Source organism: Vidua macroura, chromosome 6 (genome assembly GCF_024509145.1).
Source record: "Vidua macroura isolate BioBank_ID:100142 chromosome 6, ASM2450914v1, whole genome shotgun sequence".
NCBI classification, from domain to species: Eukaryota; Metazoa; Chordata; class Aves; order Passeriformes; family Viduidae; genus Vidua; species Vidua macroura.
Genome location: NC_071576.1, coordinates 18,371,496 through 18,443,584, shown reverse-complemented (window position 1 = coordinate 18,443,584; position 72,089 = coordinate 18,371,496). Strand labels below are relative to the sequence as shown.

Here is a 72,089-nt window from a genome sequence, read left to right as displayed (position 1 = left end):
TTTAAACAGAACTGATTTTTAATATTTTAAATATTTTTGGGACTAAGAAATTGTCCCTTCCAAACAAAATTAACTTGTTTGATATCAGACAAACAACCCCAAACCCTTGTAAGTCTTACTTAATTGATAAAATCTCTTAAGTAATTAATATACTGTAATAGATTGAAAAATACTATAAAGAAGTATTTACTCTAAAATTAAAAAATATTTTTAAGGAAAAAAAATCATATCTGAAGAGATTTTTTAAAATTCATGTCAGCTTTCATGAATATGAAAGATTATCTGATTTCAGCCAATCAATCATTCTTTGTGAATTATCCATCCCCCTTTCATTGTGAGGGACAGATCTACTGGCAGATGAGGAATGATTCCAACCCAGTTTCTCTGTCTGGACTAGAAGGAAGTTTAAACAAAGAGCTATAGTGAATCTTCATGATTCTTACATGTGATGTAGGAATCATAAATCACTTAGCAGGGAAAAGAAACTATATCTATCCTATAAACTCTAGCAAGCATTATAAAGCTGGAGTCCCTACAAAAAATCAAGGACAGTTACTTAGCAGCCCCCCTAAGGATCCACGATCCTTAGATTTGGTCATGATTTTATCAATATGTATTTCTGACATCTAATTATTACTAATTTAAATTCCTAAGGCTGTATAACTGCCCCCACCTTGAAATGTGAGTAGTTTCAATCCCACTGGCTCACTCCCTTGTTAGTGTTTGCATAAATGCCCTATTCATATTCTTTGGGAGTATTTTGTCAAATGCACCATGCTGAAGCAAAAGGGGTTTTTTGCTAGTTTGGCAGGGAATTAATCAGAATCATCCAAGCAAAGCTTGGTTCTGCATTTCTTACTTGTGTTTTCTGTTTATTTTCACTCAGTGGAAGACCTTAAGAGTGAATATATCTCTAATCTCACCACTCTTAGCAGTGCTATACTAAATCCCACCAAAAAAATATAGGAAAGCTTAAAGAATTCTTTTATCATCATACAGGAATTTAGCCATCACAGCTGGAACAACATTTTCTTCATCATCATTTGCCCTTCCAAATGACAAAAATACAAAAATACACCAATGAATCTCTCATATTTCATGTAGTGTTTTATCCTGCTTAGCAACATTCAGTAAAGATATCTGTCATGACTGTCATATAACACATAATTAAACCTTAAAGTCTGATTTGATGGGTTATTCTGGTTACTCCTGCTGCTTCATGTATTATGCTTGCATCCACAAAGGAATCTAATGTATTCAGTTAGAACTGAGATGACTCTGGGGTAACAAAATGTAAATGAAATAAAAGCTTGAAGTAAGGAAATTGAGACATGGCAAAACCAGGAAATGAAAAAATGCACAAAATGCTGACAGTAATAAAATTCTGTTCAGCTTCAGAACTACACTGTACTTATGCTGTAACTAAAAGATACAAGATTAAGTATTTGGACTATTCCAGAGGAGACAGTCTATGCTTGATTTGATTTACAGATGTTTAAAGCAATTCAAAACTTTGATAAGAATCATCACGTTGCACCACCATTGACTTACAATGAATAGGCATAATTTCAGTTCATGAAATCATAGATTCATACCATATCCTGAGATGGAAGGGATTGAGATAAAAGGTCTACAAGTAAGCACAGTATCTAAAATACTACTAATTTCATCCTATTACTTCATAATTACTTACGGATTGCTACAACTGAAAATCCCAGTGGAGCAGGTAAAATTAATTCTATTTTGTCCCCTCATAATTTGGGATAAAGCAACCTGTATACATAGGCTGTTTTCTCAAGTGTAACTTTATTTCAAAATGTAATGCCCAGGAAAGTAACCTGTCAAAATGAAGAAGTGAATAAAAATTACTTTCAGTATTTTGACAGTTTCATCCTAAGTGGCATAAAGACAAATAAATATGCACTTAAAAGAAGATTTCCGGTTTCAATGAAGTAGCAGAGAAGATTCCATAGTAGACACTTGCAGATTCTAGACACTATATTAAGTTTTTGCCTCAGCAGACTACAATCTAAATAAAAAAGTTAATGTAATTGGAAGTTTCAATTTAAATTTTAAAAATAGTTTTGTTTAGGTTCATTTTGTATCAAAGAATGCATTTCTCTTTTTGTTTACAATTGTTCAACAAGTACAATACAAATTTATATGTCTTAGTTATTCATACTCAGGCAAAATGAATTAATCTCAGTTCTTTGTTGGTTTAAAGATTTCTTTTCAGAGGAATAGCAGAATTATTGCAGACCTTTCTCTTGTAGTAGCAGTCACATTAAACTACCAGTGCCCCAGTGAATGCCAGGATTTTTCTGTCATATTATATTCAGAAGCTCTACTGAATATAAACAATTCAAACTGCTTGACAAAAAAATACTGAAGAGAAATGTTAAGCAAAAAGACTGCTATCTTAATTGCTTACTCTTAAATATTAAGCTTCCTTAGTTTGAGTTATACTGAGGGTATTTAGAATAAGTCAGGCCTAATTATGTTCCATTTTCTTAACAGCCATTTTATCCTGACAGCATTTACATGCAAGGGGATCAGAAGGACAAATGGTTTCACTTATTTATACAACTTGATGGAACATTCCACATCTCACATCATGTTTCATAGCATTTCTTAGGCAATGGGAAGATAAAGCCTTGAAATATGTTTTTCATAATTTCACCAAAGTTTTCACAAACTTGAGGCTTTGCACATTAAAATGCAAGTACATCTGCACACCAAATGGAGCAGCTGTGATCAGATAAAGATGTTTAAGTACTTTATAAATATATCCATATATACAATACTTTAAAACTTTGTTATAATGTACTAAAAGCTCTTGATTTAATCACAGATATTCCATGAAAGATAGCATGTTCCTCTTTGGAAATGTATAGATATAGTACTCCAACATTTATATGCACAAACACATATATAATTTATTACTTAGAGGAGGTAGAACAATGATCTACACCACCAATATCATATAGGTGAAGCTGAACTGATGCCAGGGCAAAATGGTGAAGACATATATTCTATTCACAATGCTTTGGAAACTTTTTTTATTTTATGTTCAGTGTTTGTATCCATGGCAGTAATATTATCTCTGCTATTTCAGCATAGATAGTGATCCTACCATGCTCTGCCTGGCTAAACTTTATAAGGTAGAAACTCATATGAATGTTTCAACAGCAGTCTGGGAGGAAAAAAAAATCTAAATGTCATTGTTCTGCAGGATTTATCATTTTCAAGCTCCTGTCTTAGGAATACAGATAGAATAAGCTCCATCAGGAAAATTTTTGATATAGGTTTTGAGAAACTCAGCAAAAGTGGGATTCATCTCATCTCGATTTAGCTATGAAAAGACAGGTTTAATTAAGTCATATCTGTAATGGAGTCAGTGAAGAACAAATGACTCCTAGTCAGTGTGCCTTTATTAAGGATAATGAATTACTCTCTCATGAAAAAGTACTATGGCAAAGTCTGTACAGGCTTAAGATCAAGATCAAATGAAAGTTCATGGTCCCTGAAAATGGCAAACCAAAATCGTTTCATAGCTTGAAGATTCTCATGTACCAGGAGATCTCCTTTGGATTTATTATTGTGAGATGCTGGAAACAACTTTATTTTCAAGATTTTCAAAAATCGCAGTATATTTTAAGAATGTGAGTATTTTTTTTTTTACTTTCTTCTCTAATGATCTGGTTTACCATGAACATTATAAAGGCTCATCTACATAATCCTTTGCAAGCAGATGTAAGTTCATTTCATGTTTGATTGAAGCCAGATAGACATAGATCAGTACTGTCTCATGCTTAAAGTAACGCTACAGCTTAAAAACATTCAGAGTTCCTGAACACCAGGGTGAATATAAAAGAGAAATCCCTTTACAGGAAATGCTAGTCAATGCAATATTGGTCATGTGGGAAATCACAGGGGGTACTAACACCATCAGGAGGAAAGAGAGAATGAAAGACAGTTAAGAAAAAAATATGACTAAAGGATTATCTTTTTAAAACTGTGGCTTTTGCCTCATCCTCTTAGCAGTCAAAATATTTCATAAGAATAGCTGGTTTCACTTCTTCAGTTTCATAGAATCATACAGTGTTTTGTGTTATAAGGGACCTTTAAAGACCATCAATCCAACTACCCTACAATGAGCATGGACACTTTCCACTAGACCAGGCTGCTCAGAGCCTCATCCAGCTTGGTCTGGAACACTTCCAGGGATGGCTCAGCCACTGGGAACTTGTGCTAGTGGTTCATCATCCTCATCATAAATAGTTTCTTCCTTCTGTCTAGTCTGAATCTACCCTATTTTAGTTTAAAACTGTTACCCCCTCTCCTACTGTAATAGGCCTTGCTAGAATTTTTCTTGTAAGACTTCTTTAAGTACCCAGAGGCCACAATTGAGTCTCCCTGGGGCCTTCTCTTCTTCAAGCTGAACAACTCCAGCTTGCTTAGCTTTCCTCACAGGAGATGTTCTCCATTCCTCTAATTATCTTCATGATCCTTTTCTGGACTCACCGCAACATGTCAACATTCTTCCTGTGCTGAGGACCACAGAGCTGAACGTGGCTTGTGGGTCTCACCACAGCAGAGCAGAGGGGCAGAATCCCCTGCCTTGCCTTGCTGGCCACGCTGCTTTGGATGCAGCCCAGGATACAAATGGGTTTTCTGGTCTGTGAGCTCACATTGCCAGCTCCTGTCCAGGTTTTCATTTACCAGTACCCCAAAGTTCTTTTCACAGGGCTGTTCTCAAATTCATCACAGGAGATCAAACTTCATTCCAGTACAATATCTAGTACTACCTTTCAAATTCAGATCACAATTAGAGTAATCCTATGGGATGTCACAGGCCCTCAACACTAACTGGAACAGAATTAGTAATATATTCCAGGAAGTTTTGAGCTTTTGGGAGAAACTGAAATCATTAATGACTTAAACATTACTAAAACCATTGAAAGACTTTTGTCCACTATAGCAAACTGCAAAGAAAGCAGCTGTTCATCTGTGACCCTCCCCAAATATGCCTACTAACTGGAATTTGGACTATGATGGGAACTTCAGATAAGATAAAGGGGGGAACTACTGTCCAAGCACCCCAGGTCTGGGAAGAAGAATCCACAAGCAATAGTGGAACAGAGGAATAGTGGAATAGTGCAGTGTTGGAATGTTGGTGGAATAATAGTGGAATAGTGGAATGTTGGTGGCCCAAACATTGAGGCAGTGAGCTGCAAAGTAACCTCCAGGTTACAGAGGGAGAGCACAGCCAACAGGCTACGAGCTGGGTACTGAACAAGGTAAGGATAGAGGCAAATCCTTTGAGGCAGCTAATGTCTCTTTGTCCTCACTCAACTGAATCCAGCTGTGATAACTGCCCTCCTGGGGAGTTACCAGAACACTCACTACCAGAACACTCACACCCAGCCTGAGGATGCTAATCTCTGCCCATGGGCCACCATGGGCCATAATAGACTCAACTGCACTAGGTTTAAGAGGCATCAAAGACCATCAAAGGCTCCAGAAGTATCCTGTTATTCACAGCATTACATCATCCAGAGTAGAACTCACTGCCCCGAGGGTGGTACTGGGAGTTCCTGCCTGAACCTGAGGGAATATAAAGCAAAGGGTTTATAGGACTGCCCTGTGCTACCACCACTGCAACCACTGCTCCTTCAACCATGATTCCAGACACCACTTCTGACTAACAAACATCAAAATTGCAATAACCAAGTGTGAGATCTTTCTACTCTTATCCTTACTTTCTCTGTCTTTTCCTTACAAGTATTTTCAGTGTTATTTTTATATTGCTTTTTTGCTATAGATAATAATAACTAAAATGGCAACCTTAATTACCCATGTCTTCTAAGGTGGGTCATAAGGATTTGCCATAAGATTTTTCTGATTATTCTCTTCAGTTCTTATACTTCTCCTTGTTGATGTTTTATTACTTCATATACAGACTTGCAGAAAATAGTGATGTTATATTATCTATATAGTAATAAAGATTTTGAGAGTATCTTCTCGTTTTTTTTATTTGCTGTAGCTGCAATTGACAGTATTTGGTATAGAGCAATTCTCGTTGATTCTGGTAGATTATCTTAAAATTATATGCAAGGCACCCTAACATAAAATCAATCATGGCATATTTTGGCCATCTATAGGTGTTGTGACAAATTATGATGGAAAATATGTTTTTTTATAAAAAAAGTACTAGATGCTAGTTCACTCAAAAGGCCTGTTGAACATGTTAATAGGGGGATGCAGTAAAGATATCTGCTAATGACATAAACGAAGAAAGGGAGACATAAATGGATCTAGCATATGGTGCGAGACAGAATAAACATCACAATACAGAGTAGAGATGTATCAAAAGGATTTATGGTGTTTTAGGGGTTTATGTTTAGGGTGTACTAAAACTAAAGGACACTGCAGTCTAGGACCTTTTCCCTGAAGGTGGTTCCTTAATATTGGACCTTTCCTTCACCCAAAACCTATGATTATTTTCTAATGCTGAGGGTAGATCCTCAGCTACACTAGGCTTTGCATCAACTATACTTCATATGGTAAATTCCATTTGGACATCAGTTTAGCAATTGTTGTAAATCTGAGTTAGCAACTGGTATGATGCAAAGACAGAAAGAATAGTGTCATGTGTTGTGGACCAGCATCATTTATGTTTGCATACTACCAATGAAGCTGGCAGCAGTTGCTGGTCCTACAGAGGCAATGTGTGTCTATGCTTAATAGAAGATGTGAAATAAATTTTTGTACCTTAGACTGTCTCGCTATTAAGAACAGAAACTTGTGCATGCAGAGACCAAATTGATAGAAGACCTGAAAGAAAATTTGCTTTCCTCCAAAGGATGGTACATCTGCCCACAGTACATGTTCTCTGGAGCATTGCAGCAGAACACCGCATTGGTTCCTGGCTTCTTCAGGAACACATTCAACCTAAATTGGTATTTTTTAGTTGATTCTAATGGAGTTAGTTGGCAAAGCAGGGGTACCCAATATTACAGCAATACTGGGCTTTAAATCAGTTTTTCCAAACTAGAATATTGCTAAATCCTAATAGTAGGAAGAAGATATAACTTAAGATAAATATATTCATCGACAGTCAGTTAAGCTTTGTTACTTTATATCTCAAGCAAAGGAGAACAGAGCTTGTTGCTTTTCTTTATTTTAAGCATCATAAAATATTTTTGCTGTGGTGTAAGAAAATTTTATATTTTTAGCCTGTTCTTTTCAAATTCTGTTCTTTCAATTTCTAGCTATAGATGTATAATCTGTCTAATTAAAATGGCACAAAACACATCAAATAAACACAGAAACTATAATGAAATACTTGCCTGAAGTCATGCCTTCCTGCCTGTTTGTCAAACAACCTGCTATTAAACAGTACTGATAAACATTCCAATAATCTGTTCAGGTACTGTATTAATAAAATATAGAGAATAGCTCTGCATTGTTCATGGGGTTTCCAGGTGGTGTGAGTAGACTTGCTTAATTAGAATTTCATATTAATCTCTACAAATCAAAACTGCTACTTTTCAAAATAATTCATATACACTTAGCACACCGTCCCAAAACATCACACAACTCTGGTAACAACTCTTCATTGGCCCAACATTAGATTCCAGTAGTTTTCAGTTTCATGGCACAATTTATCCCCACTTGGCATCTCTGAATTTTATCATCATTTCCACAGATGATAAATCACTTAAAACCCAGTAAAATAATTATTATTATGAAAAGTCTCATGGAATTTAGCAAATGGTTCCTATCTCAGTTTTCCAGCCAGTCACCATGGTTGTCATTCCACTTATTTATTTCACTGTATAATAAGGCAGTACAAACTTTATTTAAATTATCTTTGATGTTGTGCAGCATATGAAAAGGTGATGCATATGCTAGGTGTAAAAGGCACAGTTACAGAATTTTATTCAATTTTAGCTTTTAAGTGGTTAACAAGGTCTTGTTTGATATTAATAAAGTATCACCTTCCTTATGTAGACTTTTCAGGAAAGCACATAATTCCACAGAAATGCTCCAAAAATCATTTGCACTTGCTATGTAAAACTGAAGGCCATGAGTGAGTGACTCTTCTAATAAAAATGAAGATTTGTTCCAGCTTTTAAGTAGATGCACATGGTAGATAAAGGCTTTTCTCTTTGGCCCTTATCCAGGTAATATCAGGGCTGATAAAATACACAGTGGATTTATTATTAGCTGCCAGAGTAAAATGCTTGAAGACTGCCTACAAGCATCACTGTAGATGCACTGTTGCCAACATTTAAAGGGGCCTCTAGACTAAGTGATTCACTATGAGGTCCAAAGCACCTTTATTGCCACCCTGATCGTATTACTATCCTCTTAGATTCTCACTGGATTTGACAATTGGTTTAAAAATACAATTTTTCTCCATGTAATTTCATCCAGAATCAAAGCTAGACTCCTTCTTGAATTTGGTTTTAAAATGAACATATCATACTTGGGCATGAATGTGTCAATGGCACTTGTCTGTTTAGGAGGAATATCTTTATGTGTGTGTATATATGTATGATTAACTGAATAGGGAATGTGCCTCTCTCTTTTTTCTGTCAAATGGCACACTGATATAGCAAAGTCATACAAGTAACTGGCTATAAGCAGTGTACATTTCAGAGGTGGAAGTCTGAGTGTTGTCCTCATTTTCAGAAATATGTATTCAATCATGTTTGTTAATTATTATAGCAGTCTATAGCAACTTACTTATTCAACATGCCAATTAAAATGTGTAATTCTTTCAGACCCATTTTAGAAATTAATCTATAAACACTTCTGAATAAATGTTTACAGGAACCAAGAAAAGTCTGGCATGTGAAATGCAAGCACTGAAAAGCTTTGGAAAGCCTATCCCACAAAATGTTACCCATTCTCTGATTAATGGAGATAAAAGAATAGCAGAAATGTGTGCCTGAGGTTGCCCTACAGTTAAATCATAGGGTGATACATTGTTCCCAGTGAAATCCACATCTCACTTTTTAAAAATAGTGTTTAAAAAAAGCCACATAAAAATACATATTATGGAGGAAATTCTATTATCTTGCTTCAGAAGATGGGTCAGGCCTTATAGAAAAGTTCAGAATAGGTGATTATAATAATCCCCTTCTGACTTTAAAATAAATTCATTTACAGGTGCAAAGGGGACTTTTTAACATATAAAAAATGTGCGTGGAAAAATAATCCAGAAATAAACCTTAGGTCCTGGTATTTTAGTAGCACATAAGAACTCCACTCAGGGTTACTTTAATGAATATATCTCACTTGTACTCAAGTTTTATCAGTTGTCCCTGTATCTTTCTAATTGCCCTTTTTTTCCTTTTCCTGTTTTATCTCTAATTTATGCTGAGAGTAACTCTTTTGTCCTCATTCGAATGGAAATTACACTCATACCAAAAGTCTTGAAGGAAAGCCTATATTTATGAACTACCTTACTCAATTTCAAGATGAAAGATTTTTACATTATCTTTAGATAAACATTCCAGTACAGTTTCTGAGTTGGAGCAAATCTGTATAGCTCCATTAATTTCAGTGAAGTAATGTCTCTTTAAGTCTACCAAGGATCTGGACTGTAGGCTTCTGTAAATTTGAATGATATTCATCCTTGAGTCTTTGAACTTTATCTCAGACTACATAATGGTATAAACTTTACAAGTAATTCTTCTAAAAAAAAAAGAATATCTTACTGAGGTTTACAAAAATGATGACATATATCTTCAAGAACATGTAATTTAAAATAGCTGATATAAAATATGTTTTAAATTATAGCAATGCTTTGTACAATGTTAAAACCCACAGTGCTCAGTTTTTGCTCTGAACAAACTTCAAACAGACTTGTGGCTTTTAGAAAATAAATTAGAGATGGAAACTACCTAATTTACAGAAGATTACAACACACAAGACTAGGAAGTTCTGAGTCTAAAGACATGGGGAGTAACTTCCAGTGTTATAAAAATGCATCATAAGGTTGCCATTGTCATCACAAAGCATCGTCAGAGTCATCACCAGCATTTGCTTGAATAATGCCTTCAGTATAAGAGCATATATTATTTTGACAAATAAGGGATTAATACATCTTTTTAATCATAGATGTGATCTGCACATATCTGGAGGTCCTGTGATTTTGCAGTACAAACAGTAGGAGGTTTTTTCCCCCTAAGCTCCCTATGGTTGTAAGCATATTATCATACATCCTATCCATTACTACTGAAGTGCCTTACAAATATTTTTTCCATTGTCAGTTTGTCATTTCCTACCTTGATCCAGTGTAAAAGTACCAAAAATGCTCATAAAACCCCAAACACCAGCCTCCAACAAATCACTGCTTACCAAACACTGAATTAATAGTTTTAAATGTTAAGGAAAAAAGTTGTTTTTAAGTTTTAAACAGAACACTTGGTTAGCGATTTTGCCTAGATCTGCCAATTAGAAACATTATAATTTCTTTTTCAGGAGAGGGAATATTGGGAGCAGTGATGTCACATTTTTTTCCAATCCAAGGTGCTTGGTGTCTGCAGGGGATGCATGATTAGCAGAAGCTTAAAGCTATGTTCTGCCCTTGATCCGCATGAGGAACCAGCGTTCACATCAAGAGCATGCACAGACCTCAGGCAGTTTATGGCCTGTAGTTAGGAATGACATGCTAAACCTTTCCTGAATGTAATGTCAAACACACTGCAGTGCTATTGATTAACCTAATTTTTCTGTGCTTTTCCCTCTTGCTGTGGTGATAAACTGTACTATTACAAGCTGACACAAAGCCTGAAACTGCATTTAGAGTAATGAATGACTTTTCATGACACAAAAGGAGCAAACCAAAGTATTTAGCCTGAATTAGTGACGAGAACAGGAAATAGAGTACAGGAAATAGTCAGGTAATGCATTTCTCCTAAACTGCTGCTCCTCTCTTGAAGAATGATCACTTTTCCCCTCTTTTCCCAGTTCTTTTTTATTTGTCTTTCAGGAACAGAAATTCTACCTGAATCACCAAAACAGGTCACAGTGTTTTAACAGCGGTTCACATGGTTCAGGATCAATTACCAGCTCATGACTGCTGTCAGCTGCTGACAATAAATGTCCAACACAAGTTATTTCCCTCTGCTTCTTTCCCTCTGTCATCAGGTAAGATTAAAAAAAAATAAATAATGTTTCAATGCATGCTTAACATAATAAATGCAAACACTTTGTAAAATACAATCAGCATGTGAAGAGAAATTCAAGAGTTCCAGAGGGAAATGGTACTAGTCTCTCTCAGGACAAGGTTATCCTGCTCTGAGAACTGCAGCCTATAAAAGAGTTCTTTCTCCTTGCATTTTCTTCCCTAATTTCAATGACAGAGCACATTTTCATGTTACTAATCCACAAGAGTTAATGGGAATTCTCAGAAATGATAGACTGTGTGACCCGGAGTATGATAAGGTGAATACTACTTGCTGATTTATTATTTAATGATACTTTGGATGCTGGTACACTACTCAGTCGAAAAGACACTAGAGACAAACAGGACCACAAAGACAGCGAAGCCATTCATAAATAATGGATTACTTAGACAATGCCTAGATTGGACATTGAAAAAAAAAATTAGGTTTTCTAAGCATAATATGTTATAAATTTAAAAATTATTACATTTTTCAATTAATTTGTGAACTTTTCAATTTCAGAGGATTTTTAACAGGGACTGAAATTAGGAACAGGGGCTGAAATAATGAAAATAAATACCGAAAATAACTACTAAAACTCTATTCTGGAAGTCCAAAGTGACATCTCTGCTGGCATGCCTCCTTACTTCTCCAAGAGTCAAAAACTCTTTAATTTTATAATTGCTGTGCCTAAGACAGCCTCCAGTTACCATTTCCTTCCTAGCAGCTGGAACAAAGCTGTGTCTTGGGTCTAGTATGCGAATAATGTTGATAACACGCTGCTGTTTTAGTTGTTGCTGTGCAATGTTTACCCTAAGACAAGGACTTTTCAGTTACCCAGCAAGCTTGTGCCAGCAAGCACAAGAAGTTCAAGCATTTATTTCCAATATTAAACTGTTCTTATCGGCATCCATGTGGTTTACCTTTTTCCAGTTCTCCTCCCCACTGAGGGCAGCAGGGCAGGGCATCAGGGTGAGTGGTATTTAGCTGCCAGCTGGAGTTAAACCACAAATCCTATCTGGCACCCAGTGTGAGATTCTTAAAGGGTGAGCCAGTTCTACTGATCACTCCTTGGCTCTCTAGTCACCAAATAAGTGTATGGATGGGAAGCGGGGAGATTCAGATGGTGCTCCTTGTGGGAGAGATTGGCACCTTTTGTTCTTCCACCCTCAACAACCCCACAACAGAAGGGCCCTCCGAGACAAGGGCAAGGTAGACAGCTGCTCAATTTCCTCCATCTCCAAGGCAGCTGTACTGAAAGCCTACCAGCACCTTTTTGGGTCTTTGAATTACCCCCTCCTGAGACAGTCTATGCCAAGGATGCACAGAGGCCCTGGGCAAGTCACAATGGGGTGCCTTTGCCACTCATCCCCAGTGAGGCTGACTTCAGTCTCCAATGCAGTCAGCTTTAAGGAATCCACTGACATGTCACACTCACAGGAGTATAAGGCTGTCATAGATCTGGTGCATGTTGTACCTTAATGCTATCAAACCATAAAGGGGAAAAATACATTTGTATTTCTGGAGTGACTTCATTTCTTCATTTTATGTTTTAATGAAGTATGGTGTGTATTAAAGAATAATATCTGCTGAATGTATTTAATGTCAAATTGTTACTTAAATTTATTAAGTCCTTATAAGTTTCTTTTATAATCTGTCATCTAAATGATAATTCATACGTTCCCTTTATGCCTCTTGAGTTTTAAATAATGGACATTCAATGAGCAGTCTGTTATAGAGAAAGGCAGCAGAATTTTCTGGTTAACCTTGTCATGTGAGCAGCTGAACACAATGTTGAAGGGCTTAAAAGACTGCATGCAAACTTTGTTTAACCTCTCTAAATGTCTTTCACCAAATCCAAAGAATTAAAAGACTCAAAAACTATTTTTTGTCATCTAGTTCCCAAATTCCTGACAAACTGAGCCTGTTATCTTCAGGAAATTTCCTTTGTGCTTTTAACAAGCGAGTTTTATTTAAAGCCCCGATAACTTCATAAGAGATGTGACACTACGCAAAATGCGCTGTACCTCAAATAAAGGAAGTCATTTCATCACAATACATTTCAAGTTTCCTGTAAATTGCTAGGCATGTTAGCAAGCTTACTTTTTTTTTAGTGTACCTCAGTTTTGATGGAATGTCCCCTAAATCAACTGTTAAGGAACAGAAACAAATAAATGGAACTCAGTTTAAGACTAATTTGAAAATATTTTCTTCACATTCTTACTGTCTGAACCAAAGCACACCAACATGCCTTAGCATTCCTTTATATATCATTACAATGTATTTTCTTGTCCTTTCTAAAACCAGACAGTATTGTGTTTCAGCTATTTAGTACTCAAAGAATATCTCTGAATTCACTCCCATTTCCAGAAAACGCCTGCTGCTCATTGGCATTTCTATCTCTAATATAAATTGACAATCAAATTAAAAAAAAATACTTTAAATCATTTTAATAAGTTTGAACAAGATATTTTTAATCTAAGGTCTTCTACACTGAAGGGGATTGCTTAAGCCTCGAAGCTGAGCATTCAAGCTCAGTGGAGCTGGAGTTTACAATCTCAAGGCTTATTTCAAATAATATTTGTATTTCCAAATCAAACAAAACAAAACTATGAGAGAATATATCTTTCTCAGCATTTCCAAATATAAAAAAACTTTTTCAACTTTTCTGCTTGTCTGTGTATATGCCAGGGTGTGGGAGTGAAGTTTCAAAATCAAGTCTAAGCCAGTGGTCTGTCTTCTGCATAGAGATTTAAACCAGGCTGAAAAACTGTCTCTTTCAATAGCATTCAGATAGAAAGCTCCAAGGTCTGGTCAGAAGTGCAAACATTGAAAGTGTTGCTTGTATAAAAGTACTTATTTCTGAAATAAATTTTAATTTGAGTAGGTAGTGAAGTATCACTTCCATAAGCTGCCATCATCATACAGTGAAATGACACGATTTTACTATTCAGATTTATGGGAAATGTTTTAAATAATCTTCTAACACCTGACTTCAGAATTCTCCTTATGTATTGATTTAATGGTGAGACCTGAACACTGATGTTAAGGACTATGACTGTGTCTATGAAGAGCATAGTATCTGTAATACCTGGATAGATCAGACAACTTCTGCAATGTTAGCCAGTCTCTGCTTCCAGATATAGAAGAAAGCTTCTCTATAATATAAGAAAGATTAAAGATGTTCTCAGTGTCACTGAATTATGCAAACAGGACTTTGTGTGATCTCTCAGCAGTTAGTCATACACAGCCCACCCAAACTTAAGCACGAGGGTTTTTTCCTCATGTTCTGAGTTACAACAGTGAAATTAATCTAATCTATTTAAAAAAAAAAGCAAATAATTGTTCTTATGAGGTGTATGTTTATAATTTTTCCACTTTTAAAATGGATTATAAATAGAAACTTTCTAGATAATGCTGGCAATTAAAAATATGAGGTACAGTTTTGAATATTCCTGTCACTGGGGGTTTGGTCAATTTCTTCAAAGAAGAGAGAACAAATTTAAAATTCAAGCCTCTTATAATGGTCATGTTCCTTAAATTGTATATGTTTACAAGACTAAAAATAGGAAATGCAACATTTCCATTTCTTAGCTATTGCATTCTTATTGCAGATCTACATTATTATTAATAATTTTTAAATTAATATAATTTATAAATTTAGATAGTACTTCTTTTCCAGTAAAGCACTGAAGTATCCTGTGTACTGAATAAATGAAAAAGGAAAAACAAAATGTATGAGTCATTAAGTAAAATGTGCTACTGTCAGTACAAAAGCAAGAGGAAAAATCATGCAGTAAGAGCAATAGGAGTAACTGAAGATGGGAAAATTGTTTTAAATAGGTTAAAAATGATTTGCAATTACCCTGAAAATCACAGTGAACAAAATCTGAATCTTTTTGCATTTTAAGGGTTTCTGTACTAACTTCATTCCTTTCAGCCACTGTTTTCAATTTTCACCTGCCACGAATTCTTTATTCTGGAGAGGATCTGAAATTAAACTACAAAAGACTGCATTCTTATACAGCACTTTGAATTCAATTGCCTAAAAGTATTTCAACAAGGCACCCACCGTCATTACTCCTTCCTTAGGAAAGAGAGACTTTCAGCTCTAGAAAAGAGCCACATTTCCTAAGGATTCCATCTGACCATTATTTGGTAAAGGGACATACAGGATGAAAAAAAGTTTTGCAGCTTTCCGTGCCCATGGAAACAGTCTTTTTCCATCCCTGAGTTTCACCTATAACAGATTAGAAATCCTAAGGAAGAAAATGTTGAAAATGCACTTTTAAAAGATCATCTCACCAAATAAATTGCTTAGGCAATTCTGTTAATTTATTGTGAGTTCAGAGATTCAGAAAGGAGCTGTTTTAATTTTCTCTCAAATAAATCAACATTTTCAAGTGCTCCTTGCAGATGCATTTATGTCAGCTAATAACAGATAACCTTTCTGGTATACAACATGATAAAATGAAAGTAAATTTACATGCATAACTTTATCTCAGGAGGGATTTATGTGCTTTGTTTCCTTTGGATTTTTCTGTCACAGCAATAAAGTTACCATAATTCTGTTTGGAGTAGAAAACATGAAATTACTGGTAAGGAATTTTCCTCTTCTTTTCATTTTTATAATTAAAATTAAGAGTAAACACACAGTTTCATGTAACTTGATAGATGACAAAAATTTCATTACCCCTTTCAGTAGTTTAAAAACCTTCTTTTACTTGAAATGAAAATATAGCAGAGGGGCCAAATGATTTTGAAAATATGTAAAAATAGCAGATATATTCATAGCTATTAAGATGTATATAAGACAAAACTTGCCAATATCTTTATTAGAAAAAAATTAACAAGATGATTTTGTGTGTGCTTTCAATGTCATGAAGGAACATTTGCTGTCTTTTTAAGGTAGATAACCTGCGGTGAATAATTTATCTTTCTGCAATAAGAATAAAAACCTTAACACATACACACACACTGTCTGATATGATGAGAAAAAAGGACCAGAATGCCTTGTAAAATTATGTGGTGCGGGTGTGCAGAATAGTTGGCAACTTTAAACCTAAAAACAGCATTAAATTACCTCTCAAAGTGACACTTTGCAAACTAAAAAGCTTAACTCTTAATAACATAGCATGTTGGTTGCTTTATACTTAACTAGCATTTCCAGTCCATGACAGAGCAATACTTTGTGTGTGTGCCCTTGAAACACTCTGTCTTTGCAGTTATGTAGTATTAACATGTCTATGGCATCACATGAGTCCTATGAGTCCTACATCACAGAACAATTTGCTTTCAGGTGTTAAGAATCTGGACACAATGAAAGCTTTAAATTAACAGGCTGATCTGATAATTCAAATTTGAATCTGATGTTTTTCTTTACATGTACTGTGGCAGTTTAGGACCTTTGTCATTTAAATGAATTTCTGTAGTTTTCAATGATTTATAGACTTTTTAAAACTGTTTCCCTTTTGTCCCTGGAAGCAACATTTGCCATTAGAATCCATGTATGCCTTTAGCTATGGACCCTGCAAATAACTGTGCATGTGAGTCTGTGACAACACCAGCTGTGTAATTCTGCCCCAGCTACTCCTCTCCTCCATCCACCTTGACAGCTTTGTTTATAGGTGTCAAACAAAAATACAGAAATTGAGAGCTTTTGGAAAAAAAGAATGCAAATAAGCTTTTCACCAATGAAACAAGGGTTGAGCAACAATGATGGAAACTTAAAGACCAAAATTAGCTTATTTCCATATAAATATTTATCAAAAGCATTTCTTAATTTTCCTATGGGAAGGTTTAGAAGTATTAATAAAACCAATTCCAGATCCTTTATCCTTATATATATATATATGAACTTCATATTTTTCAGATAATTTCTTCAGGAAGGTATTTCTAACCTGTTCAAACCTGTTTCCAAAAAACAGACACACAAAACCCCCATTATACATAATACCCATGAATGAACACTGACTATATAAGTATCCACCTTTGTCTCCCTTTGTCTGCTTTAAGTATAGCAGGACTTTGTTTTCTACGTTTGCTCCTCTGTAGCATACTCAAGTTAGATTCCTAAAAGTACAGTAATTTTTGCCTCTGTGAAAATATCTCCTTACTGTCAAAAAGTTTTCATTAGTTAACAGGTTTTAAATAGATCTTCTTAAAAGTTGAAATCCTGCAGAACTCTTAAAACTCCAGTAACCCAGGCAATGCAGCTGCAGTCTTGGAATTCTTTCTTGGACAGAAGACCATTAGTATCATCATTAACTCTTTTTAGGAAGAACAGTAAAATAATCAAAAATCAGTTAAATATCATGAACAGCACCCATCTCCTAATTTGACATAAAAACAGTAAAAAAAAAATCTCTTCAACAGATGCCAATTTGTTATCATGGAAGTGTGAGAGGCTGATCATTCAGAGCAGTTTTATTTCTGAAACTAAGTGTTGTTGGAATCTGTTTATCAAAATTAGCACACGTATATGGAATTTCCTCAACATCCTTTTTGCAGCTGTATTTTTCAGTACCATAAAACCCTGGAGAATAGGTCCTTAGCACTTTTTCATGAGCAGAAGTCCCTTCTTTCTCCCATAAAAAATTAAATTAACTTACACTTTATTGAAATTTTGCAAAAATTAAGTTGGAAAGAGGAAGAATGCAGCTTCTGCAACCCAGTCAGTGACTTGTGATTACTGTCATGTTATCTGTAGCTTATCTATTAGGTAGCTATGACATCACCTATTTGCTTTTTTAACTAAAAACAGTCTCTATTGCCAGCAGATCAGAGTTAAACAATTGTATTGCCATTGATTTGGGAAGTGGAAAGAGAGGGCAAGACACAACTTAAGAAACTTACTGTTGGAAAAATGATCTGAGAAATAAAACTGAGATGCCTGAGATTTATTTCAAGTATGCACATCAACAATTCTCCTATGCAACAAATTCAATTTTCCTATGTTAAGAAACAACAGGAAATTCTACCATGCACAGCACCTAGACAACAAAAATGCACTTCATGGATGAAAAACAGAAGATACTGCACAGATCCATTGCTGTAAATTACTGATGTTCCTGCTGGGTTTGGAACATAGAGGACTTACTTGCTGATATGGTCAAGGAGCCTCTTAACCTCTGTGACACTCAGAAAATTGTATGGTGAATGCGATGTGTTCCTTCTGCCTCTTAATGCTTTTTTTAAGATTGCAAAGGCTGCAGTTGGAAAACCTGTTTTTTTCATATTGATTTAAACACTCTCCAATGGTGTTTATGGCTGCCTGCTGGTTTACAGCCATGTTACACTGAAACTATTAGAGCAAGAGAAATAAAAAGCCTCTTTTTGTGTCATAGTTGTATTTTCAGTACTAGTACTCAGCTTTTTTTTTTGCTTTTTTTTTTTTTTTTTGTTATTGAGAAATATTATTTACTTATTCATTTACTCACTCATGTCTCAGTTCATTTTTAATATATATTTATTTGGGGAGTGCTATATTTGGGAAAGCAGTTCTTTTCAGATGAGCTTGAATTACAGTTGGCTTTTAAAACGTAAGTTCCAATCTGTCTGCATTCCTTTAGCATTGAAAATGAGGCTGAGTTTTCTATAGTCTTCCTTACATTGTTTCTGGTGGTCACTCCAAACTGGAACCAGGAGAACAAGAAAGTTTCTGAATCTTCAAGAGAGTAGTGCTTTGTACCTGAAAGAGGTAAGTCCTTGGAAAAAGTGAAAACCTTAGGGTTTTCCCTATTTCAGGGTTACTACTGAAATATGAGTTGCTGATGTCCAAGTAAATACCACATGACCACAAGTGATGAGCTCACATATCTTTTCCTACCTCTGGACTGGAAAAACAATCTCACTTCTGTGCCACATAAGACCAATAGTGGGATCACTAGGCAGGGTTTTTCTTCTATTTCTCCTTTTATTTTGCTAAATGGAACTTTAGAATGGAATTAATTTGGGCCTATTAGAATGCTTTCAGACATACCAATGGAAAATAGTCCTGTGTCCATGAAAATGTTATGTACTCATTTAAGAGACTTTTATGTGTATGTATGCCTACAGCTTATTTTGAAAGCACTCTTTCATGTAATCCACTGATCCACATCCAATGATCACTGTGTGTGAAACAACTTTTTTGGCCTCTTCAGTCAGAAATGGTAAGAAGTTTCAGAAGAAAAATAATATCTTGGGGCTTCATATTCTTCTAGAAGTTAAGTCTGTCGTCACCTGAAAGCACTCTCTGTGCTGCAAGTAACACAAACACTGCTGTCCTTACAGTGGTGATTTGAAATTATTCCATGTTTTCTCTAAAAACATAAATTCTATTGATTATTGTTGTAAAATACATTTAATCAGTAAGTTAAAATTTAATCAAATTCCCCAGTTTTCTGAAAACTCTCAAAATTTGGTCCCTTTCTTGGGATTTGTTTTAAGCATAAACAGTGTAGTGTAGACTAGATGTTTATCCAAGAACTGGAATAGGATGCCTTATGCTCCTTCTAAATAAAACTAAAAACAACAACAAAAAAACCACAAACAAACAAACCCCCAAAAACTGTTCTCAAGGAGATCTGCAATTAAAATATTGTTGATTCAAAAAATTTGCCGAATCAGGTTGGAAGTGGCACATGAAATCTAAACCTTTTCAGCTCTACCCATTATTAATGTAAAATGAAAAATGCAATCAGGTGGTTGTGACAAAATATAGCTATGGATGAAAGGTAAGCTACTCATCGCCACTGGGCTCATTTGTGTTGTTTAGACTCCTGGGTATGCACTGATGAGAAGATGCTTTGCCCTGGAGCATGAATAAAAATGGTGTTTCCAGAAACTGAAAGCAATGCATTCAGATTTCTGAAGCATGATTGCACCTAAACCATTGACTCAGATGAGGTGAAGTTTCTTCTCAGCTTCCCCCCTAGTTGTACAGAATGACAGACAATGTGTACAGTGATAACAGGGCGGGCAATCCATGCAATTTCCAACATGACAAGGCTAAGTTAGCAGAAAATGTTTCATCTTGTTGGTAGGACAGGTTGGCCAAAGTGCAAGTGAATTCCTTGCCCCTAGAGATACTTAAAACTAGATATCCTGAATAATATCACCTGCTTGATAATGGTCTGACTAAGGCAATCCAACTAGATAACCTTTAGATATCCTTTTTCCAAATTAAACTGTTCTGCAACTTTACAACTATTACAGTCTACTCCTCAAAATGATGGCATTGAAACAGATACACACAAACTTTCTAGCATTTTCATCTCTTTCTGGCATTATCTCCATCCTCTTTCTGCTCTTTGGGTCCTAAAAGGGGGGTACCAGTATTTGACAAGAAGAATCAGCATGGGGTTAAGGTAGGACATCAAGTTCTTTTATGGGAGAAACATTGAAGCTGATGATTCCTTCTCACTCTTGGTCTGCCTAGGGAACTTCGGTATGTTCCTTAACACTGTGCTTGTCTGCTTATTTCTCAGTGGTTAGCACTTAGGTGTATTCAAATTTATTTTGTAATGTAAGATTCGCATATGTGTAATACTTGTTCTTTGTTCTCTTTTATCCCTTTTATCCCCAAGTTCCACTTGGCTCTCAACATGGAATTTCATTAATGACCACTTGTGATCTCAGTTAACAGACCTGGCACCTCTGGTATTGTTCCTTCCTTGCACCTTCCAGGCCTCTGCAATTATCCTATACTTGAATTTTCAGGGAGTCTGTTACAATCCTCTGGTTTTCCTCAAAAGCCTTCAAGCTGTGGTTTCCTGATAGCATAACTAATGCTTTAGTAGCACACCTCATCACATATACATTTTTGTTCCAGGGTCACTGAATCATTCACTTTACAGTAAGAATGAACCCTTCAAAGAGATGTGTATACACAGACACAGGTAGATACAATGTTCCAGTAATTTCTTGCAATAAATATTTACTAGTTACAAATGTATCTGTGTTACCCAAATTATATATACAATTAATAAAGTCATGGTAAATCACAGCAACTTTTTTACCCCAGGAATGAACAAAGACTCAGTTTCTCTCTCTGAAGGAAATGCAGCTTTCTCCACTCTTACATGTGCTATGCACCTGGACTCACACAAAATGACAACACAGAGCATTAGCTCGACCATCTATATTTTATGTTCTAGCAGTCTTTTCCTATCACACCTCTTCTCAGGTTGCTACCTCTTTAGCATCCATTCTGCTTCTCCCAAATCACCAATTTATGAAGTTTTTTATAAGTACAGAAGTTTTGCATGTTTACAGAAGGATTCTGTCTGTGAATGCTTGTTTAAATTTTTAATGAATTTTCATTAAAAAACAAAATTAATGTGCTGACTCCTTTTAGGGTTCATTGTCTCCAGATGGTTGTCAGGAAGACTTACTTCTAGATCCAAGAATCTTAAGCAGAAAACTACAGACATATCTAGTTATTCCTAATATTTACTTTACCATAACTTAACCATCAAACACTGTCTAAAATTTCAGATCTCATGAAATTCAAGCAAATGGGGCATGTTGAAACTGTTCAAGAGATTTATATCCAAAATTCTCCTCAGAATAATTTTAAGATAAAAAAGTTAGATGGTACTTGTAGCAACCAAAAACATGCAAACTTTGTGAATTTTTTTACCAATTATTAGTTGCTCCGCTATAAATTCTCCATACTTTTTCAGAATTAGGTACATATATAGCTTTATGGGAAGCCATGTAGAAGGCAGAGCTAGACAGACCTTAGCCTGCCATGGCCAGTTCAGCATGTGTATGCTAATGATTCCTACTCCTCTACCTGGATATTTGGTAGTCTAATATGTTGGAGTGAATAAATGAAAGTCTAGAAGATACTACTAGCACAAGAAGAATGAAGGACTTTAAACCATGTTTGGAACAAGCCACCAGCAGTACTGAGAGCGACTGATGGCACTGCACTTGAGAGGCAGCCTGTGACATGACATAATATGATTACTGAGGCTGTCAGATGGCTGTTTGTAGCTTGATTAGGCAGAAACATATAACTAGATACAAATTAATGCAATGCACTGGGCTATACACACCATACCATCAGAACAGTACAACAATGGCACTTTTCACAGAGTGGAAAAAAGATTTAAGGGATTTTGGGACTCCTGAATCTTCATGGCACTACTTGTAAATGTTTATGTTCCTGATTTTTACTTTAGGGTCTAACTGAATTATTCAGAGTAATTCTTATGGTAGAGACATTTGATTTTTAGTCAAAGCATAAACTTCTGTTATTGAAAAATGTGAATCCTATTTGGCATTTGAGATAGCATAATCCACAGTACATCTCTTTTTTCTTCTGAGTCCATGAATATAACATTCCTTGATTTTTCAGACTCATTTTCTGACAGTATGTATTGTAAGTTATTCTCAGAGCTTCTCTTTAATTCAAACACTTCAAAAAGTTACAAATATTTGGGGCTTTTTTAACTCTAATATCATGTTTCATAGATGTCCAGGGTCAAGACAGAAAAAGAAAAATTAAAGTATACCAGAGTGCAATTAGCTGTATTTTAGCCAGGGGATCCAAACCCTGCATCATCTGCCCTATCCCTCTCTTTGTACTTTTAGAAATCTCAGAGAACTTACAGAATTCAGTTTTACTTTTCATAGATAATATAGTTTACTGAAGGAAAGGGTTTTAATGACCCTCAAAAATACTGATCTCTGCTATACAATATTCTAAAAGTTTAACATAAAACAACTGGAGCACTTTTCTTGTGAACCCAGCTTCTGATTACTGATCTTGCAGAGATCCCACTTAGGTTAGAATAACTTACGTGTCATGTTTATGCCAGAGATGATAATAATCTTGCCATTGAGAAAATTACTTACATTGTATGACTTGAAAAAATAGACACAGATGTATGCAACTCATTAGATCAGTGACCCCAATAACTTCCTGAAACTCATGCAATAAGTCTAATAAAATGTGCAAATCAAAAGGTGCGTCTCAGACATTCCCCTAATAAACTGAGATAAACTCACAGAATATCTGGGGCCAGAGAGAAAAGATTTTACTACTTTTGGTAATATTATTATTTTAATTATTTTACATAAATAAATGAAAACTATGTGCTTAACTATAAACATGTCCTAGAAGCTTTAGATGTTTATCTGTTCAAATAGGCAGCCAAAGTTCCTTGATGCACTGTCAGAAGGTTTCTGAATCAGCTGATAGCTCAGCCTAACTTGTAGCAGAAAGCAAAAATTATTCACAGAATCATAGAATCATTACATTTGCAAAACATTTGTAGGATCATCAGGTCCAACCTTTGGACTGCCAAGTCCACCATTAAACCATGTCCCTAAGCATCACATCTATGACCCTTCTAAATGCCTCCAGAGATCAGGACTCAAACACCTCCATAGACAGTGGATTCCAATGCCTGAAAACTATTGTATTGAAGAAATTTTTTCTAATATCCAAACTGAACCTTTCCCCTGGGTAATCTGATACTGTTTTCCCATATTCCATCACTGGTTGCCTGGAAGAAGAGACTGAACTACACCTGTCTACAACCTCCTTTCAGGTAAATGTAGAGAGTGACAAGGTCCCACCAAGCCTCATTTTCTCCAGGCTAAACAACCCCTGCTCCCTCAGGCCTCATAAGAAGTGTGCTCCAACCCCTTCACCAGCTTCACAGCCCTCTTCTGGACTCACTCCAGCTCTGCCTGAATGTCCTTCCTGAACTGAAGGGCCTAGAAGCATTTGATGTGTGATCTCACCAGTGCCAAGTACAGAGGAACAATCACTGCCCTCATCCTGGTGGCCACACTGTTGCTGATACCAGCCAGAATGCCATTGGCTTCTTGGCCACCTGGGCACATTCTGACTCAGGTTCAGCTGCTGTTGTTCAGCTTGGAGAAGGGCAGACTCCTGAAAGACCTTTAGGCAGCCTTCTAGTACTTAAAGAGAGTGTACAAGAGAGATGGAGGGAGACTTTTTCCAAGGGCAGGACAAGACTTCAAAGTGAAAGACAGTACATTTAGATTAGATGTTAGGAGGAAATTCTTTACTGTGAGAGTGGTGAGACACTGGAACAGGCTGTCCAGAGAAGTTGTAGATGCCCATCCCTGGAAGTCCAAGGCCAGGTTAGATAAGGATTTGAGCAACCTGATCTAATGGAAGGGGTTCCTGCCATTGCAAGGGGATTGGAACTGGATCATCTTTAAGATCCCTTCCAACTGAAGAAGAGAATCATTCTATGATTCTATTCACACATAGATGTAAAATATAAACCTCAAAGTATCTGTGGCTCGAAAAGTTGTACTGAAATTTCTGGGACATGCTGTGATTCTATATAGAGCCTAGAAACCTTCAGTAAAATGGTTGAAGATTCACCTTCTTTGAACATAAAAGAGACATTATCACATGGCACACTAAAACACTTTATCTCTCCAAGCAAAACACAGAGATAGACAGACACTGAATGCAGAGGTTACCCAAATTAAATACCAATTAAAGGCTCTTACAAGCTGCTAACAGAATGTACCTAAGAGAGATTCATGGCTTGAATCCCTGTAAATGTGTAAATCTTATCTGGCAGATAGTTCCAGCTTTGTTTAAGACTGAAAATGCTGCATAATCTGCAGGAGATAACCAATTGTTTCATTCAAAAGCAAAAAGGAAGAATACAAACAGGGGAAGGAAGGAGGAAGGGAGGCAGGAAGGGAGGCAGGAAGGAAGGAAGGAAGGGAGGCAGGAAGGGAGGCAGGAAGGAAGGAAGGAAGGAAGGAAGGAAGGAAGGAAGGAAGGAAGGAAGGAAGGAAGGAAGGAAGGAAGGAAGGAAGGAAGGAAGGAAGGAAGGAAGGAAGGAAGGAAGGAAGGAAGGAAGGAAGGAAGGAAGGAAGGAAGGAAGGAAGGAAGGAAGGAAGGAAGGAAGGAAGGAAGGAAGGAAGGAAGGAAGGAAGGAAGGAAGGAAGGAAGGAAGGAAGGAAGGAAGGAAGGAAGGAAGGAAGGAAGGAAGGAAGGAAGGAAGGAAGGAAGGAAGGAAGGAAGGAAGGAAGGAAGGAAGGAAGGAAGGAAGGAAGGAAGGAAGGAAGGAAGGAAGGAAGGAAGGAAGGAAGGAAGGAAGGAAGGAAGGAAGGAAGGAAGGAAGGAAGGAAGGAAGGAAGGAAGGAAGGAAGGAAGGAAGGAAGGAAGGAAGGAAGGAAGGAAGGAAGGAAGGAAGGAAGGAAGGAAGGAAGGAAGGAAGGAAGGAAGGAAGGAAGGAAGGAAGGAAGGAAGGAAGGAAGGAAGGAAGGAAGGAAGGAAGGAAGGAAGGAAGGAAGGAAGGAAGGAAGGAAGGAAGGATCTTACTCCTAACTTAAAGCCTTCCTCATGAGGCTAAAAGGCCTTTGCAAAGAGTGTTTGCAAAGACACTGATGCTTCCTGGTGCCACATGCATCACACCCTGCTCTCACTCCTTCAAAAGGGTCCTGGTGTCATGGAAGCCTGCGACACCAGACAGGTTACCCCTAGCAGGAGTCTGGTTTGCACACAGAGGAGAAGCAAGGGGTAAGGGTCTGGCAAGAGTCTGACAGCCTGGCAAACCTGGCCAGTGACTGCAACATTGCACTTCCTGGACCCCAGCAAACAACAGACCTCCCAGGACAACAGGTCAGGACAGCAAAATCTTGTCACAGCTCTCCGCAGAAGCGAGACTCCTAAAACTATCGTTCAACTTTTCTACCTTGCGCAGATATTAAGATTATCAGCTGGCCCTGACAGGTCTAGTTTGTGTCCCCCAGTGCTGACACTAAGCCTATTCCACAGCAGTGGGTTTGAAGGTGGATTAGGAACATTCTCTCTGCTGCTAGGAGTCATCAATCAGCTCCCAGATTTCTCCACTGCAGCAGCCACCCTCCACTGCTCATACAACTGGGTATCCCTCTTCCCTTGCTTTGTGTGGCTCATATTTTCCTGCAGATTTTCCTCAGAGCCCTTCTCAATCTCACGTCCTCTCTCCCCGCTGTCCCTGTGCGGCTCAGGGCCGTGGCCGGAGCAGCTCCTGCGGGAGCCCCGCTGAGCAGCCCTGCGCGGAGCCCTGGGCCCCAGCCCGCGCTGCCCTGCGCGGCCGCTTCCAGAGGAGCTGTCCGTCCCAAGCAGCGCCGCCTGGGGACGGTCCCGCGGGGTCCCGGACCCCGTCTGGCTGTCTGTCTGTCTGTCTGTCTGTCTGCCCGGCGAGGACAGCCGCCAGTGTGGCAGCGCACCGAGAGTTGCAGGTGCCCACGCTCACTCCGGAGCTGCCTCAGAGACAATGGCGGCCATGGCCTTCCAGGCCGCCTGCTGAGAGGTGCCCAGAGGAGAGAAAGGCATCTGCAGCCTATTTTTGTTGGCCAGGAAAGGGCCCGGACATCACCCATTCCCATGGCTACTCAGCATTACACATTCACTCACTGTTAATTTCTTCTAATGCAGCTCGCATTGGATTGAGGCTCGTGAACCGAGGCCCAGCCAGGCCTGCTCACACGATGCAATGTAACCTGCTGCTGGCTGAGAGAGCTGTTCTAGGGAATGACGATATTCTGAGTTAGCCCCAGATAATCTGAACAGCGCTGAATTTGCCTGTGTAAGCTGCATGAAGAATTTCAAGCATCCTTTTTCATTTTATCTGCATAATTCACTGCAGAAACAAATACCTAATTCCCTGCAAGAGGCGACAGTTTGTGCCAGCCACTAAGCGGAAGGAAAACATATTTTGTGTGAGTGAATGTTTTCACTCTGAAGTTTAGAAAGTGCTCTCTGAGCTTTTCCTATTGCTAGGGAAACCATCACACTCTGCCTCACATCATTAAAGCGTTTAACTTTGCCAAATCTTGATCCTGGTACAAATCAGACTGTGCTAGGAAAGGAAGAAAGCTAATAACAAAAATGAGGAAGCTAATTATAAAAACTGTAATAAGATAAGAAGCAAATTAATGAGGAAGACAAGAAGACTGTGTTGAAAACAAAAAAAGATAAAATACCATAAAACTAATTTCAAATTGCACATATTTTTCTAGGAGTTGCCTGTTTTGTAACTCTGCATACTTTATTCATCTAAATACAGTCTAAATTTTCAACAGATGTAGTTTAGCACAGCTTCAAATACTGCAATGAGTGTTAGGATTATAAGAATTATGGGATACCTGAACCACCTAGACATTTCTTTTGAATCACTGTAGCACCAGAGCTACATTTAGAGACTACATCTGGTCTGGGATGGAGTTCTGCAGATGGGACTTTGGTTAATACATGTGATGCATTGGTGTTCATATACATATACAGATCCTGCACTGCCTTTAATATTCTTCTAAGAATATTTTATATTGTATACATTAAATTCAGTAAATGTGAGCAAAATCAGAATTTTTTTCTCTGTTAAAATATAATTTTGTTTTCTTTTGATGTCCTTTCTTACCCTACATCAATTCAGCCACTGGAAACTCTCTGTAATCTTAGCTTGACACCTGAATAGAATTAGAAAGTAGAAAATTAATGGGAGGACAAAAAATAACTAGTATATTATCAGCTGCTTCATTAGATAGCTAGTCGTCAGTGTAAGCTCTGGTGCACAGGAAACCTCCTGCTGGTTTTTGGGCCTGCTGCTGATAGCACTAACTGACTTTGTCCCCTTCATATGCCTCCTTAGAAATTTCCAACCTACAAATGCTGCTACTATCTGCTCACCTCTGCAAGTGTATTTATAAGTACAAAAAAAGACACTTCCTTTTCTCATCATCTATAAAGAAGATGACCTTCACAGTTTTCTACTAGTGAACAAAAGGATGTGTGGCATCCATAGAAAAGAAGGAAAGTGGATTAAGTGGAAAGCTTCTGAAAGGTCTCTTACCATTATTATACAGGTTACAGCAAAGCAACTTTTTTGGTGTTTATGTAAGCCAAGATTAAAGTGAGACAACAGCAACAAACCCTTTTCTTGTTCATCTGTGATTAGATCATCTAATAGTATGACAATGTTATCAATTATTATTTGCATTTCATTTAACTTGAAGTATGGGACCCAAGCACTCTTGTTCTAAAAACAGCAAAAGCCAAGTCTTTCTAAAGAATATCATCTTTCTAAAGTGCTAGGAGCATGAAGCATGGAGAAGGAAAACAGACATAAAGGTATATGAAATATCTTTCCTGTGACTGCAAAGGCATTTTAGTAGTTCAAATGTGGGTCTGTACCAGTTCTAAAAATAGGACGAGGAAGTAGGAGAAGGTCAGAAATCTATCTCTGAGTGTGAGAAAGTGTGGGAAGCAGAATAAGAACTCTAACCAGCCTTTTTCTCCCCATTCCCCTCCAGGGCAACCTCATGAAAAATGCAACATTTATTATGAACCGCAGAAAAGGAATGGGTGGACAGGAGGTGAATGGGGCCAAAGTTTGCCTGCAGTTCACAGTCCACATACTGTGGCTGTCAGCTAAGTTCTCCATCTGACTACCCCTCTCTGTATATAATAATAATCCAAGTGAATTTATATGGAATAAATTCCTGTGGATGCACTTGAAGATCAAACTTGCTGAACAGAGAGCAGTGTCCTCAGTTAATACATTTGAAGATGTTGGAACAGCAATGTAAATGCACATAGACTGTAGAAGGTTTAGAGGTCACTGCCTGTGGAGGAGACAGTGAGGGCACAGTGTCTATCAGCAGCTACAGATGGAATGTACGGATCTCAGGGTGTAAGGATTTGAGGCACAATGGAAGAGAATGGAACAATAGTGTTACACTCAAGATAGCTGGAATCTGGATTGCAGGGACTTGGGAATGAAAGTGAGTTGTGATGTGTTTGTGTTGGCAGTGGAGGGAGACATGAGAAAGGAGCATTACTCCCTAGGGAGACAAATTAACACAATTGTCAAATGTCTTTACAGAGTGTATTTTAGAATTTGGATCTTTCATTTTCTCTCATTGTGATCACAGTTGAAAACGCCCACATTATCTAGTTTACCATAAAGTTAAGGGGCTAATAAATCAGGCCAGACTGACCAAGAAGAGACTGTAATTAATTATCTCCTGGGAGAATTCTAAGATATTATGATGACTGCGGTATGTAATCATATGTGTGTTTGCATCACCTGAATTTAAAAATATTTTTTTTAATTGTTGCTTGCTGATATGGCACGTATACTGTCATGCCCTGAAGGTATGGATACTCTTTAAACACTCAATACTAACCAGTACCCAGAAGTAAATCTTCCAAATTGTGTGTGATTGAATGAAGACCTAAGCAAGACCACATACACAACTAGATCAGCCCCTGTGGAATATTTAACTAAATGTTAACATACAGGACAAAATATTGACAGAATATCAAGATATTGTTAAAATCCCACACTTTCCTGACAATCAGAAATTCTGCTTGGCTTGATTTCTCATAAATCCTGTGTGATTTTTCACTCTACCCTAACATGACACTTAGGATAATTGCAATGAGGCTGTTGCTAGATGCAGAACTAACTGATTGATCCATTGGCATATTTAGAGAGACACCAGACAAGCAGCAGCAGGTATTCTCTTTGCATGCATTTATACAGCCTTATAAACTCATTGATGATTGATTTGTATGTCTCATTGGCATATGGATCAATGATTATAAACTCAAAACAAGTATTACTAATACCCAGCTTCTCTTATGACATATTGTGATAAAAGGAGAGGCATATAACCCACATTTTGTGCTACTTTGACTTTACACCGTCTCTCCACACCTTATGAATCTATTAAGCCAACAGAAATAATTCTGTCCATAGACTATGAAGCTGTTAAGTACATAATACATAAATACTGGTGTTTGGTTCCTGATTCCACTTGATCAGTTGCAAAAAAAAAAAAAAACTAGAGCTCATGTTTGCAAGGAAGAGGTCTATGTTTTTCTCTAATAAGATTTAAAAAATTCCATACAGGTTAGGATGTCCTTTGAGCACAACACAGTGTAGCTATATTCATTTTCTTTTGTTGTACCCTCAAGTGTAATCGTACAATGATATGCTTGTTCTTCTTTTACGTTAGAGCTATTTGCTATGAATTTGTGTGCTTAAAAGTTTCATGTTCATAAGAGAGTGATATTCTCTCATTTTTTTAACATGAAATACTAATTTTAAGGGTGAAATTGTAAATGTTCCCTGATGAATAGAGCATTAATAAAATATGCAGGGTACCACGTACAAATGACTGTGACTCCAGTGCTATGTGCACACAGACAGCTTGGCCTAGATTCATTCTACTTAGCTGCTTTAATGTACATGACTAAATTAAGAGCATGATTGCTGTAGGCTGTCTGTGTTGCTATTGGAGAGAAATGAGCTGTTTCAGATGTTTCTTTAAAGCATATGAAATCTGAATCAGGCTCTGAATGTGCCTCTTCCCACTGAACAGAACCTCAGGCAAACAGATGTCCAATTTAGGACTGTCTAATGCTAAGATGTTATTCAATTTATGGTGGGAAGACCTTGGACCAAGGTTGTTACATATTATTTATATAGGACATAGAATCAGTCTTCTGATAGAAAGACAGAGCACACCTCTGGAACTTGACAGCAAGAGTCTAAGATAAGTGGAAGGGAAAATAAGCCAGGTGGGAATGAATAGCCATACCTAGTTCAAAAATATATGACTGATGTCCCCTGGAGGAAAAATGAAACTGCATTATGTCACATCTTCTATGTGCTAGGAAAAAAGCAGAGATACGACAAGTGAGATGGTTTGGAATTTCAAAAGTGTACATACCTTTGTGCATCCTGCTCTGAGGATAACTAGATTTTTCTGGACAGCTTCATTGTGGTGCACATTATACTACATCAGAGTAATTCCCTGAAGAATCCTGCTTTTATGTCATTGTAAGTATCCTAAACCATGCATTTGAATAATATAGGAATTTGAAGAATTAGTTTTGTATCTATGGCACAGCACTTATTCTTTACCAGTTGGTGGGTGTTCTTTACCTGGTTTCCCATCTTCAGTGATCCTATTCAGCACATAGCTGGAAATAAGGAAATTTAAATCAAATTGCCAGGGATGAGGTTACAGTGAAAGAAAATAAAGTATGACCCATTTCTAGAAAGAGAAAGTTGCTTCACATGATGATAAACTTGAACCCAGATCAAATTCCCATTTGACAGAATGGTGCCTATATATGTGTGTGTATGTGTGTGTATGTATATATATATGTATTACAAGAAAGTGCCACTGAGGTAATTCTTTAAAGATTTGGGCAATTTTAGATTCACATATGTGATTACATTGTTAGTTGTACGAAGGAATTTCTGCACCATTCCATATTATGTTAGGAGGCCTCCAAATCATTGGGGTTTTTTATGGTTGTATGATATAATATATGTCTGGAATTTTTTTTCCAAGAGATTCTTTACTTACTTCATTTGAATGTCATTGGTATTTTTATGGCTCTTAAGCTCACCTTCAGATATTACTTAACTAGTTCTATTGGCAGATACATGAGGAAGAGGAATGCTAGTATTCAGTTGCTGTTAACTTTTCCTGATTTCCTGGATGCTTAATCTACAGTGGGTCCTGTTTCTCTGGGCAAAGTGCCCAAATAGTAAAACTTAAGTTTTACACATGTAGGAGAAGAATGGGAGTAGCCCATACACAAACATTTGCACATAAATATAGATATTTTTTGGCAGACCAGACACACAGAGAGAATTTTTCCACATCAACCCTTTTTATGCAGTTTTACATTTCATTAATTTACAAAAATTTAATTATTACATGCACATTTATCAATAAAAGCTCTGCCTTTAAAACAGCCTGATATGTGTGAATTACTCATCTGGTCCAAGGGCTTCCTTGCACTTAAAACCTTTTTAAAAATATCTTTCCTCTTTCTAAATTTTGAGGAATATCCTGTGGCATCCTTCCAATATCCTTGATTTAACACCTGTCTGAAGGTTTTATGTCACAACATGATCCTATCTCCAGATAGGATTAATCTCTTCATATCAGTCAAGAATATCTTGTGGAGCAGCCAGAAGGTGGCAACAATATAGTTCTTTTAGGAAGATGACAGGTAAAGGGGAAAGTGGTGACTATAAACAGTTCACTTTCTGGTTCTGCGCATAAACTCTTAGATCAGTAATCCAAGTTTGTGATTTACTGTCCCAGGAAATACTCCTGGTTGTGAACTCAATCAGTAAATTAAATATCTATACTGAATGATACCATGTATATAGAACTCCACTCTTGCAGTATTTGTCAATGTCCCAAGAGACTTCCAAGAAATATTGAAATATATATTAAAAATAAAAGGGAAAAAAAAAGAAAAAAAAAAAAAAAAAAAAAGAAAAAAAAAAGGGAAAAAAAAAAAAAAAAAGAAAGTAGTGCAAGAGACATTATCCTGCAGAGTTCCTGACATGATTTGCATCCATCTGAATCTCACTGAGAATCTAGTCACTACTCTTTTACATGTCATCAGTACATGGTTCACATTGCTGAATTGTCCTGCTTTTTGGGTTTTTTAACCCTTACCAAAGATAGGCAAAATGGGTTTGGAAACAAAAAACCAAATTATGGCTCTTGCTTCCTTAAAACCGAGAAGTCTCTTAGAGATGACTGGAAAGGTTCCAAAACTTACAGCTTATGGCACTGGTCTTTATTGCCCCAGGCTATCAAATCTACCCATGCTACCCTGGAATCCTGGTTGGCTCTAATTAAGATACCTGATAATAGAAATCTTAAATCTTAAATCCAGGAAGTCCTTAAGCTGTTCACACATCAAGACCAAAAGAATCTTTTGAAGACATCATTTTGGCAAATGCAAAAATGTACATAAGTCTTATGAACTCTTAACAACCATGGGGTTTTTTTGGTTTTGTTTTTCTTTTTCTCCCTAAAATACTTAGGACACTTCAACAAGCACAGATTAGTTTCTCAGTTATGGTTCAAATACTAGTTCAGCATGCTTTGGTTAAATCCTGAAGTTCTGAATCAATAGACCTTCAAGTTTTCAGTGCCAGTCACAGAAAACACCATTAATGGTGACAATGTTGATGAAAAAAACCCACATTCTTAAATTAAATGTGTACTTGGGCATTAGTAAGTACTATAGTTAAGTTAAGCATGATAGTAAGGATGGTCAGAGGCCTGAAGGTCATGACATAGAAGGGAAGGCCAAGGGAATTGTCTTCATACAAACTTAACGTTAGGGGAGGTCTTACTGACTTACTGACTACAGCTATACAATGGGAGACTGTAGAGAAGGCAAAGGCAAAGTTTTTTAGAAGTAAACAGTGATAACATGAGAAGCCATATACAGAAGTTACAAGAAGGAAAATTCTGAGTAGATATTAGGATTTCCTCCTCTCCCTCTTCAACCTTTGGAATAAGTCAAATCTCTTTCTTTGCAGATATTCAGAACTCAATTGGACAAGACCATGAGCAACCTCTGTTAATTGACACTGTTTTAGTATGAGGTGGACTGGATGTCTCTGGAAGTTCCTTCCATATGACATGATTCTGTAAGTTCTGGAGCAAATTATGAATGGTAAGTGCACAGACTTTACATTGGAGAATAATATGTGTGGAAGGGATAACCATATAAATCCTGCACTGTTTTCTTACCCCTTACTGAATATTTGTGTACCTTTAATAAGATTTTCTGCTTTTTATTACAGGCAACCTAGACTCCAAAGCCAGTAGCTATACTTCACACCAAAATCAATCTGTCAGTTTCATTTATTGAGAAAATAACAGCAAACAGGAAATTGCAAAGTGTACAGTTTGTGAGACATAAGTATAGTGAAGTCGAGTTATCCAGCAGCTTCTATTCAAATCAGATATTTTAGCTATAACGCTTTGCTGTGCATTTTGCCACACATTTGACAATGCATAAGGTAGTTCCATCTCCTTTTGCCGTGCTGAATATTTTTTTTCTTAAATGTTGTATATGCATTCATGCATACATTTATAGACATATAGATGAACTTCCATCTCCAGATGCAAGATATTCTTCAGAATAGGTACAATACCTGACTACTATTCATGATAAGACTAACTATTTGGTTAAAATCCCAGCATACTGAATTTTGTGATTCATAATCATACCTATTCAAGCATGTTAGTGGCTTTAATGAAATTTAGCTCATATATAGGGCTTGTACTGTCAGTGGTACAGCTTTTCAAGTGATGAGATGTCAATAGCTGTCATATTCTTTTAAATTACATTTAGTCACTTGTGAGCTTATATTTCATATATGTCATTTTTCCTCCCTTGTGACCAGGGGAAAGATTGTCTGATGGTGCCAGAGCTAATTCTGCCAAGGTTTACATCAGAGTAAAATTTCTGTGCCACCAAACTAATTCTGAATGAGTTTTATTGCTGGAATATCATCAGAAGGATAGGAGGTCTAGGCTGGACTGGTAGTTTTAGCTTCCAAATTCAAAGACAAGCTAATATTTATTTCCCAGTCAGAGTCAAACAATATTTTGTCTTGGTTGTTTAGAGAATCAACAGTATAATTCACATTTTCCTTTGCGTCCCTATACAGTGCCTTCTATCACTCAAATGTACTTGTAGAGCAGGAACATGAGACAAAATGAGATCTAAACTCATCTAAATGAGATCTTTATGGTTTTTTTAGAGTTCAAATGCCTATTCTTTGCTCTTAAATTACTTAACTCCTTCTCTGAACTCCAAAGTAGTTAAAAAACTCCAAACCTGCAAAACACCCAAACCCAAAAACTCAACCCTTGAACTTGTTTTTATAACATAAAGTAGAAGATTCTGCCAAAAATTACATACTCTCATTAGGGATTTCTCCTTATTTAGATCATAACAATAATTTCAGACAAACTTTCTTTAAGTATGGAAAAAGTTAAAATAGCTTTTAAAACAGGACAGTGTTGAAGCCACAAAGGGAGGGTTCATATTAATCTCTTTGTCTGGCTATTTTTTTCTTCATATTTTGGCTGGACGGAATCTTCCAGATCTGTAAATCATTACAGGACTTTTTTATATCATATTAGCCACATCAAATGCTATGATAACACAAATGGCAAGGCTTTTAAGATACTAATGCAGGAGTAACATGGCCCAAAGGACCATAAATAAATTTAGTCAGTGCCAAAAATGAATACAGGTCTGGGGAAAAAAAGTCTTTCTTTTGGAATTTCAGGTTTCCTTCCTGCTTAGAGCATTATTATTCTTGGCTGAGTATTTATGACTATTCTGCTGTATGTTGATGGATATATTGATGTACATGCATCTGAACTCGTCCTCAGAGGATAACATACAGGCAAACACAGAGACACTTTTCCTTTTGGCTTTACTTTTCCCATGTGATTAATTATCTTTGTTATGCTATGAGGCAATATTACTGCAAATAGGTGGAACAAATGCAGTCATATTTGGAAAACCCTCCCCTTTCTGCAAACCAACAAGCCACAAGAAACTCAGTAACACTGCTGTACATGAATTTAAAAGGGTTGCCACTAAGTCCTGTGCCAATTTAATTTTTATTTATTTATTTATATAAGGTATATTAATTGGATGTGGAAATATACAATTTTGACAGGGTATTAGAATCTGTACTCTCTGATCACTTTCTACCTCCATAATCAAGCATTTTAAATGGCAAAAAGGAGCAAAGCTCTCTGCTTTAAATTATTTAAATCCATCTGTGTGAAAAGACATGACAAATGCAAACATTCATGGCTAGATAGGTGCTATGACAAATATTCTAGTTACTGATATAAGTTTATTTGAAACACATGGCTAGATTTTAATACATTCAGTCTCTCAGTACCTGAGCAAACTATTCCAATTTCATAAATCAAATACCTAAAATAGTTCATTATTCTAAAAAAATCCTGTGATAAAATACATTTCTAGATAAGTATATGTTGTATTGACTATGCGAAAGAGGTGAGTAATAAGGTCTTTACAAACAAAGTTACATGCATTCTTGGTGGAGATTAACTTGAAAATATTTACTTAAGAATATGGCTCTTTAATATGTATCTCAATGAAACTCACATTTTTTTCTGCTATGGAATATATTGTGAATTGCTACCACTTAAGTCTGTAAAAGAAAATAAACAATTGTAATTATCTTTATGCTAAGAAAACTTCATAAATTTCAGAGGTGTTTAGCATATACACCTGCAGGCAGCTAAAGCAGTTCATCACTAATCCAGACACAATTCAGTCAGCTACAATTGGATATATACATTGACAAAACAACTGTCAGTGTAGGCATGGCTTCCTTCCAAGTTATCTCTCCTCTAGATCTGTATGAGAAACCTAGGATAACCATAGGACTATCTGAGAGATATAGTGTCTCTTAAAGGCTAGCTTGGTTTTCATAGTAATATTACCAAATTCAAGTGATATTGGTCTAATATTGAGAAGAAAAATAACCCCTTCAATACTTTAGTTGCAGTGAGATGCTGCTCTCTCTGGATATAATAACAATATGGATGCAGGAACTGCACTGCAGAGCAGATATTTATTTTTCCCATGATCTTCTAGACAGTTGGAAACCAGACTCTTTGGTATGTCCATGTATCTACCTGAACAAGAGACTATGGCACCTCTACTCATATGGGCATGATGCTAGCAGATGTGGTATTTCACTCTACATATGTGATGATGTACACATGTGTGATGATATTATAAACACGTATGTGATATTACATACACATATGTGATGATATTATAAAAGGAAAATAAGATGAAAGGACAGCTTTTCCAGGTCAGACTGAAAGGGATCATCTATCCAAATCTCCTTTTTAGAATAGGAGAATGGATGATAATAGATAATGGGAGAAGGATAGACAGGCTGTAGCAGTATTTTCTTCAATTCTCCCCACACTAGTAAGTTGGAATTACACAAGATATGTCACAGTTATCCACTGTTGTAATTAATAACCCTAGATGAAGGTTTTTCCGCAGAAATATATCTAGATATTTTTGAAATTTTTATCCTCCACAAATTCTTGTATCAGTCAAAGACTAACTATTCACATCACACCTCATTTTTGTCTTTTTCATACCATCAATTTTTACTTTCATTACTCCTTAGTTATTTTATTCAAAAGGAAAGTGTCTGTATGAATTAGAAATCTATTCCCTACTTAACTGCTCCTTTCCACACTGAAGAGTTTTTTTGGTTTTTTTTTTTTTTTTACTAGGGAGAACCAGAAATTCCGGCAGTGTTCAATATAAGGACATATATGTAGAGGCATAAGCTTGCTAGGAGATAGAAAGATTGACTTTTTTTCTGTTTGTCTAGACACAAATGCAGAGAGGTTTTATCCATTATCAGTGATCCTAAGCACTATTTTAAAATAGAAATAAGAGATATATCTTCAGGTATGGCCTTACTATAAAATCTGGTATATTCAGGCAGGAATTTATTGGCAGGGATTTAGGCAGGACTTGTGGAAAGGTTAGTTAGTTTGCTCAAGCCTATAACTTTGAAAAGGCAAACTTTTCACCGTAGGTTGTTGAAAACAAAATCCTGAACCTATCCTATTTTGTTTGCAATGTTTCATCTATGAGCATTCAATAAACACAGACTTGCTGAGAACAGGAAATTGAATTTGCTAGGTTGAGAATTAATCATTAAAAATCATAAAACCAACTTCCTGCCTTATCATGAAAATGTCATCTGTACATGTCTGAGAAGCCTAGGACTTCCTTCAAGCTAACAAACAAAATTACTTATAAGAAAAACCTGTTTTGAAAGCAAGGAAAAGATAATTATGTTAGTCCTAACTAGCACTGAAGATGAGAATATATGCTGACACATACCTTAAACAGATCAGGTGAGAAATAGCACAACTGAAATATATTAACATATGATATTATACAGACGATTATACAGAAAACATGTGACTAAACCCCATGTTTTCCATTAAGTTGTGGATCAAATGTAAGTATTCATCAGTTCATCTCTCGTCTGTCTTTAGAAAACCTTTCAGAATTTATCCTTATTGAAAATGTAATATGTTATTTTATAGAATGATAGAATATCCTCATTTGTTAGGGATAACTTTACCAGGAGCTGAATGAGATAAACTGGCCTGTAGTTTCCAGGGTCCTCCTTCTTAACCTTCTTGAAAATCAGGGCAATGTTCACCAGCTTCCATTCAGCTAGGACCTCTCTGGATTCCCACAGCTTCCTCATGAGGGGAAGCAGAGAGGGAGGCACTAATCTCTTCTCTCTGGTGAAGAGTTGCAGGACCCAAAGGAATGGCCTGGAGTTGTGTCAGGGAAGGTCTAGGTTGTCTATTAGAAAAAGTTTTTTCACCAAGAGGGTGGCTGGGCACTGGAATAGGCTCCCCAGGGAAGTGGTCACAGCACCAAACCTGAGAGTTCAAGAAACATTTGGACAATGCTCTTGGGCATATGGGTTGATTCTTGGGGCTCTTCTGTGCAGGAAGAGCTGGACTCAATGATCCTTGTGGGTCCCTTCCAACTCAGATTATTCTCTGATTCTGTGATGAGATGTCCCCTAAGTCTTCTCTTCTTGAGGCTGAAAAACCCAAGTGGCCCCAGTAGCTCCTTGTATGGCTTCCCTCTTTTTTAGAATTTCTTACTCATGGCATTGCCAAACACTGAGGTTTAATAAACACAGTGGCCTACATTCTCATAAAGTTAGAATCATCTTTTATCATTCTAGGCAGATAAAGAAGATTTTTTTAACAAAATTGGCAGCTATTGTGTGGCTATTCTTCCAAAAAATAAAAACAGTGATGGTTCCCAGTAGTTGTCTAGTAGCAATTCCTCTCTTCCTATATAAGGTAATGAGAAGTAAGCAACAATCTTTCTCCATCTCCTGCATAGGTTCTATGCAGTCTTTGAATTCTCAGGACTTAGTAGTCTGCTGGAAAATCTCAGTTTCTGATCTTATGATCTCCCAGTGCCCAGACTCATTCTGCTTGTGAAATTTTAGCTGGTGTCTTCATAGTATATGGATTTATGGCTCTTGTCCCTCAAATAATTGATGTGTATCAAAACAGCAACATACTTTGCCATCATGTCAGGCCAAACAGGAATAGCCAAAATTATTATTGATTTTTTAATGTGCCGTGGCTGCAAGTAATGTCAACGGGTCTCATGGGAGACAGCTTTCAGTATCTGCATTATGGTTCTGCAGATGGAAAGTAAGTGGGAGGCAGCTTTCTTACAGGTCCTCTTTAAGGGTGGTATAAATATAGATTTCAGCAGGACATAAGCATCTGTCTGTGATTAATTGTAGCTAGATAAAAAAAATCCCTAAGTCAAGGCATTTGGGTTCTGGCTCTGATTTCAGACTACAGAACAAACTTAAGCCCTCACATCTTTAAACCCTTCTTAGATTTGAGATATTTGTAAACAGAATGTTGGCAGAAACTTATTTTAAGCAATCCAAAACAGTCATACTTGATACCATCAAAGTGAGATTACATATATATGTTCAGGAGGATATATTCTCCTCAGCAAGCTTCTCAGTACATATAGGCATCGCAGCTGTGGAGGAGTTTGAAAGCCTTCTTTTCTCCCCTGTGCTCATGAGTTGCCAAACTGCCAGTGCTTGCTCTTCTTCAGATGCATGAACTCAGTATGTTATTGAAGATAAACTTCTTACCAATAAGGTCATTATTTATGTTTTTAACATTTGTTAAAAAATATTTATTTGTACCATTGCTTGTTTTCAGATCAATGGTCATACACTCTAGCAGACAGCTGGGGCTTTAAACACTTGATTTTATTTTAAATACATTTTATTTTATTTTGGATAAAAGCATCTTGCACTTACATCTTACATGCTGGGACATGAACTGTATGATAAAAACATGCATTTTTCAATTCATCAGAATCACCAGATGAACAAAAGATCTGCAGCCCTTTCAAAGAAACCTATTAGCTAGAAGTATTTCAAAAGTCAAAGATTTATTAGTCAAGTGGGAAGGGTTATTTTTTTTAGATTCGTTTAATACTCTAAAAGGCTTTAGGAATTTTAAATGGTCCTTAGACCCTTACCCTCCTTTACAATAAAGTTTCTTGTGGTTATCTCATTGAGGCACACATAAATACACACACACTGAGCCCATTAATTTTGCAATCTTCTAGAGAAAGCTATGCAACTTTGCAGACCTCTCCAGCTGTTCCATAGTTGGTGGAAAAGAAGATATCATACCACTTATAGCCAGATTTGAGTGGTATTTCCTAAAGAAATCAATACCAGCAGTATGGTTTAGCTGTGTCTCCAATCAATGAAACAACCATTGCTTCGGCCTCTCTCCTTTATTTAAGGGAGGTACTTGGAGTTCCTGGCTCCCACAGGTTGAAACTTGATCTTCATTTTTTCCCTCTCTTTTCTTTTAAAAACAATCTCCTCTCCTTTCTTTTAAAAACAATCTCTGTTTTAAACATTCTGTCATCCTAGGCTGTACCTTGTACAGTCCATTCCTCCACATTTTCCCCAGCTGCTGAAAGAATACACATGGATCCAGAATGACCCGTGCAGTCCCACATGGCAGAGCATACGGTTTCTGCATAACTGTGTCTCCTCTTCAGCAAGACAGTGCCAGCTATACTCAATGAGCTGAGAGGATTTTTAACAGTGTGGGAGATGAACTGCAGCATTTGGGAGAAAATTAATTGAATCTTGCAGGGTTCTTTATTTTGTTTTAGTCTAGCTTTAGCCCTGCAGATATTACTGAAACCACTGTATTTAGAGCTAGGAATTTTAATACTAAACTAGGGGATGGCAGAGAATGACAACAACAATAATTAAATAACTGCATTTATAGTGGGGCAATGACTAAATGCAGCTGATGAACTGAGTTAGAAGGAAGGATATTTATGCAAATGTATGGGAAATGCAGAAAAGAGAACTATCCTTCTCTGCAGGACTCATGTCCTTTCACATGCTACCTGACAAGATCCTTTAAAACTATGACTTTATAAATGTTAATCCTGTGAAGAGAAATGTTACATTACGAAGACTAACAGTAAATGAACAGAAATTTGGCATGCCTCAGAGCACTCCAAATAATGGTTTGTCACACTGATGTCAAATCTGAAGTAATCCATTATTTAGTACGTGTATAACACTACCATTTTAGAGATTGTTTGGATTGCAGAAACTTTTTGTCCTAAGGCAACTCAAGTGGCCCCAGAAACTTGATATTACATTTCAAACAGACTTTCCCTGATGTACGGATGTAAGCCAGATGACCTTTACTGAACACAAGCCTTTTCATTTGTGATAAGAAAACAATTGAATTGACCCAATGATTTAAAATTTAAATATATAGAAAAAAGTATTTTTTTAAAAAACTTCTGCACAGTTAGGATTTGAAATTACTCTGCCATCCCCTGATGATTTTCACTGAGACAGTTTAAATTAGTTGAGAGGGAAAGGTCCATGATACAGAAAGTGTTTTTACTTTAAAAAATAGCATACCAGCTAACAAAAAACTTCCAACTAAACCAAATCAATCAAACAAACAAACAAACAAAAAAATCTTTCCAAAGCCTTCAAGGCTGAAATGATACATGTCATTTAGCACATGGTTTATCAATGAAACCTTACTGAATACATTAGGATGAATTGCTGGGAGGTTATAGATAAAGAAATAGGGGGAAAAAAGAAATATTTTTTTTCTTTTTTTTTTATTTCTACTTCTTTGGAAAGCAGAGAGAATGTGGAAACAATCAGAAGTATACATCAAAGTCTATGATTTTATGTAAACATCTGTCTAGAAAGAATATAAGAAAATTTAAAGCCATTTACTAAAAATGTTTCTTTTCCATGCTTTGGTAACATATTAAAGTTTGAGACCTGTGGAAATATGGTTTCCCTTTGCTAAAGCTGCTTTCCTCACACTTCTTGGTCATTATTCTTTAGCTCTGGGTGTGCATACCCAATGCTCTTATACATTTCTGCTATCCAGACCAGATTTTACAGCTTGTTGTTTAAATTTTATTCCTTTTGCCTTCCAGTCAAACCCTCTGTTCTTATTCTGGTTCCTTTAGGAGTGTCCTATGTTACTCCTGAACTAAGATTGCTCTGTATAAACCCCCCACTTATTTATATAAATAACCCACCCCAATTTATTTATATAAAGAAATATAATATTTCAAAAGTTATTATTTTTTAAGAATATTAATAGAGAAAAATATTACTTGAGACAATGTGAAATACTAAGGTAAATAAAATTCAATGTAACATTTGGATTCTACCTCTCAGATACTATTATTGCTAAACTATAAGTTTTCCATTGTTGAAAGGCTGAATTGACAAACCCAGGTTCACTAATGGTACTGATGTTGAAAATATCATGATTACACTCAGATATTACATCGTAAGAAGTTATTTCTATTATAATTCATAGCAGAATAGAATTATGACATAGTCTCTTCACCTATTACTGATTATTACTCAGTAGTGTTTATAAAGGAATTTCTGCTTGCAGAAACTGTGATTTACTGCACAGAATTGCTTTCTCAGCAGCTCCCTTTTTGAAAACATCATACTCAAAAAGGAAATGCATCTTTTACAAAAATGTAACTACAAGTATTCATATTACTGCTACTGCCACTGCTTCATATTACTGATCACTCATCACATTGATCATTGGAAAGAGTGGTAACAACGAAAGACATTAGGCTACCTATTAAATACAAATTTCTGTATTTGAAGACCAAAGTCTGATTTAGATGCTCATGAACATCCTTTAGTTCGGTTAATTCCTGGCATCAGGAATTAGGGAATTATCCTTGCTAAATTTGGACCTAGCCCCCTAATCATAAGAAAAATATTGAAAATCATAAAGAAAATTGAAACTCATTTTTTGAAAAACAACTTTGTAATCTGAGAGTTCTTCAGGTAAAATGGCACTGTAAATTCAAGAGATTTTTCATTAAGTGTGGAATTTTAGACAGAATCTTGTTACTCTGTAAAGCATTCTATTTCAAATAATTGATTAATTGTATACTATTCTAACCAAATATGCAATCTTAGAAAGTTACTTAGGTGTCAGGGTAAGTAATGATTTCTTTTGTAAATTAAGCTGTGATGATCTGTATAACAATTCAGAAACTTTTAGCTAGAAAAGTTTTTCAGCATATTTTCAGTATTACCCAGACATTCTTTTAAATAGATGGAGCATTTCAAACACTGGAGGAATGTTGGCTGTGATTTGAAATTGACATCTTTACCTGGATGAAATTTGATAGTGAGATAGCCATAATCATAATCATAAAGAAGCATCCTGACTTTGAATAACAAACAGGGTCATTTCTGCAAATTAGAGACAAGTTTTGAGAGAAGATTAACATCAGAATTAAACCTGTAATGCAAATGGCCCCGGGAAAAGCAAATTAATCTTAACTAAGCAATATGAAGCCAGTATTGGCAGTAGTTATGATTTTAAAGCAAACCACCTGCCAAGGCCTCATTCTCTCAGTCAATTCCATTTTCTTCAATTAGATATAAACAGATAAAGCCCAAAGGATTTTAGTAAGAAGATAAATGTTAACTAATCAAATCTGAAATAACGTATGAGCTCTTCTTTGTCACTTGTCTCCTTGAGCATCTGGTCTCAGCTACTGCTACATTGTTAGTGAACAATATGAAAAGGAAGTTCAAAGCACGGGTTTATGCAATAGTTTGTTTGGCAATTCTATTTGCATCTGACTGTATTTAAATAAAAAGACAGCTTTCATTGCATGAAATAACCTGACTGCAGAAACTGGGCTAAGAGTCAGTAATATTTATAATGCTTTTGTAGTAACAAACGTAGAGTTCTCCTATACTTTCTTCCTGGAAACACATATTCTTCCTGGGAACATTCCTGGGAATAAAAAGCTAAGAGCAGGAATCTCTTTTTGGAAAGCATTAACCTCTCTAGGTTTTGGTGTTAACCCTTAAATAAAGATAAGCAGAGAGGAAGAGCTTCCTGGCAAAAGGGTAAAAGACCTTTCCGATAACAAAATATTTGTAACCAATCCAGAAACTCTATAAAGGCCATTTGTATGGTGCCTATATACACAAACCCCTTAAAAATTAAACATTTAATCAAGTAATAGGGGACTATTAAAATAATTTACATGGCAATGCCTTCTTATCAAAGAAACTGTAACACTCAACTGTAGAGGAAAGAAAACTGAAAGAAAAAATTCAGCTTGGAGGCAGTTTTTTAAAAATTATGATAAAGTTAAAAATTAATGAAGTTTAAACTGAAAAATTAAGCTTCTACCTGGAAGTCCACCTGGACTACAGAGCAAAATTTTTTTTCTAAGTGTAAGAAATTATACACAGAAAAGATTTTATACTATATACTTGCATAACTTTACTTCAAGGAAAAACAAAGTTTATACATTTTTCCCCTCTTCTTAGCCAAGAGATGGCTATCTGGATTCAATCTCTTCTGTTTAGCACTAGGATATGCAAGTATCTTGGTGCAAACTCCCTACCTTCATTTCAAGCTGATTAGACATGACAGCAGTTTCAATCTCAAAGCCATACAGCAGTGTTAATACACAGTGATGTCCAGGATGATGAGTCCTTCTAAAAGGAAGTGATCTTTTGCCTCCTGCTGGTGAGCATACATTTATTGATCCAACAAATGAGAATAAAGTTCTTAACCTCTCTAGCTTATAACCATGATTTCAGTTTTAAAGAAAAGTGTGCTCTGCCTACCCAATTAAAACTAAAAGTATGAAAGACCTCATCATTTCTCTGTTTCAGCCTGTGCAGTGTGGGAAGCCCAGTGAGAAAATGAATAAGGAATCTTACTACATCCTGCAGCTCAGTGATACCTCTGTAAAGCATGGACTCTGATCCTTGTCTTCCCACTGCATGCTCCATATACTCTGCATTTCAATGTCAGTGTACAAAATACTTCCCTTTGGAAACATGGCTTGGAAGCACTGCAAACTCCTTTGGCCTCCAGTCCAGCCTGGATCTGGTCAACTCCTACCATGGCAGTTTATGCATATTATGATGTGTCACTTCTGAAGTCAGTTAAAATAACTGCATTCAGACACACACTCCTTACCTTATTACTGCTCCAATACCATTAGAAAATTACAGTAATCACTCCTTGATACCCCCACAAGCCTTCAGGTCTATATGGGGTACAATTTGAGTCTTCCTAATTCCACACAGCTGCACAATTCCTTTTTTTTTAGCCTAGGTGTAATTAGATCCCGACAGCTGCAGGGCAAGAGCTGTCACTCCACTGTGACAGTATCCAGACCAAGTGTTACCTGCCCTATGAAATACAAAAGTTCTTCCCTTTGATGCTTTTCACTGAGGGTAAAATAAAGACTTCATGAGATAATCCCAAAGCAGTCAGAACCTCAAAATAATATCTTTGCTCTAATTACATGTTTACTTTAACTGACATAGAGGTTTTGACCTTTAACCAACCACCTTATCAGGAACAGGCTCCTTATGATTAAAAGATGACATGACTGGTTTGAGTTAATTTTAAAATTAGACTTTTAGGTTAGAACTAGAAGGGAGGGGTCAAAATCAGTGAATTTTGAATAAATAGACATTAGAAGACTCTATACCAACAGCTTTTATACATGAAGCAGAATGGATATGGCAGAGAGGCAGTGGAATTGATCAGTGCACAATTTCAGTAAAAATAATATGACCACCGTATATTTTATTAGGTAAGTTAAATACATACTATTCAAGCTTTGGCTTGAGAACTGCTCTGTTGGAACCATGTAAGGATTTTTTTCAAATTACTTCAAGACTAAATATGTTTTTGTGGTTTCTGATATACCTTAAGGGCACTTTTTGCTCCATTTGGCATGCAGGAGGGAGGTGAGAAATAAAAAATAAGCATAAAAGTTGAAATATAGAAGATATCTTTGAAGGAAGAAAGTTATTAAAAAAGCATTGCTTGTGTCTGGTCCTCTGCAATGGCCAAAACTGAGACACTTAAACCAGCTTATAAATTGAATTTAATACATTATATTAATACTTTATAAAGGGCATTTTTTTCTATGCTTTTGTAGTGGTTTGACCCTGGCTGTAGGCCAGGTGCCCACCAAAGCTGCTCTATCACTTTCCCATCCTCAGCTTTCCAGAGGAGAGAAACACAACGAAAGAATTGTGGGTTGAGATTACAGTTGTGGGCTAAACAGACTTGACCCAGGATAAAAGAATTTAATTTATTTCCATAGCTATCAAAGCAAAGTAGGATAATGAGAAATAAAACCAGATCTTAAAAACACCTTCCCCCTACCCTTCCCTTTTATTCTTGGCTCAGCTTGACTCCCAAGTTTTCTACCTCCTCCCCTCCAGTGGTACATGTGAATGGGAAGTGAAGAATGAGAGTTCTGGTCAGTTTATCATTCATATCTGCCACTGATTCCTCCTCACCCTATTCCCCTGCACCAGTGTGGAGTGGTGTTCTCCAAGGCTCAGTATTGGTGCCAGTCCTGTTTAATATCTTTATCAATGATTTGGACAAGGGGATCAAGTGTTCCCTCAGACAGTTCACAGCCAGCATCATGTTAGGCAGGAGTGTTGATCTGCTGGAGAATAGGAGGGCCCTACAGAGGAGTCTGAGCAGGCTGGATCCATGGGTCAGGGTCAATTGTGTGAGTTTTAATAAGGCAAAGTGTAAAGTCCTGACTTCGGCCACAACAACCCGGTGCAGTGTTACAGGCTTAGGGAACAATGATGGAAAGTGTCTCAGCAGAAAAGGATTTGAGGATGCTGGTTAACAAACATGAGCCAGCATGTGCCCAGCTGGCCAAAAAGGTCAATGGCATCCTGGCATGTATCAGCAACAGTGTGACCAGCAGGACCAGGGAAGTGATGATTTCCCTGTACTTGGCACTGGTGAGGCTGTGCCTTGAATTCTGTGTTCAGTTCTGGTCCCCTCAGTACAAGACAAACATTGAGGTGCTAGAATGTGTCCAGAGAAGGACAACAAAGGTCATGAAGGGTCTGGACTGAAAGTCATATGAGGAGTGGCTAAGGGAGCTGGGAGTGTTTTGCCTACAGAAAAGGAGGCTGAGGGGAAACTTTATCGCCCTCTGCAACTACCTGAAAGAAAGCAGGATGGGGATTGGCCTCTAATGCCAGACAGCTAGTGATAGGATGAGAGGACATAGCCTTAAGCTGAGCCAGGCAAGCTCAGCATGGCTATCAGGAAAAGTTTTTTTCACTCAATGGACTGTCAAGCATTGGAAGAGGCTGCTCAGGGGGCTGGTCAAGTGACGATCTATAGATGTGCTCAATAAGGTGTGGTAAGGTTTAGTTGGCATCATGGTGTTTGGTAAATGGTTGAACCTGATCTTGGAGGTCTTTTTGAACCTTAATTAATCTATGATTCTGTCAACTTCTCCAACATGACTCCTTCCCACAGACTGCTGTTCCTTGCGAACTGCTCCAGCCTGGTCCTTTCCATAGCATGTAGTCTTTCAGGCACAGACTGCTGCAGCATGAGTCCCCTGGGGTGCACAAGTCATCCCAGCAAGCCCCCTCCAACGTGGGATCCTCTCCCTATGGCCACAGGTCCTGTGAGGAGCCTGCTCGAGCACGGGCTTCCCGGAGTGCCACAATGTCCTTCAGGCTTCCACCTGCTCCTCCACAGGCTCCAGGTGGATCTCTGATCCTGCATGGAACCCCGTGGGCTACAGGGGCACAGCTGCCTCACCATGGTCTTCACCATGGGCTGCAGAGGACTCTCAGCTCCAGCCCCTGAAGCACCTCCTGCCCTTGTTCTGCACTAACCTTGTGTCTTCAGAGTTATTTCTCACATATTCTCACACTCTTCTCTGGCTGATATTTTCTTCTATGCACTAAGCTGTTGGTTTGGTTTTTTTTTTTTCTTCTTAAATATATTATCCCAGAGGTTCTACCACAATTAGTGATGAGTTCAACCTTGGCTAATGGTGAATCCATCTTGCATTATTGATTCCCTTGTACATAGGTGAAGCTTCTGATATCATTGCAAAGACATGTTTGCAGAAGGCCACTATCAAAACCTTGCCCCACAAACTCAATACATCTGTATACCCTCTTTTCTCACACTGAACACACAAAATGATTTTCTAAAAAGGAGGCGGAATGGTCTCAGAATTATAGTTCAAGGATGTCTGTTTTTCCAAATTGCAATGTTAAGTTTATTATAGTAAAATTAAAACTAAAAAAGTTACATTTAAGGCAGTCTGGATACATCAATTTTTTGCTCAAGTAGATTTGTGAGTAAAAATGAAACATTTTTTTAAAAGCAGAAAATAGCCTCATTTTCACTGATACAGCCACTCTGGAAAATCAAACCATTAATTTATTTGTGAAATGTTTTCTACTTAAAATTGAATATCTTATTTTTCATAAAAGTTCCACACTTGGTATTGAATAAACTATTAGAATAATTGCATGGAGTGACTAATGGTCAATTACTTTGGAATACCTATCAATTACCAGGTCAAACACATTCTGTGAACAATATGACCTACTGTCCCATATAATCCCTTAATAGATGTTTTGAGTCTTGCTGATTTTATGTTAACTATATAAAGTGCCATGCATAAGTTGGTCACTGTTATGAAAGGCAGTGAAATTTATTTTCCTAGAAATTGTGATCACAGCAAAGATTTAATTCTCTTCTAGTTCTAGACCACAGTGCATATTATACTGAGATGCCCTCTTTTACAGCTATCACTACTTCAACATCTTCATTTTCCAAAACAAGTTATCGGCGAGGTTGCCCATTTCTCTATCCTGCAGCACAGTGATGGCATAGGAGAGATATTTTACCTCAGCACTTGAGTGGGCAAAGGGATGTGCACTTGCAGCTACAAGTCATGAAGGTGATTGAAAAATAAACAGGATAAGCCCAAGGAACAGCAAATAGGTTAAAAGCTGATAATACTGTTAGGGAAGAAAGAATTTTAAAATATGTTAAACCCCAAGGAAGTAGTTATGATAAGGATGTGATGGGATATAAAAGCTGATTAGTAGACCACAAGGAAGTAGAGTTATGATAAGGATGTGATGGGATATAAAAGCTGATTTGCAGTCCACATTGTTCTTCCCTTTGAATGTGAGAAGTGAGGTATATCAAACTCCTGGTCAATATGTTTAGCTGGACAGTGATGAGTCGTCTAGAAAAAGGTAGATATTTTGAGTATGTTATTTTGAGGTAAGTACACAAAGTGAGGCTTGCTTATTTTTCTTTAACCAATATTTTTTATAAACTTTTGTAACAATTAATATGAAATCTCTTTGTGTAATTTACTGACTGATTTTGTAAGAATTTTAATGTAACTTGCATAGAGAATGCTTTGGCTGGGAAACATCAAAGCATACCACAAGATGATGATAAGCCTAAAATAAGAGTAAAAAAGCACGCTCTGATAATGCCTAGCACCCCATTACATATTATGGGCTGTGAATAAAAAGGTCACTGAACATAAGTAAATATCAAATGGAAGTGATTGCACACATTTCTTTAAGACAGAAAACAGTGAGTGTTCCTACTATCCTCCTTGATGAAGAATCATAAAAAAACACACATAATTTTCACATTAGAAAACCAAAGTAGGAGATACCTTCCATTAAAGTCTAAAGCAGTCAATGTTTGGGATAAAGAAAACTCTTCCTAAAATGTCAATTAATTTTGGTGTCACTAAGTATTTGTAAATCATGATTCAACCTCCACTAGCTCTTGTAAAAGGGTATATTAGTAATTCTGTGCTTGTCATACTTCCACTGTGCTCATTTGTTCATCACCAGGGTAGGCAAGTGCTGGAGGTAGCAGTACTGAAGCAAGTGTTTAAAAGAATAACAGCATGGTAGTGAAGTACAGGGAAAGGCAGTATTAGTTGTAAGTACATCATACCTCGAAGACAGGATATTTAGAAAATTATCACAGAATACAGAAGCAAAAGCTTAGCTTTAATGCATGTGTATATATGAATCAGTGTTAGACAAGAAATGCACCTATGCAAATAATCAAGGTTAAAAAATAATTCATCTCTCATGATAAAATTCACATGGATTTTTCTCACCATTGCACTGTAACTCTTTTTTCTTTGTCACTGAACAGCAGTAATTTGCTGGCAAATTTTTATCCCTACTTCTGTAGGAAAAAATTCTGTGGAATATATATCAGAATTATCATAGCAAATAGAGCAATCATAACTATAGCTGGCTAAAACGTGCAATGTCCAGTTCATGAAAAGTAAAGGGGAGCTCACATTAGTTCCCATAAGATGAAAAACCCAAAGTTATAGTTCCTTATGGATAGAAAGGCTAATAAAAATTTGCAAAAGCTCATCAGAACTGGAAGGTCCCTGGCAGTAATGGGCTCCCCAGGCTCTCCTGCTTTTGGTGAAAGTGATTTTCTCTTCAGTATCCTGTTTGACATGCTTTGAAAGTGACAAGCCAATTTCACTATGCATCAGCATTCCCTGCTTCCCCACTCTCTTCTGTTGCCGTGCATGAAATGAAACAGCTGCGTCATGAGCCTCTCAGACTCTGATTTTTCAGCCCTTTTGTGGTCCCTAGATTTATTCTATACCTATTTGGCAATTTGCTCAATGTATTTGCTCCATGAAGGACCCTTGACTTCCTTCCCCTGTGCATCTGTTAGCTCTCTTCCAGATCCAGTGACCTTAGAAACACTGTGCCCTAGCATGGAAAACAAAACCCTTGGCATGGACTACCAGGATGGAAAACTGTGTCACTTTGGAAACCTACCTGGCAGTGAACATAAACTTGGTGGTCTCAAGATATCTTTAAACAACAAACATGGTTGTTTTTGAGATGAAAATTCACTTTCACAGAAAATAAATCATAGATTCTAATTACAGCAATGATGCTAAGGTAAAAGACAACTTCCACAACCCACTATAATAATATTTTCTTTCTTCAGAAAACATCTATGTGTAAGTCAGTCAATCAAAACCCAAGTAGAACTATTCAGGTGGTTAGTTTTATTTTTCTCTGCTCTTAGTTTCTTGTAGTAATGTAGCTAAGCATTGAGACTCCTCTCCTCTCCTCTCCTCTCCTCTCCTCTCCTCTCCTCTCCTCTCCTCTCCTCTCCTCTCCTCTCCTCTCCTCTCCTCTCCTCTCCTCTCCTCTCCTCTCCTCTCCTCTCCTCTCCTCTCCTCTCCTCTCCTCTCCTCTCCTCTCCTCTCCTCTCCTCTCCTCTCCTCTCCTCTCCTCTCCTCTCCTCTCCTCTCCTCTCCTCTCCTCTCCTCTCCTCGCCTCTCCTCGCCTCTCCTCGCCTCTCCTCTCTTTTCCTACCTATATTGTGTTCCATATTCACCCTCACTAGCATCCCTTCCTTTTCATTCTTGCAACAGATGTAAAGTTGAGTTGCACAGAGAACTAATTGCAATAAAGACAACTCCTGTTAATTTATGTGGGAACACAGTCCTTAAGTGTGATTATTTGCTATTTTGAGAAACTTTGCTGTCACATTTTGTCACTTCTTAAACATCTTTAAAAAGTAATGGGATTATCTGGAAAATTACTAAACTAAGGAGCATCCTTTTATTCAGAAATTATGTTTGAATTTTGATAATTATAGTTTAAAATACTACTTTAAATTACATGTTAAGATAAATATCACAGCAATTATAACAGTAGATGCAATATAAAATTTAGGCTTACTTTACAAAGAACCTTCCCATATGACTGCATATATGAATGGCATGTTTATATAAGATTTGTTGTTATTTTGTGGGTTGGATAGCTCATGCATACAAGATGAAAATATATGTAAAATATGTACAGAGAGAAAGAAACGAAGGAGAAAGAAGGAGGGTGTGTATGCTAGGCTAAAACAGTCTGGATGGAGAAAAGCATTGGAAAAACAGTGATGAAAAAAATATATTGTCCCCCCATCAGGTTTTCTATTTTTGCAAATGTTTTTAATAATTTTGATGATTTTCATAACACTGAATCTTTATTAAAGTCAGTGAAGTTACCTTGACATGGCATAACCATTAAGTGAGATAAGAATTATATTTTTCCAAAATGTGGTAAGAAAGGCCCTATTTCCTACAAGTACTTGAAAACATAACATATTTAATAATTAATTAAGAATGAAACTAAAAGAATTGTGCAAAATCTCTAGTACTGGTTCAAAGTATTTCATTAAATTCAGCAAAATTCTCACTTCATAAATTATTAAATGATAATATTATGAAAATATCACTGAAATTCCAAATTTAATTTACTAATCAGTAGCAACTATTCCTTCAGTTTAAAATCTTTAAGTCTTATGTCTGGGAAAAAGGGGAAGAAAGGGTAACATGATAATGAAGGACCCTGAATGGATGCAGTTCAGTGGTCTATCAAAATTGCAGTATACCTCAACTCAAATTTGCTAATGGTGTGGAAAAAAAAAATTAAATGCTCCATTCCCTAGCCAATTTGCTTCTTTATGTGATTTATAACCATTTAAAACAAGCAGATGGCAGCATTTGCACTGGAGAAAAAAAAAAAAGGTATTTCATTATTTAGGTACAAGCTGAGGTACCTTCTAGGTTCTCTCTTACAGTTCATTTGACTGTGGACTTGACAGGTCCCTTTATGATCTGTTTCTATGGCCTGAATGAAAGTAGAAGGTTGGCTGGGTCTTGTCTGAGCTTGATGAATCAACTCCTCCCATCCTCACTTCCTCCTGAACTGACACAGTTGAATTCCTGATGAGGTGGCTCATTCTCCTTCCATGGTTGCTCAGGGAATCGAATACTCAAGTTTAACTCATTGTGACAGGCTATGTGCCAGGTGTCCTTGTAATGTTTATGTCTTCATAATTGTACTGCACTAATGTTGAGCAGCCAAGGGTGAAAAGCAAATTATTTGGAAAAGTTTCAAGGTCAAGAGTCTCCTGCATTATCAGCTGCTCCCACCAACATTTTCATTCCAGATCTCCTCTCCCTAACAAAAAGAAAATTACTGTATTGTGACTTGTCTGACAGAGAATATCATATTAGACCTTGTTCCAATATGACAGGACTCTTATTTCTGTTCATCTTTTTTTAATTTATCCAATTACCCTGTGTAAGCAGAATGAAATCCATGAAAATATTTTCTTCCTTTTTTCTTTAATACAGAAATTCCAGCTTTGCAATGCTGAGTTGTATCTAGACCACTAGATACACTGGTCTCCTAAATCTTTCTCACAACGTGTTTGTTTTATCTTTTGCTTTCTTCATGTTGGTTCTAGGAGAAGAACTTTGTCCAACTCAAGCTGCTTTGCTTTCTCTAACAGACTGAATGATCACCAGGGATAGGATCTGAGCCTGACTCTCCCACATGAATGCTGCCAAATCACGCAATTGGTATTTTCTTTTTACCACTGTCTATTGAATACTTAAATAATTTTCACAAGGCAGAATTGTTTCACTAGGGAAGTAATAGAAAAAGATATATAGTTCAGGATTCCAGCTGTTTAATTATTAAAGATCTTTCTCAAAAAAAAAAAAAAAAAATGGAAGAACCCAGCTGAAATCCCTCCTTTGTGCCATATATGGTGAAGCTAGAATTTTTCTCTCAAAAATCAAGGAAAACAAGCTGGGCAAAACCAACTGCTCTTCAGACATCATCCGGTGTCCTCTCAGTGTTACTAGGAGCTTGACTGTAGCAGTACATTTTTGTACATTTGTACAAAACTGATTTGTACATTTTTCCAGGACGCAATTTAATTCAGATCTTAAGTGTTATAGAATTCAGTGGAAACGCAGGTGCTGTGGGAAGCAGCCCTTTCAAGGTTTTGACATGTTAGGTACTTTGGCTTTTAAAAAGGTATCTTGATGCCTAAGTTCCCTTTGAGAATCCAGTTTGTTTATACATTTTTTATTTTATATTCTGCTCTATTTCAGCATCATCTTTCCCTTTGCGTTCAATGATTGTTAGGGAGAAATTTTTGCCTTTTCTGAGTTTTTCTGAAAGGAAAAACTTTTTATGAAAAATAATGAGGATCAATTTCATTCAACCTATTACTTGCAGTCTCCTGCCCCTTCAGTTTCTGCTGAACAATCTGGCACATTTGCAGTTTCTATTAGCTAGTGACACAATCTTCATTGACAGGTCTTGAATGCTAATGGATTTCTCTCTCCCTTATGCAGTGAAATTAAATAGCATCTCTAAGTCCATCAGGAAAGCTGACAAATACCAACTACATAAGAAAACAGGCCAGGCAACAGCCTCAAGCTGCCAAATGCTGGCAAAGGTTTTTCATATCTTAGTGCTTTCTCTACAGGGCTCCTGGGGGCTGCCAGGAGAATTCTCTGAGCTAGGCATAGCTGTCATTTTCACTTGACTAATGCCCAATGTTGGACAAGGAATAAAGGATCTAATAGCTAAAGTACCCCTTGCTTCACATAAGCAGCATAAATTGGCTAGAACACAACACACTGCAGATTACCACTGCACAGCTTGAGGTATCACAACCCCTATATGAGCCAAGTGAAGTGCAGGCTTAATGGCACACTTTAGAGCTATACAGATAGCTATCCCCATTAGGCATTCCTCTCTCTGGGGCCTGGTAGTCTTCACAGTCACATCTGCTGGGCTGATTTTTGTACATGCATTGATCTTTGTTCAACAAGGCCAACAGGCAAAAGTATTGATCTCTCAAATGCCTTCTTTCTTAAGGGAATGCTGCTTAGATTTTTAGAATCATAACCTCATCAGAGACAGAGTTAGCACACTGCTAGAATGGCAGATTCTGTGCAAAAAGCATGATGGTTAATGGTTAACTTTTAACTCTCCATGAGTGTCCTTTCCACCTTGAGCAAGAAAAAAAACAGTACTTATAAGCTCACAAGAAAAAAAAACAAAAACATTAAATTCTTGAAACAAAAAAAATTAACAACTTTATTGTTATTTGATAATGTTTTCTTTCCTTGGTAAATGTCTATAGGAATAATCAACTAACCCAGAATTAAAAACCTGCTACTGTCTAAACAGAGAAAAAATTACCCTTGCAAAAAAAATCTTAAATATACACAAGTCTGGAAATTTCTCTCTCCTGTTACAAGGTGCTTCTTAGACTTGTCAGACAAGTTTCAATGGTGTCATATCTTCAGAAAGAGAACAAACCTACCAAAGTTCACGTTTTTCTGTAAGTAGCTACAGATTTTATTTGGAGTGGAATTCTGTGGGTGTGTATGACAGGCTGGCAGGGGAGGACGCCTGGTGTTTGTTTGTGTTTTGCATTTGAATGTCTAAATACAACGTGGTGAAGCAGAATCTGGCATCAGGCCTGATGGATACCTTCTGGTGGTCACGTCAGAATAGAGGGCTGCATACGAGATTATGCTGATATTAGCAAGAAATCTTCCAGCTGCTAAGAGAAGGTGATCCTGCTTCAACTTCCAACTTTTTAAGATTACCCTGCTCTTTTGGAGATCACTAAAAATATTTTTTTTTCTTTTTGTTGCTTGCTGTTTTTGATGAAGCAAACCCACTGAATTGAGAAGCTTGCTGTTGTTCTTGTCTAGTGAAGAAATATTCCTCCAGAATTTTGTCTTGTCACTCAAGTATGCCACTATATCTCATTTGTCTGTTTCTGTTTCTGCTGCCTAAAGTGTTCCCTGTACTCCAGCAACGTCCGTAATTTGTTTTACAAAGTTAGTATTGGAAGCTGATGAAAAACTCCCATTGAGTTCCACAGCATGACAGTGAGAACAATCACATATATTCATCCAACAATCGTGTTATTTAATGTTTCCACATTTTCCTCTTAAATTTAAAAACACTAGTAGGCTTCACCTATATTGTTTTGCTGCTTCTTTATGTTTTCTTTCCTCACTTAAGTTTCATGCTGTCTGAAAACCACCGTCCTGTGTCTCTGCTTCATTGACTCACCACTCTGCAATTCTCAACTGAAAAGAAATTGTTTCTCTGCTACCTAACCTGGCCCTGATTCTAATCTCTGAGCAATTCTGTATCAGTGTGAAGCATATTGATTTTAGCAGTGCTAGTTTCAATTTACACCACTGATAGAGGAATGTGACTGTGGATATAATTTCTCTCTTTCCACTGTTAATATTGTTATCTTACCCTGGAAGAGTATTATCTACCTCCGTAAAGCCTTTGGGATGCAATCTGTACAAACCACACTATACATAATAAAGTTGAATTGTTATGTTTTGACTTGCTTTAAAGATAAAGCACTAGATTTTTATACCAGTCTTAACTAGATCTTTCCCTTTGTATTGATTTGTTTAGACAGCCAAGTGTGAAGAATGTGTGAGATGTCTGTAATAGTTTATTAATATTATATGTTCTACTTGCTTGCCTGATTATTATAGTTGTGTTTTTCCTACAGATTACAAGACAGTTAATTCAAGCAGAAAGTCCTTTCAGAGCAGAGGCAATAGTTTATTTACAAACTTAAAGAGGCAGTTCAGGTACCACAAGGCATGAGATTTACCTTTAAATACTCCACATTTAATAACCTGTTTTATAAATTTAAGCACTGTTATAGATGGGAAACAGAAACTAGGAAATGTCAGAGAACAGCAGCTGAAGGATGGAAGATAAGCAGACTCTTAAACAAACTGAACACCAATCTGTATGGTCATTAGAGAGGTCAGGACTTTGTACGTATTCATGTAGATTTGTACTAAATTGTCCTTTTGAATTTTTTGTGTTTTGCTCAGCCACATTGTTAAAAAATTTAGTTTGCTACATTTCCTAACACTTTTTAGTACTGCTTTAGTTCTAATTCATCTCAGACACCTTGTTTCCTGCATCCATTTCTGCCCAAGTTCATCCCAGAGGCATCTGTCCTCTTCTCTGTTTCTCACTTGAACCTGTTCCTCCTTTGATACATTCTTTGGTTCATCCATTTCTTTTGGCTACTAGAGAGGGCATTAGGTCATTTTTTCACACAAAATTATTCTCTTTGTTCCACTCCATCCCCTGTAATGCAGTATAAGAATTATTTGATCATAACTCCTGGGGGAAAAAATTCCGTAAGAGTGGCAATCCCCATGAGATTGACTAAATTCTCCTGTATGGTGCTCTATCACTGGGACCAACTGAAAGAATATTACTCTGATTACTTCAGTCTTACTTCAGACTGGATGAAATAGAGGACTACAGCCAGAGAGCATGGAGGTGACAGACTGAAACCATCTTTGATTTGTAGGTCTGCAGAAGGTAACTAGGAATGTTTAAAGCATTTAATATCAGTATTATCCATTATTAATTTCTCTTATTCCATTATAATTATGTTATTCCATCATTCATGAGCTGATATGGAGCCTTTTTATTCTATTATCTTTGACATGCAGAGGTACTCACTGAGAAACATGAAGGAATAATTTTCACTGGAGCTTATTTGTAAACTGCTGGCTTTGTGTATTCACTGTTTGGTATTTGCTATTCACAGCATGCAAGAGATCACCTAAGCCTAATGCTATTTTTGCATCCTCACTAGATGACTACAAATTTATAAGCAGAGGACTAACCAAGGCTATATAATGAGGTTTTTATACCAAGCTAAATCAAGCAAAAATTTGAGAAACTTTCAAATCACTCTTTGTGAATACAAGAGTGATGTACAGTTACTCATGAAGGAGTGACAGAGACCTAGAGAGGTCAAAAACATAAATACAACCTTCTCAATCACATCATACTTTATTCTCAAAATGGCTTTTTAGTTACTAAAATTGTGTCAGTTAATTTCAGTCTCTAATTACTGATATTAAAGGAACATGGTTAAAAATCTGGCAAAGGCACTGGGAAGTAAATTTAGTAATGTAATTTGCATAGAGTATGCTACATCTACTGGACAATGTTTAATATTTATTTTCATGGAGACTTTTTTTAGGGCTCCATTTTTAAATGGAGACTTAATGGAGTTATTTTTAAATAATTATAAAAGTCTAAGTTGAGATACTATTGATTTTATTTTTTCAGTGTCTGTCCATCTTTCCATTGCATTGATACAAGAATTATCAGTCTAAAATAAAAAATTAGAAAATATAAAATGTAGAATCGTAAAACAAAACTAAAAGCAGAGAATTAAATCAATATTCTATGCACAAATATTTTAGAATTGGTGTTCTGGTTTCAGGTGAGATAGAGTTAATTTTCTTCCAAGTAGCTGGCAAAGTTCTGTGGTTTGGATTTAGTGGATGAAAAGTGTTGCTAACACACTGCTGGTTTACTTGTTGCTGTGAGTGCTCAGCCTAAGTCAAGGGCTTTTCAGTTTCCCATGCTCTGCCAGCAAGCAGGTGCACAAGAAGCTGGGAGAGAGCACAGCCAGGACAGCTGAGTGCAACTGGCCAAAGGGATATTTCATATCAAAAAGCATCATGCTCCGTAGATAAACAGGGGGATTTGCCCAGGAGGAGCTGATTGCTGCTGGGGAATGGGCTGGGCATTGTATTGCCCATTACTTTTTCTTATTTGGGTTTTACTCCCCTCCCTCTTTTTTATTAATATACTTTTCCTGTTGCTAAAAAGTTTTTGTCTTAACACACAGGTCTTAATTTTTCTGATTCTCCTCTCCATCCCTCTGGGGATGGAGGTAGTAGAGGAGGCAGGAGAGTTGTCTAGTATTTTACTTGTTGGACGGGGTTAAAACACAGTAACTGGAAAATGTTTAAAATTCATTTTCAAGGGCAGTTAATCCAATGAAGTCAGATTTATAAATTGAAGAAGATGGACATTCTCCAAAAGTAATCTTCCTTTCAATTATATTCCTTTCAACATAAATTTATTCTACTGTGTGTCAGGGGTGATAGTAAACAAGACAAGAACTGTGAGACTTGCTTCACTGAAGCTAATGGAAAATTTTCTGTAAAATTCCATGGTCTCTTAAATAAGGCACTGGAATTTCAACATCCTGAAATATTCATAAATTTAAGATTCTATATTCTAAGATGGTAGATGAAAGAACTTTGTGAATGTTTGTTACTTACAGAGCACATGGAAACAAATTCTGCTATTGATATTGCAGAGGTAAGAAATGTCTGGGAAAAATCAGGACTTTATATAATCTCTGGCAATTGTATTTTGAGATATCAGAAGACAATGAGCAAGTAGTTAAGCCTGAGATATGCAGTGCTTTTTCAATATTTTTTTTTCATGAAGGTAGAAAGCTAACATTATGACCTAGAGCTATCAGTATTTTGTGCTAATAACACTAATGTTGGGAATACGATATAGATTAAACCAACATAACATCACAAATGTTAGTGGATTATTACAGGAATGATTTATAAAATGCATTTAGAGAAAAAGAAATTCAATTTAAATTCCACACTTTATAATTTTGTGATATGGCTGTCACCAATTTTTTTAGGTTTTTTACAAATTCTTTATTCAGTACTATTTGTGTTTAAATTCTACACAACTATTCAATAAGACTTTGCAGAAGAATGTATGTCATAAAAAACTCATTTACTCAAAACTATTTTCAATAGAACGAGAGGATAGTTTATCTAATAACTAATATTATAGGTACTTCAAAAACAAACAAGCAAATGTTGATGCTACTTTTAATCATAATTTTTGTGAGTGAACTGTATTGTAATTTATCCTATGTCAAAATTACCTGAAGCAGCATGGAACAGCATCAGAGATTTATGCAGTCCTTACTCTTTCTAGGGTACATGCCTGCTGTCTACCTCTACATGGTTTGACATTTTGATGGATACAGGTCAGGCAACAACTGCTGGTCAATAATTTCAGTTATCCATAGGTGGTTTCAATCATAACTAATTTATTATTTTGCACATCTGGACTGATGTTATTGCCCTCTCTTCTCAGTGCCCTCATGTAAATAACTCTGGGTAAATAGGTAATGCAAAAGAGAACGATAGAAAAAAATAAAATAAAAAGGACTTAACTGTTGTGATTGTAATAATCAGCTTCATTGCTCAGTTCAGTTGAGATTTTTCCTCCGTATGTAATAATTTACAAGGTGCAAGGGGCTAATATCTTTATTGCTTATAATACCCTTACAACTATAATGAGTGTTTTAATGTATCAAAACTCCCTGCCTCTGTGAGCTGGAAAATTTGTGTTATCTTCACCTTGCAGATGAGAAACTCCATTCATACAAGATCTTATTTGAAGTCTGCTGCTCAACCAGGAGCCATAACTGGATCTCTCATGTCTCAGAACACTGTTCATCAGGTAGCTACATGATTGTCTGCCTCTGTTAAGCTATCTTCTTACAAGATTCATTATTTATTATTCTGTATTTATTCAAAGATGGTTTCTCTGGAGGAAAGTTCATTAACCACTTTTTCCATAAAGTCCACAGATCAGTAACATTAATATGACAAGTGCAGGAGATTCTAGTCAGTACTAAGCAAAATGATGGAGAGCAATCAAAAATCCTAGCTGAAATTCAAAAACTGTAGTCATGGTACAGATAGGTTTAACATTTTTATTGTGGATAATTTAGGCCAGAATAAGCAATGGTGAGAGAAGTGTTTTCTCCCACACAGTTCTTGGAGCCACTGGGACGATTCCAACATTAAGCTTTTTTTGAAAACCTATAAAGCACTACAAGATGTTTGAAGTACATACAGAAAAAGTTAAATAAATAATTTGTATTTCTCAAGCATCACTGATTTTGAAGGTATACGACAAATATTTTCCAAACTAAGTCACTCCCAAGTAGTAATAAATCCAAAATCAACAAAAAATTAGCATTCAGGATAACCAAATATAAAGTACATCTGTACTAGAAGTTATTTAGTGGCATAATCCTACAATAGAATATTGGTACCGACTTCGTAAAGATTGAAACTCTTCTGGTTTTCACGCCTCTACACAAGCTTTCTTGCCTCACTTCTGAGTCTTTGTTTTTCACAATGTCTCCCAGAATTATTAAAGTGGTTAAGATTTCTTAAACATGACTGGGTGAAGTACAGCACTGCTGTCTTTTTAATAGCTCATGAACAAGCAGAACTATGCTCTGGAGGACTGAAATCTGATAAGGTGCTTCCTCAAATAAGATGATTTGATGAGATAAAGGATTCTCCAGACAAGTGAAATGAGGTGGCTCTAATTTTTTCCAATTTCAGGAAAGTATTTGGGATAATTCTTTGCTATTGTAGAACAAAGACCTTTAGATATTGGGAAACTGGACACTGAATACATAACAAACAAGATCAGACTTAAAATTGATATTTTTTCATTAACCATACTGCCTGTGATATGAAGGAAAACATATTTTCTTTTTTTTTTTTTTTAATGACTTGCACCTGCTCCTTTCTAAACTATCAAGCTCCCTTTAATTACTTGGGTGAACATCTCCAGACTGATATTGTTATAACAATAATATTTTCATTTATTAAAATTAAGATACCTACAACGGAGGTTTTTTTTTTCTCTAAGTTCTAATGGATTTATTACCTCTCAATTAAATGTTTGCTTTACAGAAAAGAACTGAAGGTAGTGGACATTTTGTTTGACAAACTGATAGCATGTCACTTTCAGAAATACATTTAAACCCATATAGAAGTCACAGGAAGGAATCCTTATCCTAATTCTGCTTCAGAAGGTAGAAATTATAGTCCTGCACTGCAGGGGAAGGTGAGCTGTGAGCTGAGCACAGCAGATGAGAGCAGCAACCTCACTGACAACACAACAGCTTGTCTGGGTCAGAACGGAGCTCAGAGACGGGCCAGGTCTGCAGCAGCGACACGGGTGCCAGGCCGAGGCAGGAGTCAGACCAGTGAGTCTGGGTCGGATTCACAGAGGCACGAGCTCAGGCACAGATAGACCTTTTACACAGCTGCAGCGTAACACACGTTGGGACAGGGTTAAGTCTCAGTTTACAAGCAGCCCTGAAAGGAAAGCAGAGGCAGGACCTTGTTCCCAGCTTTCCTCGCAGGAGTCCCTGTCACCAAAGTCCAACTCTCACTCAGACAGCTGAACTCTATAGCTTTTCCAGTTGAATTCCTGAAAGCGGGATGAGCTCTGGGCCCCAACAGCTGGAATGCAGGAAGACTTGGAAACAATCACAAAGCAAGTAGGAGCCTTATCTATTTCTGGGAAACAGTAATTTCATATTAAATTCCGAAGGATGTAGCACTTTCTCCACACGGTATACCAAATTTCCAACTATAACCTGTGCTGATACTGTAACTGGTTAATTAAACAAACACAATAAGTTTTCTATCACAGTGAAAATTTAAAGAGAGCAAGGGTGACAGGAGGCTGTGAAATATCAGTGGGTAAAGGGTTAAATCCCAAGGAAAGGCTGTCAGTTTTCAATAGAAATATTGCAATTCGAAAGAGACATTGTGGGAGTGCACAAGTGGAATGGGATGCACATGTGACAATGAAAAACGGATTATTAATTTGACAAGTGAGCTTAAATGTGCTGCTTTCCATCTAAACTTGCCTTTGGCTGTGCAAATTGGTCTTCATACTGAGACCTGCCCAAGTCTCCAGCTACAGCTCCTCCTGAGCTCTTAGAAAGGCAAAGGAGCAGGTTATGAGTGTCTGCACATGCTGCTGACTCTTGCTTCCAAACTGCTCTGTTAGAAGAATTCATTAAGTGCAGTTCCTCTTTAGCAATTTTTTTTCTCTCCAGCTGCTATTTCTCCTCCTTAACAAGCAAGACAGAGACAAGATAGAAAATCTTTGCTGCTATAAAGTTGTCATGAAAACGAAAACTCAAACAGAAGCTTTCATCCACTCCTTCCATCTCTTCCAATTTTTTTTTGCACGGTCTTTGTTATGTTTTTTGAAAAATGGGTGGAAAAATTAGTTCACTCTCATATCCAATCTGAAAAGAATCTTTCAAAGATCTGATGAAACAGAAAGTGCTTTAGGTCAGTCTGTTCATGCAAAATTAGAATTACCTGTAACAGTGCTATGGATCTGCTGCAAAACTTGTGTCTGCTGCTGAAAAAATCTTCATGCTCTGCTTTATTCGCTTTCTAGAAGAGAACATTAGAGATGCTGTTCACAGCTTGTGTTTGGAATTACAAGAATAGCCACATTAAAATGCCACAGGCCAGGCAGATCTTGTGCAGAAGAATTGAAGTGGCCTTGAAATACTTTTGTGGCTGTCCCGAAATCTGTCTGCATCAACCTCTCATCTGGATAGCAAATCCTTAGCATGAACTCCTCATTGTGGTTTAGAAAATACACAAAAGAAAAGTTTTCTTCAAAATTGATGTGCTTAGGGCCTGAGGACTGAAACAATTTCCTTCACATAAACACATTTTTTTTTCTGTAGCCTTAGGAAGATATAGCTCTGTTCATCACACTGTGAAAGAGTATATGCAAAAAGATAAGTACCTGCAGAGTGATGGAGCAACAGAAAAGCTGAATCCTGAAATTGAAAGCATCTGCATAGTCCCACTCCAGAGTCTTAGACAACACCTGAGGCTCTCTGTGGGCCTCCAGAGGGATCTCCATGAGGCAGCCCAGGCCCAGCCCTGTCCCAGCCCTGTCCAGCCACGAGCAGAACATCTGGGAACACCAAGAGCAGCCCCCATTCTCAGGGCTGGGCACCTCCCTGGGGATGGTGATGGGATGAGGCCAGAATGGGCTGAAAGCCCAGCTCAGCAAATCCCACGGGTGGGCAGGCAGGGCTGTGGTGAGCTGGCAACAGTGCCTGCTGGGGAATCACTGGGGCAGGGGATGATGGCTCTGGCTGGATGACATGGGATCCTGGGCCTGCAGACGTGGGAAGGGGCAATCAGACCCATCCCTGCTCTCAGGGTCTGGGCAGAAGGGACCTCAATTATTCTCAGTTGTCTGCAATATCTCATCACTCTATCACTGCACTCCTACTGCTTTATAAAATCTTTTCATCCCATAGTTGGTTAATATTTGAGTTTTGTGATTGATTATTTTACAAGTGCCAAGATTTTCCAGGAATACTTGTGAGGAACAAGCAGAAGTACAGTCAAATGAAACTTCTATGAAAAAATGATTATCTATAGAAAATGCTTTTCGGCATTCACCCTGTTTTAATGAAAGTAAACCTATTTTTTTTCCAGAGTTAATTTACTACAGAAACAGAATTGTAGAGTCCACACAAAAGCACAGAACACAATGCAGAGATGAAGGATGATAAACACAAGATATAAATTGAAAGTTTTAAGGTAAAAAATGGACAGAAGTTCAGACAAATGTAATACTTGCAAACACAAAATGTTCAAAACACATATTGAGATATGAAAGATAGGTGTTATATTTGGGATATTCAAATATATCAAACCAAATTTGTGAATGTCATACATATTTTTAGGCCTGAGTAGAGACTTCAATAGGTAAATATTTCTTAAAGGAACTAGGGTGAGTAAAAGGTAATTAAGAAATACCCTTAGAAAAACTAAGATTTATGCAAGCTACTAATTAATATGTCTGAAAATTATATAAATAGGAATATAGAAAAGGTTAAGCACAGATACATTTTTCTGTCCTAAAAAGGTAACATTTTTGAGTATGACCTGTTTGAAGGAAACTGGGATGTAGTGGATTATAGTAACATAATCCAAATAAAGAGATTTATGATTAAAAGTTGCAATAAAATAGTGCAAAGAGCAAAAGATAGAGCCAGATACATGAAATTTTAGCTGCATCAGACAAAGACAATATTTTTGACATTATTAGATAGCTGATAGGAAAGAGAATAGTAGTGGAACTCAGCAAATATATTAGACATCTATACACTACTGAAAAGTGTATCAAGAACAAACAATGACTAGAAATCTTAATGCACAAACAAAGCTTTATTGGCCTCTCAGAGACCTGATGGCCTAAATCAGAGATATAAAAAGACAGATAGGGAGAAAATAAAGCTTTTTACTGTATGATGAAAATATTCATGCTTTCTCTGTATCTCAGAAGGAAGAGAGAAGCAGACCTGTTAAAAGCCTTCATAAAAGATAAAAAGGGGAATAGAACAAAATAGCATCATAGTAAGAGAGAATAAGACTGATGCACCTTATTTCAGATACCTAATACCTGAAGGATGTGGCCTTCTGGCAAAAGGAGAATGCCTGCTACATAAGCATTATAAATAGACCCAGTCTACAAGTAAATTATTGAGGACAGTGTTGAAGCATATATTTTTTACAAATGCTGAGAGAACATAGGCTGTGCTATGTGAAAGATCAATCTGACTAAAGGAAAAGAAGCATTTGGAAACATAGCATATATGTGAAACTGTCAAAAAGTATCAAGTTAATAATTCTGTGCAAATTAATGTAAAAGTGGAGCAAAAGCATAGCAATAGATTAAAATTACACACTTTAGCCAGGAAGATGGGCTTCCATATAAAGGATTTCTAAAGAGATGAAGGAAGTAATATTAAGTATCACATTATTAATATTGGTAATATTAGTACAGAATGAGAATATAAATCAGAAGAACTCTAAGAGTGGGATGTGGTTTTATAATAACAAGCAGATAAACTGGAAAAAAGCACAAAGGACTAAAACTAGTGATGAATGGCTTACAAGTTAGTCTTATGAAGAACTGCAGGAAGAAGTTGAATGGGTCAAGAAAATAAACTAACAAAGAGTCGTTAGATCACCAAGAATTCTTTTTTTTTAATTATGTGTACGACTTCCTTTCAAGTCTATAAAAGGTAAACTTAGAAGTGAAATGTTCAGCATGTGATGGGAAAATTCAGATAGATGTTAGTTAATCAGTTAGATATTATTAAGAATTTAGAGTATCTTTTTAGCATTTCAGTTTGGGGACAAGTTTTCTCACTAGGTTCTGCAATTCTAATAATTTCAGGATTAGATAACAAAATTGATGTTATCCTCTAATCCTGAAATTCTTGATAAAACTATTTTATTTATTTAAATAAGGATTAATGTCTGATTTTTCCTGCATCTAGAAGACAGATTATATTGTGCATTGGTTTGTTTTTCTATTAAAGCTGGAGAGTCAGAGATTAAAATTCTGATTTCTCTGCTGGAAGTTTATCATTAGTTTTGTATCAAAATCAATTCTAAGACAGTCTCTGTCAATTCTTGAATTCTGAAATGCTAAGACAAAGGCATGTATGAATAACATGCATAGGAATTGTGAGAGTAACAGGCTCAAAAATGAGCAGTCATTCCAAGAGTGATATGAGAATGATAGTGCAGTTGATACTATTCAGTGTAAATCAATGTATTTCCACAGAAGAAAATACACTCCAATCAAGAACCTGGTTCAGACATATATCCCTGAGTTTTGTCAAATTAATAAATAATAATAATTTAGTAAAACAGGGATTTAAAAAAACAGATATAATATGTTCATAATATATTTTATATGTTTCTATTAATACATATTCATGCTTTGTATGATATAAATTAATCCACTGTGCCCCACTGCTTTACATTAAGTAAAGCTATATTTTTCTCTCTTCCCCTGTTTCTCACAAGCACACACTCCCTTATGTGCTCACTCTCATGTGTATATTTCTGGCACAAATATTACTTTTGAATGGGAGAGAAAACAAGGTGGTTGGAAACCCAAGGGAAGGAAGTATTTACAGTTCAGCTACCCAGAGAATTATAAATTCCTGAATCATGGCACTGGTACAGTTTTCTAGCAGCAAATGCACTTGTGTTTGGAAGTCTTGAAGCAGGAGACTTACACTAGTGTTAGCATTTTACACAAAATACTGGATTTTAATCAGAAAGATCAGACAACAAATGAAGACTTGAATATTGCCACATCTGTCTTTAGGTCACTAAAAGTACTCAAAGGGATTCCAAGTCTGCAAGAGTTACACTATTTCTACTTTTTTTTTTTTTTTTTTTTTTACGTATGAAAACATGGCATCTTTTCAATACTCAAAAAGTTTTTAAGATTTATATTAACATTTAAAATCTTTGATTGCTTCTTGATTTCCATAAAAGATTATATTTTTATTCCTCATAGTTCACAGATCAAAAACTGGTTCATAGATCAGAAAATTATTTGTGATGAACTTTTTCCTTGATTCATAGTGAAGTAAAATGAATAAAAAAATTTTGCATCCCAGAAGGCTTTTCTGTAAATTAAATAGTTTATATTAGAGTCATCTTAAGCTTGAGTCTGTATTTCAACTTGACATCTTTTGCATACTCATTTGAAAAGCACATTTGAATATGATAGGGATTTGCTAAGAATTCTCATGATTTTTTCTCCTATCTAAAACTCTTCTTGCTTTTTAATTTTCTCATTCTACAGAAAATCTAACACCAGCAGCTTTATTTAAGATTCAAAATACTTTGCCTTGCATTATGCTTTAAAAATTAAGGAAACGTAGAAACAGAAAACACTGCTAGGTTCTGGCCTTGATGTACAACTCAATTCAGTCCTAACTGCAGATCTACAAGCAATATATTCGTCATTATTGTGCTAGGATTTTGTTTGCATTCGTTTGTTTCATTTCTGACAATAACTTAAGACTTATTTATAAGGTTCTCCAAGATGTTTTGAAGAATATGAGACGTAGGTAAGTAGACATATCTAGTGACTCTACATTCATCTAATATAAATATCTCAGGCAGAAACTATGTTCCAGTATTTTCCACCAAATATAAACTCAATGAGGTATAGACACCTTTCTTTGTCTTGCCTTTATGTAATTCTCCTAATAGCAGGCAAGCTTATACCTAGAAGATTTCTAAAAGCATTCAACATGAGCATAACTTTTTACTTCTCAAAATTTTAGTCAGCTCATTTAAAATAAGAGGAAATTAGTATTTTGCCAATGGTTACTTGTTCATCATCTATTTATTCAAATGAAAATATTGCTACTATATTTTGATAAAGTTGTTCATTTCCTATGACAGTATTTATCCAAGCCTCTTTTTTACCACCCATCTTAAATTTTCTTCAAGTTCTTTTCAAATTTCCCTAACTACGATTAAATATGTATTTTGAAAATATATCAAAGTTTTGATCATATTCTAAAGTACCTTAGCCAAGAGAAAGAATTTGTCTCTTGCTCTATGATAAAAATACTTACCCTTTCTTAAAATCCCATTTTATGTCATTGCAGAATTGGGTGTATATATAGAGCTAGAGAGTCACAGATATTCTGAAAAGGCAACTCACAAGATTTCTGATTTTCAGCTAAATTAATTTATTTTAAAAACCTCTGTCTTTGAAAAACTTATTCTTTAGATTCAAACGTTCAAATTTGCAAAAATATCTAGTTTTCTAGATGCAAAATTGGATCTAAGGGTAGAACGCAAACTATAGTGGTGATGACGTTATAGTTCAGACTGCAATCTTAAATTCTCACAGCTACTTACATAATGTAGAAGGCAGAAGAAAGGCTAAATGCAAAATCACAATTCTTACTACTTATGGCACTTGTATAAATTTTCTTTCCAAATTGCTCTGTAGGATGTTATCCTTTCAGGCTGACTTCCCCTTCTCAATAATTTGATTTGAGCTAGATTAATGCCCTTCTTTTTCTCTTGCTGATGTCCTATGTTACCTATTCTGTATTCAGTGTCAGGTCCCCAATTTAGATGTCTATTCCCTCTGAAAACACTCTAAATAAAGCAAAAGAAGACAAAAGTAAGATTTTATAGTAGCTTTCCTGAATTACTCCTTCCCTGCTGGACAGAATAGAAAAAAAAAAAATGACTCATAGGTTGACTTGAGGTAGTTTACTAAAGCAAAAGAGGAAGTTTCCATATGCACAAGAGGGAAATAAAAAGGGCTGTTATCTGCTTCCCATCAGCAAGTAATGCTCAGCCACATCCTGGGAAGTAGAGCCTCAGCCTACACTCCAGAAGGCAAACATCACAAACAAATAGCACTATAACCCCATGCCTTTCCTAACCTTTTATACCTGAGCTGATGTCACCTGCTATGGAATATCCCTGTGGTTAATTTGGGTCAGCTGGCCTGGTTGTGTCCCCTCCCAGGATTTTGCCCATTCCCAGCGCCTTGATGGGGCTGGGAATGTTAGAGAGACAGCCCTGCTGGTGTGCCAGCACTGCTCATCTGTAGGCAAAACACCTTTTATCCACACCTTTCCAGCTACCAATGCAAAGCACAGAGCTGTGAGGGCTCTATGGGAAAATGAGCTCCAGCTCAGCCAGACCCAATATGTGTTTGAGGATAAACTGGGCATAGGCTGAGACTTCTCTGGAACACCTGGAGGCAGTGAAGGAGTAAAAAGAATATGAATGGTGTGTGTTGGAAAGAACTTATCGTTGGCTATATACTACCATATCTGGAATATACTGTATAATACTATATCCTGGAAAGGATATGAGCTTTTCCTTCAGAGAGCGACTAAAGGACGACATAATCCCTGTATAAAGCAAATAGTTGTAAAGTTGTTGTAATAGCAAATAGTTGTAATAGTTGTAAAGTAACTCTATTTTTATATGCAATATATTAAAACTATGATGTTTCCTGTTTTGGTCTCAACAGCAGGTCTCTAGCAACCGGTATTTGAAACAAAGATTTAAGTGTCTGATATTCCATGCAAAAATATAGTGTGTATAATTCTGAAGTACCTAAGCTGGCTTCTGTCAACTAGTTTTTAAGCTCTAAGGAGACATGTATGCATGCTTCTGTCATTCTTCTTCCTCTCCTGTTAATTGTAGCAAATGTTCTTTGATTTCTCTTTTTTTAGGAAAGGCAGATGTTTGTAATAAGGAAAGTGCAGCCAAGCTATTTTTTAATTTAAAATCTCATCTTTATAACATCACTTGAGAAATTTAAAAAATAAAACTGAACCCAAATCTACTAAGGGAGAAAGTAGTCTTAATGGATTTTTAAACTTAGCTTGAGCTTTCTTGTTGGACTCACACTGTAAAATCAATTCAATACATTTTAAAAAATCAGTGGTAGATGAATCTACTACTAAAGTCTGAGTCTAATCTATTTATGGTGTCAAAAGCTGGTTTTTTTTTTCTTTCTAACCCATCAATTCTACTAAGCGCTACACCAACCCTTGTAGGCTTCAGCATTTAAAAAAGTATAGAACTATTTTTGCTGATGTGGAAAAATGGGTAAAATGTTATTTGTGTCATGTTTAGTTAATTGGTGACACCAAATGTAAGCCAGGATATCTTTGCTACCTTTCAGGAAAACAAACAAACAAACAAACAAACAAACAAACAAAAAACTACCAAAAAACACCTGCTTTCCTTTATGCTGTGTTGTTGACCCCTTCAGCAAAACTGGATCTTTCAGCTCTCCCAGCATGTTTGAAAGGTCAGACCTCATACTGGCAAGACTACGAACATACACTTCTGTAACTGAACAACAGAGCACCATGTCAAGCATATCAAAGTATCAAAGTAATGTTTTTTCAAAGAAGGGAAGGGTTTTCTCTCATAAATCCCTGATTTATCACAGTGGTACAGCTACACTATCTCCCTTGGGATTCTAAAAAGCATTCCTATTATCCACTCAGCTTGTACAATCTTGTTAATGTGTTTCTGTTGTTCTTAGTTGTCAGAATTTGTGATGTGTAAGTTGCAGAGATTTCACAATAAATTCTAAATGTGAATGTTTAGGTAAACACTTTTTTCCCCCCTTTAACATAAACACAGATTCTCCCCACTGAGTAATCACCACAGGCTCTGCTCAGACTGCAGATTTTAACAATAGTGAAGGACTCCCCCCAGACACACCTCTCAAGAAATTTGTGACCCTCCCTCATGTTTGCTTATAGATAGAAAATATATTTTGTGATTCCATTTAGAGCTTGATGCAACATGTTTGTTTTGTGATCACCCAGCTGTTCTCAAGTCATCATTTATATAGTAAGGAAAAAATGCTAGGACAAGAAACAAACTATCTGCAACTCAGACAGTGTTCAACCATATTCTTTTGCGTTGTCTTTCTTATTATACCTATGATAGGTGGGACGTCATTGAAGATATTCTCCTGAATATATTAAAATGAGGAAGACTACTTGAGAATTACAGTTGCAGGTTTGCATTCTGCTCCTATTTCCCACTTCTGCATGCTTGAGAAGAAGAAGCTGGAAGATAACAATAACTGTCGTTTTGATATTATGTGCGTCCCAAGAACCCACTGAAGAGGAGCAATATTTAATTAGTTTTACTCGCTCCCTCCATTTTGTTTCTATTTTGGTATGCCTCTCTAATTATTCAGAACTTTGTTTCTTCAGGCTTACTCTCTAAAAGGAAAGTTAAATTAATTAAACACCAGGTAGCTTTAGTCTTCTATCTTCTATAGATTAATAGAGCAGAATGGATTTTAAGCTGAACAGGCATATTTCCCATATTTCCATTTGGTCAATCACTGAGAATTTGTCTAGCAAGCTGTTAAAAAAAAAAAACAAAAACAGTCACAAGATTTTCATTCTGTGCTGATGGCTCTTGTCCAACACCTTCCTTCTGACTACAAAGAAAGGTCTCTCTGACCATTTCTGGTGATTCTTATCCTTGTCATAGCAGAAAAGGATGTTCCCATCCTCAGATCTCAGAAGGTGACTGTAATGGTTTTCCCCAGGTTTCTGCAAACTCCCTCTTACTGACAAGAAAGTGATATTAGCTGTGGGAGAAATGCAGCTGCTTGAAGTACCTGAAGCTGCTCACTTAAGAATTCCTACATTCTTCCCTCCAAATAAGTACATATATAAAAATCATATATGAGGTAAAGCAGCTTTAGATATCAGAACATTGTAAATCTAGGAAATATTGTATCTACATGTCACACTACAAATAGCACCATTTATTTCATCCCATATTTTTCTTGTGGCCCTTGGCAAGTCATCACTTACTGAATTCATTATTCTCTACCACTCATCAAAAGTCCATAAGTTTAAGCCTCCAAGATTATTTCCCAGTCATTTTCAGATAGACAACATATGTCAGACTTGGAAAATGGAACAGTTTGGTAATCTGTGTAAAGAGGTCTCAGCCATACATTATATGTTTTAATCTAAAGCTTGTCCTTGATACAACCACCCGTTCAGTTTCAGATGGGGACATTTCATCAGAAGTAGGAGGATCCTCTGGTGGCAGCAATTCGGAAAATT

At 36.6% G+C, this 72,089-nt stretch overlaps 1 long non-coding RNA gene across 2 annotated transcripts; it reads left to right on the top strand.

The window, feature by feature from the left end:
* Window positions 1-28,867: 28,867 nt before the first annotated feature.
* LOC128809089 (uncharacterized) lies at window positions 28,868-33,876 on the top strand. Of its 2 annotated transcripts, XR_008437599.1 has the most exons (4): window positions 28,873-28,943; window positions 30,844-31,009; window positions 33,536-33,672; window positions 33,803-33,876. It is a non-coding gene; the product is annotated as an uncharacterized LOC128809089 (long non-coding RNA). The 2 variants fall into 2 exon arrangements; XR_008437600.1 differs by lacking the exon at window positions 30,844-31,009 and having other exon boundaries at window positions 28,868-28,943.
* Window positions 33,877-72,089: the final 38,213 nt, after the last annotated feature.